The sequence below is a fragment of the Rhipicephalus microplus genome, chromosome 3 (genome assembly GCF_043290135.1).
Source record: "Rhipicephalus microplus isolate Deutch F79 chromosome 3, USDA_Rmic, whole genome shotgun sequence".
Classification (NCBI taxonomy): Eukaryota; Metazoa; Arthropoda; class Arachnida; order Ixodida; family Ixodidae; genus Rhipicephalus; species Rhipicephalus microplus.
This window is the reverse complement of record NC_134702.1, coordinates 105,651,499-105,723,587: the sequence shown is the minus strand read 5'-3', so window position 1 is coordinate 105,723,587 and position 72,089 is coordinate 105,651,499. Positions and strand designations below refer to the sequence as shown.

The following is a 72,089-nucleotide window of genomic DNA, read 5'->3' as shown; positions in this document are numbered from 1 at the left end:
GACATCTAAACAGACAGTGTTACGTTAGATGAAAGAAATTAAAACATTAGAGTGTATGCACAGGATGTTTCATATCCTTATAGTTCACATCGCAATATACAAACACAAGAAAATATTTGTTTATTACCCCAAGGTAGCGGTGCCAATATGCTTAGTTTGAAAAGTGCATATCATCATAACCCGGGCAGAGAAAGTGAAACAGCAAAAAATAAAAAGAACAAAATTGAGTTGCCTAAAAACTCGTGCTCGTAGTTGGATGTACGAATCACACGTGTTTTGTGTAAAAAAGAAGAGGCTAACAAATAAATGTATAAACATTTACATAGATGGTCGTGGTGGACACGCTAAGCACGCACATTTTTTCGTTCATTGTCGCACACCACTTCACCGAATCTCTCTCGCAGTTAGTCTTGAAGCCTGGACATAAGTACATTCTTTTTGTCCATTTTCACCCTTGACTTCTATGATTTGCCCTCATCAAATGCTATTTTGTTCACCCGTTTCTCTTTTTTTTTCTTACAGCACACGTGTCATTTGTGTGTCTAACCATGGTAAAGTTTTTTTTGTGCGCTGAACGGAAATGTCAACTCTCCGTCTTCGCAATGGGCTACAATGGACCGTCACGCCACGTTCCATACGTCTCGCAGATTCTGACAGAATCTATTTACAAAAACCTTGCACCGCTGACACTATGTAGAACACGCTGAAACCTTCAAAGCAGAGCGTGGAGGTTTTCACTATGTTCATCACATCACTATGTTCATCACCCACGAGCAGTGTGTGGGAACAGAACATGACCCGGAAACACAAAAAATATATATATATACTTTTGACCAGAACGAAAACGTAGCAGAAAAATTATAGGTTATGTAGTTGCGAGGTGAACCCGCAGTAATTTTTATTTTTTTGTTTAGACCTAAACTTGTCAAGCTGAATCAACCATCGTCATGCAACAAAGGCGATAATGCGTATCTCAGGGTATAGTGCTACCACGTATCTTTGAACTCCGAAGTAAGGATGTGAAAAAATAGTGCCACAAAACAAAAAAAAATCTACTTTTTCTATTTATTCAAGTGAAATTTTGTGTATCCGTGACGCAGGTCAACGTCGGGAAGCGATTAATCAACGTGGAAGTTTGTTTGGAGATTGTTTTTCAAAGCTAGTTTATCCATGCAAAACTAGATGGCGCCACGACCTTCTCCTAAGCGGCACGTCTGCTATGCGGCATGTGGCGGACGTAATCCTGCAGCGTACGGCAAGAAACGGTGGTGGTAGTGCTTCTTGAAGAAGGAAAAAGCCACCTATTTTCTGTCAGCCGTAAGACGGCACAGGGCAGTGCCTAAACGGGTGGCGGTAACTATGCGTTGCGCCTGCTTTGCGGGCTTTCAAACCGAGAGCGGCAGTGGCGAAAGAGCCCTCTATCGGCGACGGTGAAGAAGTGGAAACGAGAAGGCCATTAGATTACGCGTTCAAACGTGGCAGTGCCCGTTCATCACTGCGGAAAGCCGTCTATATAAGCAGCGCTCTCAGAGGGCAAGGGGGGGTGGGGGCATTTATCGAGGCGCGCTCATTAGGAAGAGTCTGTCTGCAGATCATTATATGGGGTTAAGTGACCCCAGGTTAGAACATAATGTATGACGGTATTGGTAAAGCGATCGGTGTAAACTGGCTTCGTCTGGTAGAGAGCCATTTATGTTACGAGGCAAAAAGGGGGGAGTGGGGGAAGACGTGTTGTTTTTTCGTTATGATGATGATGATTATGATGATTAAAACTATATTTCGGTCCAGAGAAGACGCAGTGGAGACCCCTTGCCACCGTGCTATACCATCATTAGGTTTACAAGCTGCGTATCCTATAGTATGATATGGAGTTCTAAAAATCAAGCCCGTGTAATTAAAATCACTATGATGTGGTTTGTAAGGACCTATTAGTGTCAGGAAAAAAATAAGAGAAAAGCAGGAAGTTTAACCAGGAATTGGCGCATCAGGTTTGCTACCCTGCACTATGGGAAAAGGTGAGAAAGATGAGAAAGACGGGGAAAAGCGAAATAGGAGCTCAAAAAAAAGTGAGGTGAGGTGGTATAGCGTATTCAATGGGTCCCTATCTTGCAAAACATTCAATAATGCCTTCATTGATTTTCTATGCGAAGGCGAGCCATGTCGGCTTATAAGCACTCATTGCTCTGACAAGGGTTTGTTTAAAAGGTGAGCTAACGCAGCAACTCGCGGCCGTCTTTGCACGCTCTAGCGAGAACAGTGGTAGACAACGTGTTCTATGGTTTCATCGCTGATGCAATGATCGCAAGCAGGACTCTCTTTCATGCCGAGTCGGAAGGTGAAAACTTTCAGGAAAGCGACACCAAGCAGCTGTAAGCAAAGCACATTATCACAAGTCGAGATAGTCCAGATGGAGGCCGAAGCTGACGAAACTGGTCCAGCCTATTCAGTCACGTGTACCGTAAGCACTCTGTGTTATAGAGGAATTTCACTTCTTCGTTAGCAAATTTTCGCAATTTAATTGCAGCATCAGTTCTTGAAAATAGAATAGATTAATCCTCACCATCTGCGTGTGCTGATCGAGCAGCTGCATCGGCTTGTTCGATGCCACAGTGACATATGCCGCAGTGACATGGAAGCCGCTGAAGCGTGATTTCGTGTATTTCGTTTGAGAGGTGGTGAAGGACCTCTCTAATTTCTAGCACTAGCTTTTCATCAGGTCCACGGCGTAAGGAGAGTACCAAACGCTGTAGTGCTGCCTTGGAGTCCGTGAACACGCTGCATTTCTTAGCTCTTGATGATTAATGGCTTAAACTAAAGTTTGATTTACTTCATTTTAGTATCTCAAAAACACCATAGAACATTCCGCTAATTTGGCGTTGGAAAAGAAGTGTGCACAACTTTATGACAAGATCACAGGAGCTCAGCGTGAGGTCACGCGAGGATGCTACACAATCTTTCAGCAGAGTGCAACGCAACCGTCATTGGGGTCGAGCCATGATTCGATGGCTGGTAGTGACACCTTGAATGGCATGCACTGGCTCCATTGATAATGGCTTGTCCTGTATACGTCGGGCAGAGTGTACCTTCGAGCAATTAGAATGTTCCGAATCAACAGGAATCAAGGGGCGAATAGAGGGGTGGGGTCTGGAACAAGAAAAATGCACTTGTTTTCTGTAGCCCGGTTGGGAGAATGGCGCAGAGCTTGCCGAAAGAGGAAATGGGAGAGCAGTGGATAGGAGAGAAAAAAGTTTAGTGGTGTAGTGGTGCAGGCATCTTCAGAACGAACAGCAGTCCTCAGCGGTAGGCTGCGATTCCCATCTCGTCGAGGAAGTTTACCACGCTCCGGAGAACTGTTAGTTAGCGACGAGATGGGAGGAGCAGATTCACCAGTGTGGCGGCAGAAAGGGCTTGTTTCTGATAGGTAGTGGTGACTCCCGAGCGTTCCTGTGATAAGCCAAGGCTGCTACAAAAAAGGTGCGTGAGGGTTTCGTGGTCGCAGCAGGCTGGGAAGACCAGACTGTCGGCAATCACAGTAGGGTGGTTGTTTCCTCCTGGTAGCACCTGCGTCTCGGAGAAGCTTTGCTCCTTACCCATCGGCCACCTTCCGGTCGGTGTAGTTTGAGACCAGAGGCTTCTTGATGCTACAAAGGGAGGAGTCCCTGGCCGCCATGGCTTGCGTTATGTGTGTGCCCGACTGGAGTGCTGCATCAGCCAGTGTGTCCGCCTCCTCGTTGCCACCTATGCCCACGAGAGAGGGCAGCCAGTTGAAGGAGGCGGACGTCTCAGATTCCGCATGCGCCCGCTAATTTGTTGCCAGGAGGTTCGCTGCGAGCCCGGCGCTGCGATAGTTGGCCAGCGTCGGCCCTGCCACCTTGTTGTCGCAAAGAACCGCAAATAAACTTTCATACAGGTGACTTGTGAAGAGTCCTCTGCGTTCTCCTTATTTAGTGACGAATTAGGTGTTTTGATAGGGAAGGTGGCTTGGGTGGTGCAGGTAATGTTAAAGATCTAGAGTGCAGCGGAGGTGTGTGGGGGCCATTAACTGACATATGCAGCCGCATCATATTCTTCCTGATCCTCTTGCAGAATGCTTCCGATTTTACGCAAGGCGTATGTTCTCCAACCCAGAGGGCAGTTAAATATTTTGTTATGATGATGAATTGGGATTACGAAAATCATTTATCCTAAAGGACACCAAGCTTCACATGTATTGAACGTCTTTACTAATTCTTTGCCTCGCTGCTTTGCTTAAAAATTGAGCTCACTAAATGCTTTGTCAAAGAGTCTGTTCCTATTTGATGACGACCTGGCAAGAGCCAACGTGAAGACCAGTTAGAAAAAAAAAACCACATCGTATTCGTGGAGTGAATTATGATTGGTGTGGCACAGCGTTCGTCAGTCAATCCGTGCTTTCGTACGCCCATTTGTTCTTGCTTCCGTCCATCCATGCGTCCGTCCGCGCATCTGTCCATGTGTCCATCCGTCTGTGTGACCGTTGGTGCATCCGCCTGCCCCTGTGTTCTTCCATTCGTCCACCCGTACGTCCGTTCTTCTGTCCGTCCATCCATCCATCCATGTGTCTATTCGTGCGGCCATTTTCTGTCTGTCTTTTCATCCGTCCGTCCGCCCTTCGGTCTGTATGTGCGTCCGTAAGTCCCCCTATCTAGTGAACACTCCAAGTACAGGTATCTCACATCTTTTTGTCATGTATTCATCATACCTCACCGCTCTTTCGGGTACGTGCCACCGGTGGCTACATACATCATCAGAGGATTGACAGACCCACACTCTGAGGAGCTTCGCCACAAAAATACAAGATTCACTCCATCAACTTAACCATCGCCAGATTTCGAAACGAAAGTTGTCGGTTGAAAAACCCGCACTTACGCATGGCGCTGAATCTGCATAGATCTGAACGACAAAATAAAAAGAATATGCGGACACAGCGAATATTTTTTTTGATTTCTAAACACCAGCTCAATGCTGGCCTTTTCAACTCCTAATGTTGCTAAAACGCTCTATTATGCAGACTTTTCCCCTAGATATATCATGCATTTGATTACTGCATGCACATTGTAATGTTCTTGATGCACAGAGTGAAATCAATATTGCATTGATGTGTGTATTTATTCTCTACACGTGGACTTACTGTATTTATTGCAACGCACATATGGTGTTACAAAGCCACCCGCTTCCGTGCATTGTGAAAGCACGCTTGCAAACGCTTAAGGCAGAACTAACACACACACACACACACACACACGCGCGCGCACACACGCACACACACACGCGCGCGCACACACACACACACACAGTTATTTCGAGACCCGCAGAATTCGTGCGAGCTTGCAAATATCTAATGGCGGGCAGACGAAACAAGCAGACACCCAATCAGCGCAATTTTAAGCGAAAAGGCGCCATGTGGGCTAATTTCGTAGCCAATAAATCAATGGACATAAGCCTCAAAGCCTTTCAGAGTATTCGTTCTGTTCTAAAGTGTATGTTTCCATCTCATTTCTATCATTTTCTGCTACTTGTCATGTCATACTTTATGGCAATGCCATACAAATTCCTTTGTATTTGTTCTGGGTTGTTCATATTCTTCTAGAAAAGAAAATAATAGTGAATGCCTGAGGTCACTCACACCTCGGCTTAATGCTTTGGAGATTGTCCAAAATTCAGGCACACTTGGAGATGTGTTTTTTTTTTCTTAGCTCTCTCGTACTCTTCGCTTTCACGCCTGCCTCGCTCATGAAAATGTATCAATCCCTCGATGAGACTCAACTATCTTTTTTTTTTGTTTCCATTACATAACTCAATAAACCGCCTTTAAATAAAATACGTTTATCTCCTGTGTTTTGTAAGCTCGATTAGCATTTTTCAAAATATATCACTCGCACTAATAAGGTTTCACCACCAATGCGTCAACAATCTCATAATTTAGCCCTTCTAAAAAGTGTTCCTATATAGTGTACTAGGTTGGCCGCATTTTTCCCTGTTGAAATAGTGTGAAAGAGACCGAAATGGGCGCTAGAACAGGTGACCCACGTTTGCTTTTCTGCGTTTTTTTTCATATTTTACATGGTGTTTTGAAAACCGACAAATGCAACCAAACTGAAATTCTGTTTCAGCATCATTAGAATGCCACGACCCCTTCGACGCGTCTTGCGCTAGCATCTATAAATTTTCCGTTAGGCACATGCTCAGAGCAACAACTAATCATGAAAGATGCAAATTACGCGATATTAACTTTTACTCCACAGAAACATAGAAAGAGAACGAACTTATTGAGAGTTTCTTTACTCCATACAAAGAAACAATGTTGGATGAACTTATCCAGAGTTGCTGAACCCCCATTGTATAAACTTTTGATAACAGTTTTCGTGGGACCGGCGACATTGTATAATAGGTTCACAATGATGCTGTGACCAATCTGTGAATGTCAATGTACACTAACAGCATCATACAATAAAAAGCATTGCTTTTTGTATGCAGCTGTGCACTCAGTCCGCTCACTCGACGAGGAGTTCAATCGAGGCGATTGAGGAGAGCGATCACTACGTCCACGTTTTCATCGTCCACGTGTAGCTCGATTTCATTCACTTGGGTGCCAGATTCTTGGCAGGCTTCGTGACCTTGGAGCTGCTGCGTAGACTGGTTCTTTTCACTTTCTTGATGACTTTTTTCTTGTGAATTCATCGAATAAAAGAACATATCCAGAGCAGGCAGCGCCTTTACGTTGCCATTCTGCTGAGCAGCCCCATCCACCAGTACTTGCTTCAGTATAGGGGCACATGATCCAGCTGCAGTGGTCCCTGCGTACAGTGGGAATAGAAAGGAAAACATTGTAAGCCGAGCGAAGCTAGAGGTAACTGTGTTTCAAGTATTCGCCTATTTAAAGCAAAATATTTGAAACTTGTTTATGAAAGATAATTTTCAAAATCGTGATGACAATAATACTTCCTTAGATACTTTATTTCAACTTGGCAGTGGCTCTCCACGCTGCAAGAAACGCCTACCATGGCTAAAACACCTGAAGAGAGGTGAAACAAGTACGGAAGGGCGCTTTAACGCCACTAGCAAGAAAACTTGAGATAGGCATAGCATGTAGTGTGCGTTGGTGTTTCCCATATAAAAATTGCTGCGAATGGGAGCGAGAGCCAGCAGAGCAGACAGAAGAGAAAGATGGGTCTGACTGAGCCAATCTGCCGAACGAGAAATATTTGCCACGCCGTTTTGCGATATATATTTTTTTTTGATGAGACACGAGTGGTGTCATGCCTGAAGCAGGGAATGCCGGGAAAGGTGCTTGAGCTCCACTGACACCTTCGAAAAACTGCTTCTGAAAAAACCTTATATCACGATGCTTCTTTCGTTTCTGGCTCTCACTGCCCATTAGCGCAAATGTTCTTGTAAGCTAACTTCATGTTTTTACACCACAACGCGAAAAGAAGCGCGCTTTACAGAAGAAAAACTTTCTCGTTGCGCAGTGCACAGGCATTGACGCTCATTCCAATTCGGCGCTCGTGATGTTATTGCGTGTCTAAGCGGTACTCCACCCAATGTATGAAGTTCGTGCATGGTTTTCGTAACTTCGAAAAAATTAGACATGCTAAAATTTATGAATAAATCCTCCTTTGCACGCTGGTTTTATTTTTTTGTTACTGAGACATAAGACTGCATAGCAGATCAGCAGTAATTCAGAGTGCATATTTACGTCTTAGTAACAAATGTTTGAGTTCATACAGAAAACAAAATTCACGAAAACGTTTTTTATCTGACCTAGTGCACGTCAGTGATTGTACAGAAGTGATCACGTTAGTGACACTTAGTAAAACAGTGCAGCAGCAAATTGGAATAGGTATGAATTTCGTTTCTGAATCCGTTGTGTCACAGCAAACGACTTTGGTAACTCATAGTGCTGGCTGCTATATTAGGGGCAAAGCTACTTAAAGCGGCACCCGTTTGTCTCTCGTAGTAGTCATAGTCGAAGTTGTAGTGTGTAAACAGTCTTGCGTTTTTACCTGCATGGTGGTGCCGGTGGGAGATTTCTCCTGTGCGTTGTTGAACAATAAAAAATTCGCTTCGTGCGCCTTAATAAGAGCTGCATTTTCCTGTCTCTCATTCCCAATCAGCAGCCATTGACATGTACATTGAGCACTATCTGACAAGAAAGGCTTGCTACGTTATACTCGATGGGTGTAACATCCTTAGTTTTAGAAAGGTTTAGCGAATGTTTAGCCGCCGTACCATGAATACAGTGAACTATAGTATATACCATGAACTCGAGGTGGTTAAAGGTGGGAAGTACACACGAAGCGCAAGCCGTAAGAAAGTGTGCGTGTGCCTCCTCTCGTTTAGTCCTTGGAATGTCCGCTAGATAGTGGCGCTTCTATATGAGGAATATATGATGAAAAGATGCGAGATGGTGGTACTTGGAGTGTTGAATAGATAGACGAACGGACACGCAGACAGATGCTTGGACGGACGCATGGATGGCTTCACGGATGGATGGACGCATGGACGGACGCAGGAGCAGATGCATGGACGAACGCAAGGAAGGACGCACAGATGAACGTGCGGACGTACGAACAGACGCATGCACGGACGAACGGATGGACGCATGGAAGATCACACAGACGGACGCATGAATGGAGGGAAGCAAGAATGAATGGACGGACGGATGCTTCACCCCACTCTCTATCATTCACTCCGTGGATATGCTGCCATTTTTTTATAAGACTGCATAGCAGATGAGCACTGATTCAGAGTTCATATTTGTCTTTGTAACATATTCTTGATTCAGTACAAAACAAAATCATGAACACTTTCTTTATCTGACCTAGGGTGCGTCAGTGATTCTACCGTAGTGATCACGTGAGCCACGCTTAGTGAAACAGCCTACTAGCAAATAGGAAGAGGTATGAATTTCTTTTCTGAATTTTTTGTGGCGCAGCAAACGACTTTGATAACTCAAAGTACTGGCTGCCATATCTTTTATCCAAACAAATAAACATAACAAAAAGCGTACAGCTTTAGAACCTTGAAGGCTGATTTGAACATTCTCATTTACTCTCGGTAATTGTCGCTGAAGTAAACTCGGAAGATCCCCCGTCAGGAGGTCGAGTTTCCTTGCATTCTCGAAACTCCGCTTCTTTGCAGTGCAGTGAAGCCTTCGAATACAGTGTCTGTAAATGCAGTTTTCGCAGAAGCTGATCTCAATGACGGCTCTGCTCAAACAAGCGCTGCTTCGCCTTCGTCACCCGAAGCATTTTCATGAAAAAGCCACGCCGCATAACTTTGGCGCTCGAGTGGTCACAGGCTCGGTGAGAAATATGCACCTCACAGGTGGCTGGCGGGAATACTTTTGACAACTCTAATTGGCAAGTCCAGGAATCAATCAATTCAAATTGACTTGAACTAAATTCAAGAGAGAGAGAGAGGGAGAATCGAGATCACCCTCCTCTATTGAAGGAATGCCGAAGCTAAAGTGCTGCTATCTCAGGTAAGATAGAATTTTAAATGCTTAGACGCAGAACGTCACGTTTTGGCGTCGGTGGTGGCGCCTTTCACGAACTTGCTGTGCATGAACGCGTCTCGCGTCTAGTGCCGCATGCTCGCGTCTCGTGCAGAAACGCGAATGCATGCGTCTCGTGCCTGGCTAGAAAGACATCCGCGAAACTACTGCGCTCTCCCCCTCTCTCGCTTTGTAAGATAGACGCATGAAGTGTCTGGTAATAATAATAAAAAAACTGCTTGCGCTGCACAACGGCTCACTGGCCACCGCAGGTATGTAGGCACTGGATCGCGTGATTGGAATGCTGTCAAGGCCGTGTTTATTTGGCATTTGCTTGATGTTGGAAGCCACGCTTTTCCTTCATGCAGTAAATAACAATAACAAAGACAATTAAGAATTAGGCATTCATAAACAATACTCATTTACGAGACATGCAGTCCATCCCCTCCCCTCTCACATTTCGGAGCATTCACTCGAGTTTTCCCCGTGGGAAGATGCGGGTTGCATTTTTTTTCGTAAAATGGGAGACGTACTACTGCTTCCTTTTGTGTTTCATCTCTTTCATTTCTTCAACATAGTGTAGTCATAATACGGCAACCCCTTCTTCACTACCATTACATTGTTCTAGGTTCTTTTAAGGGTTCCTGAAATGAGCTCCCTTCTGGTCTCCAAAACACTGGCTCCTTTGTTCACCCCTTTTTCCCTTTAATAAGAAATTCGCCTTCGTGTTGTAGTTGCAAAGCAGCCATTGGAAAAAGGTAGTGTAAACTGTTAGTCGTTGGAGAGACAGGGTTGAACAAAATAATCTTCATTCTGAAAAACAAGGTTTTATGAAAAAAAAAACTAAATCAGTTCGGCGCCGAAAAATGCCTAGTTATTCAGGTTCTTTCAAAGCTGACTTTCCCCTTATGCTTAAGGAATGTCACAATGCAAGAAAACAGCTTGAAACATAGAAGAAAACAAGCTTGCTCACTAGTATAGCGTAGTTAGGTCAACTGCTGGCAACATTGCGCATGTCTATTAATATGAGAATGTAGTTGGCATTGCCACGTCTAGTTTGTTAGTAACGTTATTTTTTCATCACTTACCTATTGCCAATGGGTTGGGGCCCCATGAGTTTTTTAAAGGGGGGGGGGTTAAATTTACATCACAAGCAATAACTGTGCGTCCAGCCGTCCGTCTGTGCATTCGTCCATCTGTCTCTGATGGCCTAAAGTGTCGGATCAAGTCAGAGACTTTGAGTCAGCAGCCGACAATCGGACCCACCATGTCGGACGTACGGAGGGCTTGTTGAACACTAAATAGAATAATGCGCCGCGTATTAAAAGACGTTCACTGCCGATATCATATGACATGATTGACGGTTTACGCGCCTTCTAAATGCTCCGATCTACATTAGCTAGCGCTAATTTATCCTGAAACAATACTCTTTGTGTAATTTTTGCATTGCGCAACAAGCCGTAGCTTAGTCATTGATGCTGCACGATGAGCATAGTGTTGTAAGCGCTCGTATTTGTGAAGTAGCCGTTCATTTGACGTCTGCTCGACTGGAAAAAACAAAAACAGTCACTTGATACTTCATCGCCAAAGACGCTCGAACGCCAAGGCCTTCTTGGCTGTCTCCCTCGTCGACTGCACTGTGTTGATTCTTCATCACCTTCAGCCTCCCCCTTCTGAATCTCTTACCACCTCGGTTTTTGTTTTGCTGCTACTGATGTTGGTGTACCTCTGTCCAAGGGGCATGGGTACCTTCCCGGTAAAGAGTCTAGCCCTAACGACGTCATAGCTATGACAGCATAGTAACGTCATTACGACTTTCTATTGTCTGGAAATTTGTGGTGTCATGATGAGGCCATCGCTGGCACCATCATCGCGTCGTGATTGATCGCGTGACTTTTTGCTACGCTTGTGTTACTCCAGCGATATTCACTTTTCTTGACTGGGGAGGCACCTACTAAAAGCTTCAGGCTCAGTAGTTAGTAAAAGGTAAACAAAACTGCATTATTGGGTAGCCTACTCCTGAATCAAGAGAGGAAAAAAAACACCGAATAGTTGGCGCTGCGAGGTTAACGCATGCCACGCCTGCCTAGGGCATGTTCCGCGTACTTAAGACAGAGCCCCGGGATCGAGAATTACGCTGCAGTAAGACGCCATCGCCGCTCCTCCTGTATCTCTTTCTGCTTCCTTCTTTCGTGATCGCGGCGTACGCTACCGGTTTGATATGAGTTAACTCTCCTTCAAGATGTTCTCAATTCTAAAGAAGCAACATTGATATCAAGAATTTTACGTCCCACTGCCACCATGTGATAATGATGGCCACCCTAATGAAGAAGTGTGGTGATTCCAATTATCTGGTGTTATCTAACGTGCCTTACATCGCACGAAACGCGGGCTTCTCCCATTTTACTTACGACGAAATGCGACCACCGCGGCCATGGTTGAACCCACGAATTTCGGGACAGCAGCCGAGCACCGCAGGCACTGATTCGTCATAGAAGACTACTAATAAGTGGTTCCGGAGGATTTGTAATAATTAGAATAATTCACTGATGATGGTTCCTTCAGTTAGAAATATGTAACAGGTGTTCCAATAGCAATGCCTTGTGGCCACTTGGCGTGCCGTGAGTAAGTGAACCGTTAACATTTCACTCTTTCAATCCCGTGACCACCGAGCTACAATAAAGAAACCATATAGGTATTTTTTTCTTCTGCAGAAGGTTCTTGCAGAGTGAAAAATGCCACTAAACAACGTCATGAGCAGGGTCTCATGCGGTCCCCAGATTACTGGTAATGCGCTCGATATGAAAGCCTTCGACGATATCAGGTGCTGCTTCTTCGGGGAAAACACTAAGATTCTGCTCACACACGCTCATCAGTGAGAACGGGATATTATAGTAACCTTTTAAATCGAGTGCAACCAAGAACACGCAATAAACGTGTGGATACCATTAAATAGTTGTCAGCTGGATTTTGCTAGTGTCCCCTTTATTGCACACTGGTAGATAGATTGTATTGCGTCTTTATCCTAATCATGCTGCTTGTGATTAGCTGGCGGCCTTTGCGTCATGACAAGTGCTACTTCAGGAAATATAGATGTTTACGCTATCTTGGAACAGATTTCAGAAGTTACGAAATCGGATAACTGTGTTGCATTACATTGGGCTCCCCGTCGCCAGGAAATTGCAGATTCCCACGCTCGACAACATCGACCTGCCACGTGACTTTTACCCTTGATTCTCTTATCTATGAAAAAAAGCCGGAAGGATGCACCACTGCTCTCTAATGCCCACCGCTAATGCTCAAATGCGCACTCACTTTTCATCCGATGGTTGGCGTAGACGCATAGAAAATTGCTTTTGGATTTCTTGTGAACTTCGTTTTTCGATTCGCTCCCGTAGCTACATTGCAGTTTTTGTTGCTAGTCGCTCTCCTGATGTACGCTGCTCCAGGTGCTCTGATACCAGCGAAGGCATCCATTCCTGTGGTTCCTGGTCATGACAGGTAGGTTAGTTTTGTCAACGCGCTCATAATTTTATGTTTTGTCGATGGATGCATTCTCATGAGCTGTTGCCCCTGCAAGAGTTGCGTGTTTAGGTTCACCCGTGAGCAAAAGTATGCGGACCCTTGCGATTCGCACACCTCTGCCGTCTTCATCACCTAATGGAAAGACGTGTGCTCTCAAGAGCATTTCTGTAGCTAATTCCACAAGGACGACGCTATGGACACCAATTTCGCTAAATCAATGCTCTCGACAGCAAACTGTTCGTGACTAGATGTCGTAGAACATGATTACGGTATGTTCTTTCATGGTCCGCTTACTTTTTGCTCACGGGTGTGCGTACGCTGGCACCAATTGTACAGCACTCACGGATTGAAATAGGACACTCGTAGCACGTGGCCCCTGGTGCATGTGTCGCCACTCGTGGGTGCTCGGAACCAGGGTGCTGCATTGTGGTATAGAGTGAGGGCGAGAACAGCTGCGGAGCAGGCTTATTCCTTCCGGTCGCTTAAGAGTTCACATTAAGTTCACGAACTTCACACTGCCAGCGTCCTGCTGCGTTGCTCACGTGATTTTGCATGCATGCAGCCGGAATTGAGTGGACGGTGCGAAGCATTTACATTGTGGCGCAAGCAGATGACGCTCTCGATCGGCACCCTTTGGTGATGGCGCACGTAGGCTGCGCAAGTAAGAAATTGGATACCGCTAATATGCCGCGCGTAAAATGCGATCGTAGACATGATAAACAGCTGCACAAAAGCATATAAAATTTGTCAAGCTTTTTGTCACGACGAAAAAGAAAAAGCAGCTGCCATGGGCCTGTTTCCGTACAGCATCGAAACGATGGCTTAGTAGTTTGTTGTTTCGACCCGAGCAGCCAACAGTGCGGCTCTTCTGCATGGCAAGCACTTGTAGAGCTGTTGGCCACAGAAGAACGAGCGAGCTTCTCGCATTTTTATTCAATAATAGGCAACAGTTTGCACTAACGACACTAATACATGATATTACTTCTATGTTGCATGAAGGCCAGCCTGCGACTCATTTTCTTTCTTGTCGAGGCATAATCCACGAAGTAAACTTTCCATGCTTTTGTCCAGATGTTTATTATGTCTACAAATGCACGCAAGGCGCAGTCTCCTAAGTGAATCCTGTGTCGTACTTGCACAGCAAGCGTACCACATCGCTTAAGCACGTAGAACGAGAGGGTCGTCTGCTGGCGCGCCAATAAAAGTGGTGCGCAGCGGTGAGCCAGTTCGGTCGACATGCGAATGTGCGTGATTCTTGCAGCGCCACCATGGCAGAGTGCACATGGTGAACTATACAGGCCGACAATTTGGCGACCGCAAGGAGTCATGCTGCTCTGTGGGTGGTCTATTCCTCGCTCCATACCACAATGCTACACGTTGGTTCCGCACGCACCCACGAGCAGCGGCACATGGATCATGGGCCACGCGCTCCGAGTGTCCTGTGTCAATCCGTTTATACTGCACGCGCGTTCAAATGTGTTCGCTTCTCTTGACTGCCCCTGCAACACATTTTTTTTCCACGACAGCCCCTTCCCCTCCTGCTTGGTTCGCGGTGTGTTCAGTTTGACTGCAATACATAAAACTTTCGAGTTGTTAAGCCGTGTTCGTAGAAAGTAAGTGCAGGAATTTTAAGCTGTCCATGTAGTGTAGCCGCTAAGGCGGATGATTTTAATACACCTATTTGGTAATATAAGTTAGCGCCGGTGTAAAGTATAACTGGTGGTGCAAACAAGCAAGAAATGCTTTGATGCTCGTTTGATCTCTGAACATGAAGGCAAGCCACTGACACGCTTTCAACAATTTTACAACCTGAATTCGAATATATATATATATATATATATATATATATATATATATATATATATATATATATATATATAGATATAGATATATATATATATATATATATATATATATATATATATATAGATATAGATATATATATATATATATATATATATATATATATATATATATATATATTACGGAAAAAATGTGAAAGAGCTCCGAAATGATGTCATTTCTTATCCATTTATAAAAACAGGAACACATAACAGTTTTTTCGCGCTCACTATTTCAACAGCGTCTTCGCTTCTATCCCAGGGTTGATCCAACCCGCTGCCGCTGCTTATTTTTTCTGCCGTGGTCAAGGCTGCAGATTCCTTTCGCTAAACCGGTTCTTTAATACATGCTCTCCCTAGATCAGCTCTTTGCTGTCAGTTGTAGGTGGTTCATATAAGTAACAACGATAAGTGAATCATCGTCGAGCACGTCCATCAGTTATTCCTACGATTTCGGATTCATGCGAAACGCGGACTTCACGAACCCGGTGAACTGTGTTGGCTCGTCGTGTCAATATCAGTTCGGTTGTGGTGTCTCACAGGTGCTAGTGGCGGGAATTTATATTTGCAGTAAACATTTTTTTAAGACTTCTCCGTTGTGTTGTGAGCTTTAATAATTCATATCATAGAAACGAAAAATCCCCCTCTTAGATTTGCCTGAGAATTGTGTCAGTACTCCTTATAACGAGCCTTACTTTTCCAACCAATTTAGTGCTTCATTTAGAAAAAAAAAAGTTCGCTCAAAAGAGCTGTTCACTGAGATCATTTATTCTTTAGAATTTTAGCTGGTCTTCCTTTGGGCGCCCATTTATATACTCACATAGTACGCGTCTGTTTTGTATGCATTCATTGCAAGCCGACATGCATCCGTATCACACCCAAAGTCTATTGCGTCTAATTAACCTCCTGCGTCTTGGTGTTGTTGTGGTCATTTAGCTACCTATCTGAAAAAAAAATGAGAACATCATACTTAAAAACGCATTAACATCTACAGAACAAAAATAAAAATGTGACGATAACATCGAACTGTGAAGCATAGTTGGATTTGGCCAAGTTTTTTGAAGGACCATTCCCAGACAGCGCCGCCTTCACGCAAGCGGTGCTGCGCATGCCATCGCCATTGTTGCCAAGTGTTCCTGCGGTTGATACATCGCTTTCTGTCCTGTCACTTTTCTTTCGCCACCTCAAATTTACATTTCACTCTTCATTTTTTGGTTGATATGTGGGGTATAAGGTTTAAACCACGTCTAGTGAAGATATTGATATCTTCTGCGCAAAAGGTATTGCGAATTCGACACAACCTCGCGAGCCGATGGCGCTAAAATGTTACATTCAGACCACAATCTCGTATGTTACTTCCATGCTTCGTGATAGGTCTGCGTAAACGTATTTACGACTGCTTTAACACAATGGGACATATTCCACGATGGGATGAAATTTGGGGACATGCAGCACGTGCTCAGTAGTACAAAAAAGTCATGGTGAGTGGGCCATGAAGGAAGACAGCCACTCTACACCTTTGTCATTTGAATGCCAGTGAACGGCTTGGTCTTACAGCAAATACTCAGTGGGAGAGAACTCTCCCATCATTTGATGACAATTTCCTGATAATTTAAGGAAAGACTACTAGGGCCCGCTTTTCATGCCCCCATTGGAACTAGATCCTTTTCAAAAACGAGCGCCACTGACGGGCGTGCAATTGTTCATGGCGAAAAACGGTAGGCCTCAGCAGCCAGCGCGACGGACAGTGGCCCTCATGTTTTAGCTTTCCGTTTTTTTTATTGATATGTGGGGTTTAACGTCCTAAAACCACCATATGATTATGAGAGACGGCGTATAGTGGAGGACTCGAGAAATTTCGATCGCTTAGAGTTTTTTATACCGTGCTTCCAAATCTGTGCTCAGAGGCCTACAGCATTTTCACCTCCTTCAAAAATGTAGCTGCCGCAGACGGGACATGATCCCGCGACCCGCAGGTCAGCAGCCGAGTACTTTAGCATCTAGACCACTGCTGTGAGGCTAACTTTTTGTTTTAGCCGTGCCAGCAGTTACCAGATCAAGTGATCTTCGGAAGGTGCGATTTATTACTGCGTGATTCACTCATTAGGTTCGGTATTTAGCTGCGACGCCCTGTCTGTATACTGTTTCCACCTGCCCGCTGTTAAACCAGCTGAGCGGCTCAGAGTCTTCAGTTTTATTATTAATCATTAGCGTCAATACGCCCTCAGCATAAATGAAAAAGTACAATCTAATTGCATAACAAGCGCAGGTGAGGTTCTTCATTCACGGGTGCATAAATAGATAATGGCCATCGGCACTGTTGATGAGTAATATTAAACCATTGGTATTTACGTAGTGCACTAGAAATAACCGGCATTATGTAAAATAAAAAAAAACATATATACGAAAATAGAGTGTACACCGTAAACAGAAATAAGCCGAGATGGAAGTAGATGATCTCGTACTCCAGCGCACGCCCCGATGGGCGCACGTCACAAACAGGTACGGAAAAGCAAACAATCAAGACGCGTGTTTACAGTCGATTAATAAAGTTATGTTTCTTGTGTTGCAACAATGGAAGGTAGACTTGTACAAAGAGCAGCGTTCTTTACGATAGGCCTGCGAGATTATTGACTGTGCCTTTGAGGATAAGATTACTTTTGCATGATTCACAGCTTGGGGTGCGACGATACGGCTGCATTCATTGAATTTCAATGCTCTCTGAAGCACGTGTTGACTCATGAACCAACGTGGTCGATATATTTATGGGAACACCGGAAACAAGAACTGGGTTAAAATCCCTTCATAACAACTGGTCGAACACTTGGTGTTCTCCTGATAGTATTCTTTTCTGCCATCTGCAGCCCTCAAGGCCTCTTTTGCACTGCGGAATAAATGTAACGAAGGTGAGGAAAACACATCGTATTGTTTCCTAATGTTCTCTCAGACTGTTTCCGATTTCGGTGCTTGTTAACGAACCCCGGGTAATCAAAATTTCCGGAGCCCGCCACTATGGCACTCTCGTAATCATATGGTGGTTTTAATACGTTGAACGCCAGATATTAGTCAAATCAATCTTATAATGTTCTATTTACGTGATGTATCAAAGGAATAACTGCATTATTCCTAGTTTTTTCACGGGAGCAGGACCTCTGTAATCATCTTTGCTTTGCAAAGCAAATGAACTGTTCAAAAACCCATACAATATTACTGTGCCTTTTTTGGGGGGTGATAAATTTGAAGCTAGAAACTATATTGAAGGGGTGATGTGCGCAACAGAAACATAGAAGGAACTTTATTAAGGTCCTATATGAGGAGTCGGCCACTGCAGTCTTACAGAGGACGCTGGCTTGCTGTCGGCTAATCCTTTGTTGAAGCCGGGAGGCCATGCCTCACTGCTCTCTTACGAGCCCTCTGGACTGCCCTGCAATGGTCTTTCGGTTGTGAGCCCATGATGGCTATCTCCCAGTCCCCTCTGTTGTTGAAGTCCTCTAACACAAAGCACTTTCATAGCATGTTGGCCCATGCACAGAAATCCTGCCCGCAGTCTTGGCAACGAGGATCTATCTCTGTGTGGAGCTTACTAAGAAAACCCCTCGATAGGTGCGAGCACGCCTGTAGCATTCTGAGCGTACATGATTGTGCTCTAGGATTTTTAAGAGAGGATAGAAAACTCCGCTGCTGTTCTCAGTAATGAGCTGTTACTTCATGAAACATAAAGAGAGGGTCACTCTGCCAATTTTATTAATTTTCATTCTTCAATACCGAGCGTAGGCAGGACGTCATTATTTATTGTTGAAAAGTATTGGAATGCGCCGACGTGACATTCGATACCGGTTTCGCTGAATGCAGAATACACCGCCAGCCAACATGCTCCCCATTGACGAAGCTGCAAACCGTCCGAACAAGGTACCTCGCACGTGGATTCTATTTCCATTCCTCCGTGTTTAGGAACGGATGCGATTTACTCACTTTCTTACATTGCGTGAGTGGCCTATAAAGATGAAATGATTCTGTGACCATTGTGCGTATTTTGTCGTTAACAACCCAATTACATTAGAGCCTTGTTGACACGTTCCCGATTGCATTATTTCCTTGCTCCAACGCTTGATATGGCGAAAACTAGGAATGGCCTCATAGCGATATCTGCTACTACGTTCTCGCAAAATACGATTCTTCGGCAGAAACGTTCAGTACTGTGGTAAAGTGCTGTCGTATGATAAGCTCCGCAGGTGAAAATTCTCATTCGGGTGTAGAAAAAAACGGCCCTTGGGAAGCGCCATGTGGCAGACTGCCGCCGCGTGGTGACGGCGATTTGTTTGATGCGCTCAATCGTCCCCCCTTCACCCCTCGCCTCTTCCCTGAGTTATACTCAATCTTTCCCACCACGCTTTCTTCGAATGGCCGGTCGCCTTTCCCTTCAATCCCGCAGCTGTCTGTGAACAACGCACTAACCCCCCTGAGCTGTTAGTCTTGAAACGGTTTTCCAAAATTGGCCCCGTATCTGCATGTCCGACTGCAAATGTCGTCAAAATGTATATTTTAAATAGGGTAGCAGTCTTCCATCTGTAAAGGATGAACAGAATAAATCATTTATTTGATGTTTTGCGGGACAAAATCCATGAATGGAATTCTGGAGGCGCTGTGTAAGACGTCAGCGGCATCTGGCGGTACTCTCAGAAAACAAAAAGATTGCCTCATGGCCTCCGAGATTGCGGCCGTGCGGCGGGTTTCCTTTCGGCTGTCCCAATCGCACGGAGAGGGCGTGTTTCCAGAAGTGGGCGTGGCCTACTGTCGTTTCCACCCCACGGCGCTTTTTCTTTCAATCGAAGAGTCTGCTGCGCTGCTGGCTAAGCTTCTCTGTGGCGAGAAAAAAAATGATTTTGCGCTTTTATCTAGCTTTGTGTTCATTTTAAAAAAATCGGGTGAAGGAGTACGAGAGGAAAAATCAATGATGGGGTGTTTCATTTTCAAATAGTGTTTTATTTTGCTGTATATTGGTATCGATTATATTGAACTAACGTGCTCAATAACTAGGGCTGCTTTTCATTGTGACGCTGTTTCGAGAATTCTGGCTGACGCCATATTCTGATCACAGCTGCGCCGCGACATGGTTTTATTGCTTTTTAGAACTGTTCTTCGCTTCTTAGGGTAACAGCCGGCCGTCTAGCAGTGCTCGCCACAAATGATCTTTCCTATATGTGAGAAACGTTCAGAGGGTCTTATCAATGACAAGCAAAACGCTGTTCGGCGCACGAGGGATAAATAAACTAAATTACAGCATATGCACAGAGTGAATTATTAGTGGGGTGAAGTGTCCTGCCATCCGTCCGCGCATTCATTCGTCCCTGCGTCCGTCGACTTCTATCACACTACAGCATCCATCGGACGGACGCTTCGCCCCACAATAAAACCACGTCGCGCTACGCGCAGCTGCTGTGATTACGTCAGCGCGCCTGTAATAATCTCCCATACAGCGCCCAATTTAAATCGGCCGCCGTTCCACGAAAGGAACCAGAAAGTGACCCGTTTATTTGCGTGTAACCCGTCAGCACAGAAAGCGGCATTCTGATTTCCCTTACGGAAACGCCATACATGGCCCATATATAAGTTATATCTGGCCATATATAAGCATATAAGGCAGCATATGTGGCCAGATATAAGCATATATGGCAGCATATGTGGCCACATATAAGCATATATGGCAGCATATGTGGCCACATATAAGCATATATGGATGTATATCTGGCGGAGTCGGTCCATGTATGGGGTTATATACGGCCATATATGACGCGGTTGGCCCATATAAGGAGTCAAATCCGGCCAAATAAGGCACGGCCACACCATATATAACATATCAAGAGGATCCTTTTATGTGGAAGTGCTCTCTTATTTGGGATGAACCACGTATATATTTAGCACCGTGATCACACTTTTATGCGAATTGTAATATATAACAATTTGTACACAAAGCTGACCTGCTTATTTTTCATACCAATAAAAGTATTAAATATATATGTTGTTTCTGCCATGCAAAAAACCGAAATTTCAGGTCAGATTTGTGTACGTGATAGTTGCAACTCAGTTGAATGCATATATGCATGCATTCGTGTAATTTAACTCGTACATTTTTCATGGCATTTAGGTTTGAAACAATAGGTTGCAATTATTACGACGTAAATAATGTATACAAGAGCAGACATGTTTTACAAGGAAGGAATCGTGTCAAGTCACAAAACGTATTGAAGCTTCCGAACCTCGCTATTATTATAGAGCAATCCTATATAGTATTATGTAAAGACAAAATGCATGCAACTTATATTGTTCACATTAATGCATTGTTTAAAGTGGCAGCAAGAAATAGTAATTTCAATGCACGTTTAGCTTCCACATCGGTGGACAAAATTTCTGATTATTTGAAAGTTTCGATGGCGATATGCTCCCTTCATATAACAAGATTTCTATTATTCCTGTTGACCCCTCATCTGCGATTGCTTTCAGCAGCCATTTACTATAATTGCATGCGCAGTGCAATGTTTAAGGGAGTATTTTCAAAAACAAAAAGAACCTACGTGAATTCAACTTGCAGGCACTATTATGATTACATTCAAGATGGAAGTTGTACTAATTTATTGCAAAAATACATCTTGTGTTTTCTTTGGCTACGTATAATGTTCCTGGCCGAGCACATAGTAAATTATCGAAAATTTTATGATTGCACAAGTGAACAATTAATTTAGTGTAATGTTTGCAAGCGTCAAATAAATCTCACGTCATAGACATATACCTTAAGAAAGGTGCAACTGACTCACACGTGATACATATTTAAAGGACCATGTAATGAAATGCTGAAGCTTTATAGCAACATTTAACGTAGGCTGCCGAATTCACAAAACTTCTATTTTGGGTCGGTGTGTCATTACTTGGTCGAGGTCACTAAAGCGCACGTGCCATCATCAGGATTAGCCTAAACATTGCCTTGTGAATACAATTAGTATGAAACATTTTTTGCGGGCTGGCGTGATACCCAAGTCAAACTCTACATTATGTAAACAGCCCCTTGCTGTGAAGGCGCGTAACGATGCAAACTGCTTGCGAACATATCCTTTCAACACCAACACGGTAGTGCTCTTACTTATAAGATATGTATGCCGGTACATACCCACCAAACTGCGCAAGTGCACACTCGCGTATAGAGATTCATGGGCACCCGGACACTGGAATTTCATTCAATGTGGCTAGATATTTTCGGCCATGTCAGATTGATATGAGTGCATTATTATTATTATTATTATTATTATTATTATTATTAATATATAATGTTGTTCTTGTTGTTGTTGTATTTCGCAAAACGTCCAACAGCAAATCCATATGCTGTCATACTGTGTCGTTATGTAAGTTTTATGAGATCAGTTATCTTGGTGTTCTTTTTGATAGCATGCTGAATTTTTTTTACTCGCATTAAATGTGCTGCCATGCGAGGCCTTCATTCTCTTTCTGTTGGCTCAACATCTCGCGAGAATCCGGTTCTCCTACAGCCTTCTACAAATGTTACACCGTGATATGTCGTGCTCAACTTGAGTACATATGCATATCTGAATTGGAATGGCCTTGCTAAATCCAGCAGTAGCGCCACTGAGTGAGTCCAGAAAACTTTCATAAGCATTTACCCCCATCGTTTCACTAGAATCCTTTCAACACTGCTGGAATATTATATTTGCCATCAGTTAATGGCCGGCAATCGCGCTGAGCTGTTATTTATTTACAAGCTAGTTCAGGGTGAGATATTCTGCCCTTCTCGGTCGTAATAATTTTCAAACTTTGCGTAAGTTATCGAGAGAGAATCGACCGTTGCATGTACCTACCAGCTTCTTACAACACTCTATCCTTTACAGAATACCGAGTCTCTCTAACGTCAACTTTCTTGATTCTATCCCTCTCTCCCTGCATCTTCGTCTTTATCTCTCACTATCTATCTGTCCTGTCTTCTACTCTCTTCTGTTTACTTCCATTTTTCCTGGCGGCAAGGGTTAACCTTGTGCAAATAGCCTACCTTGGTCTAGGCGCATTGGGTTATAGTGGCGTTGTACGGCTGGCGTCTGCAGGTTTCAGCATCCGTAAACTTGCAGCGTCCCCTCGTTGGTCTCCGTGGTGCATGGCCGCCAACGCTACTGAACAACATACAATTAGCATGCAACAAGCATTTCCTTTACTTAGTGATCGTGCCTCCTCAAAGCGGGTACGCACCGATGATATCAATTTTTTCATCCGGCCAAAACAAACCTTTCCTCATTTCCACGTTATACACTGCGAAAAAACTAACAAGCAAGCCAGAACAGTATCCCCCTTCGTAGTGGCTAGGTCCTTAACCGAAACTCTCGGTGCCGGGTACAAGGTTACCAAAATGGCCAGTGGAGATCTACTCCTTGAAATACGTGACAAAGACCAATTCGATAAACTGAACACCCTCACAAGGTTTGGAGACACACCCATCAGTATTACGGCACACAGGTCTATGAACTCATCTCGCGGGGTCGTATCGGACGCAGATTTGCTTTACCTTGCCGAGGCTGAACTTCTTGAAGGATGGAAGAGCGAGAACGTGACAAACGTACAGCGTATTAAGATAAGAAGAGATCAAAAAGAAATACCAACAAAGCACTTAGTACTGACCTTTGCTTCGAGCGATTTGCCTGAAACAATTCAGACTGGGTATACAAAGACATCTGTGAGGCCATATATTCCCAACCCCCGCCGTTGCTTCCAGTGTCAGAGATATGGCCACGGTTCGCAAAGCTGTCGTGGCAAGAAAACTTGTGCTCTGTGTGGAGTCGTGGGCCATGCGTCTGACAACTGCGAAGCACCTGCACACTGTGTGAACTGTGGCGGTAATCATGCCGCGTACTCACGTTCTTGTTCTTTCTGGAAAAAAGAAAAAGAGATCATCACTTTAAAGATAAAAGAAAACATTACATTTAAACAAGCAAGAAAAAGAGTCTCGCCATTTTATGGCCCCACATATGCTGATGCGGCGCGCCAGGGGGCAGTGTCGCACCAGCCCTCGCCACTCCTTCGGCCTGCGCAGAGCGAGCCATTGGCTGTGGCGCCTGCCCCCAAGGCGGCAGTAGTTGAGTCTACTCCGCCTACTATTGAACAGAGACCAGGGACTCCAGGGTCCTCGGGTCTCAAGGCCTCACCTCGCCAGGCGAGGCCCAAGCTTCAAAAAACCAGCTCGCATGAGCGGGCATCCAGTGCCTCCGAGGAGGCAATGGATACGACGGCACCCCTGGTGCCAAAAGAGCGGCGCGGCTCTCTGGAGCGCGCCAAGAAAACTAAAAAGCTCATAACAGGGCCTGATAATAGCCCTGCTACTTGAGCTCGACCTTTCAGCTTAAACAAGTCACTCCCTTAACGTACACACAGCACTACTTTACTTCCAATATGGAAACACAAATTATACATTGGAACGTCAGAGGCCTGCTTAAAAACCTCGACGACGTCCAAGAGCTTTTATACAAACACTCACCTCAAGTGCTGTGTGTACAGGAAACACATCTGAAATCCTCCATTACAAATTTTTTACGTGCTTACGTCATATACCGAAAGGACCGAGATGATGCTGTGGCGTCATCCGGTGGCGTAGCCATCATTATTAACCAAGGAGTAGCGTGTACACATTTACCACTCCAGACATCCCTTGAGGCGGTGGCTGTTCGAGCAGTACTTTTAAACAAACTCGTCACCATCTGCTCTTTGTATGTACCTCCCCACCACCGTCTTGAAAGACGTGAATTTCAGTCTTTAATAGATGAACTGCCTGAACCCTATTTGCTTCTTGGGGACCTAAATGCACATAGTGGACTGTGGGGCGATTCTCGCTCTGATGCACGAGGTCGTCTGATTGAACAATTTCTCTTCTCTTCCGGTGCCTGTTTGTTGAATAGGAAAGAGCCAACATACTATAACGTTGCCAACAAAACTTACTCGTCTATCGACCTCAGCATCGTATCACCTTCACTCCTACCCCTACTCAAATGGAAAACCATAAATAATCTATATGGTAGTGACCATTTTCCTGTAGTGCTGAGTTCACAAACAACATATGAAGGTCCTCTACACGTTCCCAAATGGCTGATAAACAAAGCAGACTGGGAACAGTTTCATAATACTACACGTTTGAGTTGGACAGACATATGTAGGTTAAACATGGATGAAGCTGTGCAGTATTTCACAGCTTTTCTAACTGACGCAGCAGCCAGGTGCATACCGCAAACATCTGGAATGCCCGGCAAACGACACGTTCCTTGGTGGAACACGGACTGTCGTAATGCGCGAAAGGAACAGAACAGGGCATGGAGATTGCTGCGCAACTCGCCAACAGCGGAAAATCTTGACACGTTCAAGAAAATAAAGTCTCAAGGAAGGAGAACGCGTCGGCAGGCCAGAAGAGAAAGCTGGCAGAAGTTTTTGTCAGGGATCAATTCATACACACAGGAGGCAAAAGTCTGGAACATGGTCGGTAGAATAGCAGGGAAACAAGTACACATACTTCCACTCGTAAACACTCAAGGTGATACCTTGGAAGATCAGGCGAACTTCCTCGGTGCACACTTTGAACGGGTATCCAGCTCGTCCCACTATACTGACACTTTCCAAAAATACAGAACAAGAATAGAAAAGCAGAAACTCGAACACAAATCCACTAGATACGAGGCATATAACCAAGCTTTCAGTCTAGCGGAGCTCCGAACATCTGTAAACTCCTGCAGCACTTCTGCCCCAGGTTCTGACCGTGTGGTGTATGAAATGCTAAAAAACCTACCAGCCGAAACACGAAAAACCCTACTTTGTTTGTACAATGCTATCTGGTTTTCTGGCACTATCCCTACCTCCTGGAAAGAGGCTATTATTATTCCCATTTTGAAAGAGGGCAAGGACCCTTCTTTACCCTCGAGTTATAGGCCTATAGCACTTACAAGCTGCTTGTGCAAAGTCTTCGAAAAAATGATAAACTGCCGACTTGTACATTTTCTTGAAACAAACAATTTGCTCGACCCATTTCAGTGCGGGTTTCGAGAAAGTAGATCCACCACAGACCACCTTGTTCGTATCGAGGCACAGATCAGAGACGCCTTTGTCCATAAACAATATTTTCTCTCTGTGTTCCTCGATATCGAAAAGGCGTATGATACAACATGGCGTTTCGGAATTCTTAGAGACCTGTCCCACCTTGGTGTGCGCGGAAGAATGTTTCATATAATCGAAAGTTACCTGTCAAACCGGACATTCCGTGTCCGTCTGGGCAGTGTGCTCTCTCAAACATTTGTCCAGGAAACAGGCGTGCCACAAGGTGGCGTGCTTAGTTGCACACTTTTTAATATCAAAATGAATTCTTTGCACTTGTCCATTCCCCGCAATATGTTCTATTGTACATATGTCGACGACGTTCAGCTTGGCTTCAAGTCATGCAACTTAGCCATATGTGAGCGGCAGGTTCAGCTGGGTTAAAAAAGGTCTCCAAATGGGCAGATGAAAACGGATTTCGTCTTAACCCACAAAAAAGCACGTGTGTCTTGTTTTCTCGAAAGAGAGGCATGCACTCCGAACCTGACATTCGACTGAACGGGCAACGTCTGTCCGTCAAAGCCGAGTACAAATTCTTAGGCTTAATCTTGGACAACAAGTTGACCTTCGTACCGTACATTAAGTATTTAAAAACAAAATGTTTAAAAGCCATGAATGTTATAAAAGTGTTGTCACGTACTACGTGGGGTAGTGATAGGCAATGCCTCATAAACCTCTATAAAAGCCTCATTCGCACCCGCTTAGATTATGGGGCCGTTGTCTATCAGTCTGCTACTCAAAGTGCCTTGAAGATGCTGGACCCCGTGCACCATTTGGGCATCCGCCTTTCTACGGGTGCTTTTCGCACCAGCCCCGTAGAAAGCCTTTATGTTGAGTCAATTGAGTGGTCGCTTCATCTGCAAAGAACCTACATGTCCTTTGTATACTTCCTTAAGGTGAAAGCAGACAAGAGGCACCCCTCATACTCTACTATTAATGACTTGTCCAGCTCCATTCTTTTTCAAAACAGGCCTTCAATGAGGCAGCCCTTCTCAGTTCGCCTGAAGGGTCTAGCTGAGGACACTGGAGTGTCACTCGAACACAGTTTAATGGCTCCTGTAGCATACCCGCCACCGTGGCAGTGGCAGACTATAGACTGCGATGTGTCTTTTCTAGAAGTTACAAAACATGCGCCCATTGCCCATATGCGAACATACTTCCTGGAACTTCAACACAAATACACACGTCCTGAGTTTTTTACAGATGCCCCTAAGTCTAACTCCTCTGTGTCCTACGCTGCTGTTGGCCCTTCCTTTTCGGATGCTGGCCCTCTACATCCACGCACAAGTATCTTCACAGCGGAAGCTTACGCGATACTTGTGGCAGCTAAACACATTAAACAATTACAAATACAAAAAGCAGTAATTTATACAGACTCCCTCAGTGTGGTAACGGCTCTGCACAGTCTTAAAAAACAAAAAAACCCTTTCCTTGTCTCACTTTACTCCTTATTTTGCACACTCTACACACTCAACCAACATGTTGTGGTGTGCTGGGTGCCGGGGCACCGTGAAATCCAAGGCAACGTGAGGGCGGATCAGCTCGCTGCATCCGTCCACAAAAACACTGCCCCTACACCCATATCAATCCCGGTCCTTGATCTGAAGCCGTCTCTCAAACGAAACCTCAGGGACTACTGGCAGAGCAAGTGGGATACACACACACGAAACAAACTACACGTTATCAAGCCACACCTTGGCCATTGGCCACCAGTATCAAAATCACGTCTAACAGAGGTAACACTAACAAGACTCAGGATAGGACACATATACACGACTCACACACATCTTTTGTCCGGTGGTGATCCACCATTGTGTGATAAATGTGGTGAGGCATTAACAGTTCTTCACGTTTTAATTAAATGTAAACAATTAGACACTCTAAGAAGACAACACTTCCCACTATCCTACCAACAACATATACCTTTACACCCTGCAATGTTCGTCGCTAGGGAACCGCTTTTTAGTCACAAATCATTATTAGCGTTTTTAAAGGAAATCCATAATTTTCATATCATATACCCGGGCATACCGTAGCACGACCTCTCTAGAGAGGTTTTTGCTGCGGTGGCTACACAGGAAAGCACTTGCCTCACGGCCCTTGCACGCAAGGGTACTAACGTGTGAGGTACTTGTGCTAATGCCATACATGTCCACCATCGTTTTTCATTATCACCAACTTTTGTCACCTATTCACACCATGCACACCTTTCACGGCGTAGTCATGATTTTATTACTTGTATGTTTTTACCCGCTTTACTGCGAGGAATTTTATGGCCCTTATACAGCCGCTAATCACAACCATTGTCCACATTCCTGTCTCATGAGCTGGCGCTCTTTGGCCATGAAATGGCCCTTGCGCCAAAAAAACACCATATATCATCAACTTTCTTGATTCGTTATGTTTTTCATTGTCTACAGTCATTTTTTTTGTCAGTGAGGGCTGCCCTGTCCTAACGTAGATTTGCAAATGCACAGATTCTTCCCTTTTCCGTCTTTCAGGAAGCTTTCGGCACGGTTGTCTATATTCCACATTATTTTTCAGTCCAATTCCATGAATATCTACTCTTTTGTTTGTTGTTCCCATTGTGCATTGATTTTTTTTCGACAGCTCATTTTTGCTCTTTTCATTGATTTGCTTTTCTGTGGACAGTCTGTAATGTATTGTTTATTTTTGTTTTATTTTCGCGCGCGCCAGCACGAAAAACCCTGTGGTTGTTCTTGGATACGTTAAAAATGATGGATTGATTATTGGTTGATTGAATATTATTATTATCATTATCAATCCTTGCGAAATAAGATGAAAATTTGGCTGAAACGCGTCTTCGTAGCCAGCGTACACGAAGCAGTGATTTCAGCTCCACGGAATGCCTGTCTCAAAGGTCCTCCACGTGCAGCTTTCTTGGCTCGCGGGAGTAAGATGAAATCCATTGTCCGAGAAAACTCGCCTGACTGCATTGGTTGCAAGGGGTGCGCACAGTAAAAAAAATACAAAAAAGGGCGCTCATCGGATGGGCGGATAATTCGGAGAACGTTGTTCGAAGAAGCGCACGTAGGCGCCCTGCAGCCCTGCCGTGGCTTACACCAGTCTGTCGAAACAGCAGGAAAGAGTGTGCCGCGGCCCATTAAAGTAACGACGAAGAAAATAGTTTGCACAAACATTCAGTCGTATGGCAATAACATTGCGTCAATAATTGTTAAAAAATGAAACGTCGTTCGCCAATAAGCTCAGGAAAATTTAGTTCTAGTGAAAAGTGCGTAAACCATTGATATCAAGGAGTAACGTAATGTTCATTGTGATGTTCATTGTCAAGCCTGCAGGCACTGCATCCATCCGCGCCATTGTTGCTTTTTTGCTCGCCGGAGTCATGGGTGCCGTGCTGATCGAGTTTGTTAATTTTCATTCCTTTTGCTCTTATTTCGTGTTCAACTACTGCTCCAATTTACACAAGATAATCGCGCAGCTCTCAGGAATCTACTTCGCTTTACGTGGCGAAATTGTGGATGGACGTGGAAGTGTTTTTGTGTGCGTGTGCGTCTGTACGCTGGTGGATTGGCGATCGTCAACTTTTCGTGCGAGAAAAAAATGGATACCCGTGCTTGCGGGCAAGCGTTTCTTCAAAACTTCTTCCTAAAGCAGTACGAATGGACGTGGTGGCTTTAAGGTGTGAATAGGTTATCAGGATTAACAGGCTCCTTGAAAGACAGGTCTCGATTAAATGTTAAGGTAAGTTCATCATTTTCATTAACTTCGCACGTTGTTCATAAATGTTGTGATAACTCGAAAACATACCACATTGCATGCTTGCTGAGTAAATAACTTTATGCTAATCGTGGTTACGTCATTAGGCTGTTTTGATTAAGCGATATGACAACACTTTCTTTTTTTTCACTTAATCCAGACAGTGCTCTCTTTAATCAAAAAATCTACGCCAGGAAAATGTTGGTTTCGTGCCATTGTACTTTTCATAAATATATTGATGTAAATATACTTGTGTTGTATTTTTCTCATTTTAACGCTTGAGGAAAAACCAAGAATAAATTACAACTTGCGCAATTACAAATAAAAAAGAGTTGCATATCTCCAACTCTAAGGGTGTCATGAGATTTATGAGCCCACGTTTGAATTTGTCTTGCATTTGAATATATCTTTCTTCGTCTACGTTTCACTTGTTTTTATATTTACGTGTGTTTTGATAAGGACACGCAGTTAAAATTTTGTTGCTAGTTTGATTCTTCAAAACAGGGTGCTATGTCACGGATCCAAATGGAAAAACTTAAGAATAGCCCGTAATTTCGTTTCCGCCATCTACAATCAGGGTGATATAAGTGTAAATTTGACTGGAATACGTACATCACAGGCGACATTATCGTTACTGATGTCGCAACATCGCGTGGTTATCTTGAGGAACTGCGCATACCCGCATACATAAATACACAAAATAATGTGATGTCACGTTTTAATCCGTGAGCACTGTAGATAATTTTACGCAAGCCGACAAATAAACTGATATGATGCATTAGGGCTTGCTACTGTGTGAAAAAACTGGGGGACCGTTAAGCTCCGTTTTTCACAGTTAAACGTGATAGCAGTATCGATCCTGTTTCTTGTGCGTAATTCAATCACTTAGTGTGTACTCTTTATTGCATGATGCTACTTGAACAAATTTAATTGTGGAATAGTACTGTGTAATTGAGAAGGTTGAAAGTGTCTCAATGAAGGTTTCGCACATGGCTGCATTTTGTGTAAAAAAGGGGTAACATAGTTTAAAGAACAAGAAATATTATGTAATTACTGAGTTGCGCGAAAAAATTGGAATACAAAAGGAAGACACCTAGACGCAGCACACACTGACAACTGAAACAATGTTGGAGAACACAGACATACGTATATATGCGGTTACGAGAACACGTGCAGTGAAAGAAAAAGATTAGATGAGCAGACAGATTGTATAAATGATGCGCTTCCAGGAAAGCTACCTCAGTAGCAAGCAACATAAGTGAGAGTTACGTGACACATGAATCCCCAGCTTTGTTTATGAAACACGCCTCTCCGATTTTCCGCGCTATACCATGTCACTGAATCTAGCTTTAACTACCGTATTCCAAACAAGGGCGCGCAGCCACACTCTCTACAATATGATGATTGGTTAGAGAATGGTTGTTAATTCCTTTAGAGAAGCTTTGTGATCTACAATTATACAAATAAATTCTAAATAATACTTCCCACACGACAGCGCAGTGCCGTCCACCACACGATGTCCACACTGTGAAAGAAAATGATCAGATGTCTGCTCATCTAATCATTTTTTTCCACCTCACGTGTTGTCGTAACCGCATACATATGTCTGTTTTCTCCAATGAAGTCTAAGTTGTTAGTGTGCGCTGTGTCCAGGTGTCTTCCTTTCGCACTTCAAATTTTTTCGCGCAACTATGTTAAGATGAAGTACCAACTCGCCCAGCAGAACGTGCTTCTCAATATAATGTGTGTGAAATATTTTAGAACTTTATGCACCCACTACGCAGTCGTGAGGGAATACGTGCAGTAACAAGTGTGCCTTTTGTAATGGTTGGCTGTCTTTAGACCGCGAAGTCACGTTGGTAATAACGTGTTGTGATGCTTGATGACAATGCACGCTTGTATCATGCAATATAGCTGCGATAATAAATGTTGTTGTGAAACCTGTATGCAGGATACATGTATTTGTTAAGCATGACAGTTATTTTCCTTGCATTTACAACAAGAGAAAGTTATTCATGCTTTATTTCCAAGCAGATGCATAGCGGTGTAGTAGGGCACTTGCATGCCATGCAAATTGCCTGCATGATTTCGATCATCACTCAAACCCGAAAATTTATAATATTTGTTTTATTTGCATTCTCTCAATTTTCGATCATTGACAAGACGATTTTTCACGCAGAGCCACCGATGCCTTCGCCGGAATTTCTGCAGAATGAGCTCTTTACCACTGTTACGGTAATGATGCATTATTGGCAAAATGGAAAGCGGAGTACGTTTACAAAGTACATTTTAGTGTCCCGTTGGCAAGAAATATTGTTAAATGCAACCGTTCCTACGCGCACAAAGACCTATAGACACCACTTTTAGCAGTCGTTCTATAGGTCATTAGTCACAATACTTGTACATAACAAGCTTGCATACCAATCACTTTCCACCAAACTCCTTAAAAGTTGATTATCAGCTCATTTAAGTCATTCAATGCACACGCAGTTCATACGGTCAACAGCAAGTCATTATTTCGTTTTGACTGACTATGGACGCTCCATTGACACGCAAGAAAAGTTTTAAACATAACACACTGTGAAAAATATCTTTACGAAACTCAAATTGGGTTCCTTTATGCTATTTATTTTTGTCAAGTTGGAATCGATAAAGCGGAATATTTACTTGCACCGTACTAGGTCTCAGACCGTGTTGACCATAGGTTCAAGATAAAGAATAATCGCATGCAAGACTGACGTGTTTCAAAATGATTTTTTACCAAAAAAAATTACAAGATGGAACCAGCTGCCTTCTAGCATTGCCTCTACACTCCCAAATATTTGTTTTATTTCATGTTAGAATTGTTCCTATTTATATGTTAGAACATGTTCCGATTTATATATGAATTTCTCATGCAGATTGTGATTCAGGTGACTTTGATTATTTGTTTGGCTGACTATGTATTTTTTGTATTCTACTTTTTGTAAATGCTCCCCCAATGTAATGCCACTTGGTGCTGTGGGTAATGAAATAAATAGATAAATAAAAAGTGTCGATAAGTAAGCAATTAATTTAAGCACAAAGAATGTATCTCTTCAGGAAAAGTGGACTAACAGTGACATGTGCCCACCACAAACTTTAAATATGATTCCAAGGTACATTCTAGCATATAGTTGTTGAGAATAACTTGAGATATAATGAGGATAACTTAATTGAATAAGAATGTTCAGGGGGTATGTACTGCCTTTGTTTTGGAGATGATAGTGACTGCATGCAGACCTTTCAACAAACAGGTATATTTCTAGCTGAAGAATGATTTGAGCAGCTATATTTTTTGCCGGTGACACAGGCTGAACTAATATAGATGAATAATTTGAATGGCTTTATATAAAGGTATTCATATAAGGCCATATATAGAAGCATCCATATAAGACCTTATATGGATGCTTCTATATATAGCCATATATGGCCATATACAGCAACAACCCATATATGGGGATATAAAACCCATCTATGGCTATATCAGGATTTGAACATATCAGGTTATATACGGCCCATATATGGGGATTCCATATATGGGCCAGATATGCCCAATTCCTGATGTAGCAATATATGGGGATTTTTATATAAGTCCATATATAGGATTTTTGTAAGGGTTCGCTTGTGGCTGTCTGTTTTATTAAACGTGGAGTGTTTTATAATCGCACCTACTCAAAAAGCAGGCGTCGGCGGTGCGGTTGACGCTGTCCCTGCGCCTGCTGGCCCAAGTTTTTTTTTTTGCGATCTAATGTGCACATGGCCAAGCATAAGTATGACGTATTGCTAACATTGTATAGAAGAAACAAGACCTGACGTCACTTCCTCTAAATAAACTTTAGCCAGTCGGCAACTCAATTATAAATCGCTACAATTGAATCGAACAATCATTTTGACTTCCACTCCAAAATGTTCTCTCCTCTATGCAGAATGTCAGCGATGCATGCACGCAAGGTGACCTCGCGTACGCCGCAGCACGAGTGCGTTACGAAGACATAACATCCGCTGGAGAGGAACGGTCGCTGAGCCGACGAAACTGCATGTGCGCTCAACATCAGTGACCGTCTTGCCTTCTTCTCGCACTGTGCCGACGCCATCACGTCTGGCGCGAAAGCCCCGCTCTGAAAGCGTACAACGCTTCGCACTCTCCCTCGAGGCTTCCCCAGTTTCTCTTTCCAACTACCTTCCATGGCCCCGCAGAAGCAGGAGACAGGGAGAAGGTCTAGACGTCACCGGCTCTGCGACAACCGTGGGCTGGTTACGGGTGCGCTTTGGTCACTGATGATCGCTCAATCGCACTGTGAGGTTTACGGTGTTCAGTGCATATGTTGGGGAATGTAAGAACGAATATCGAGATGTTTTGCTTGTTGGAGAAGAACGCCGCACGTGGTCAGAGTTTTGTGCATAAGGTATGAAACACTGCGCGTTACATAGAAGTGCCAATTCACAATCTTTATTCTTCACTAGTCTACCTCGACGAATACTTGGCTTACTGAAAGACGCCGTTCGGCCAAATGTGCAATGCTTTGATTTCGATGCAGAATAGAATGCTGTAAATGAACGCGATACTGATATTGCCATTGTGCTACCAAAACGCAATCAAAATACAGATGACGAAAAAAGGGGACGATCATAACTCAAGCACTTTCACTGTGACGGACGTGGGGAGTGAATGTAGGGCGGCTAATCATAGCTTTTCACAATATTCCGGCAATATCACTCATCATATTCTTAAGTGGTACGATCACAGAGCCTAATTATCTAGAGTAAGTGGAATTCGGTTGACCACTTGATAAATATCGCTACGCCATATACTAGTAATACTTCCCCAACTTCGAAGCCTTACGTGTCACCCAACACTCCCCTTTCGTGACAAGCGCCGGGTCGGCGCTTTAACGCCGCGGGGTAGTACCACAAAGCAGTAGTGGGATTGGGGCACAAAGCGGTAAAGGGTTTCTGCCTGAAGAAAAGACTACGAAGGGGATAGAGACCGGTTCCAGCCCATCTCCGTTTCATGGCCGATCCCCCGTAATGGGTTGCACCAGGACTCTGAGGAACAACCAACCAACCATCTGCGTGCCAGCTATTGTGGCCGCGTGTAAACATCGTAAATATCCGCAAATATACGTTTATTTGTAAGATTAGGATGTCTAATAATATGAGGGCAATGTAATACAACAACAATACGTATCCCAATTTTCACCGATATACGCGTCTCCAAAAGGGGAAATGCTAGAATGCTTCTGTCACAGACGAAGTAATACTTCCTTTCAATGATGTATTTAAGAAACATGCAGTAGCTGCCATGATTTTTTTCACCAATTGGACCAAAGTAAAAGCAAGAGCGGGAAACAATACTAGCCTTCAGTGCAGCCAGAAGGTTTGTCGGTAATTTTTGCTCGCACTCGGCTTGAGACGCGTCTTGATCCCGATCAAACGCTGACGTGTGTACGTTTGGCTCCGGCTACTTACCGTGTTATGACCACCTCTTCAGGTCCTTGGACCCTGGATCACACATCACACCAACTGTAAGTGGACCTGGCACCCATTCGACACCTTGTTGGGATGTGATAATGCTCCTTGAGAACAGTGCTGACTGTTTATTGTTCAGCTCGACCGCTTCCGCGCTAGGCCTAACCGCCGGCCTAGTATGAGTGGAGGCGCCCAGCGCGACGCGGCCAGCGTCGCAGCGGGCGTCGCTGCTGGAGGCGACGCCGCTCGCTCATGGCGTGCTCTACATGCTGACCTTCGTCCCACTGGTTCATCGGCTGACACCTGCGCAGCGGATCTGAAGAAACCATCTTCATGGGAGCCTAAACCTCCACCACTGCCCGATGCGGACTACAAGGTGATTCTTCGGATACGCGGGGGTCTCGACTGTACCAAGTTGCACCCCTGTGTCTTACGACAACTCGTTCTCAAAGCAGTTGGACTTCCCATCAGCAGCCCTGATCAAATCAGGGTCAATCCCACCAGTCACACAGTGCTCGTGAGTACGTCAAGCATGGACCGAGCAGATTTATACCACAACATCCGGACCTTAAAGTTCAACGGAGTCCCCTACGAAGTCGTCACCCACGTTGCCGACCCTGTAGATTCTTGTCGTGGAAGGTTTCATCTCCCTCTGGATTACGCTGACGAGGAAATCCTTCCAACCCTCCAAAGATGTAATCCAGCCATGACCATTGGGGCCGCTCGCCGACTGAGCACCACCGAAACCATCTTGGTTGTTTTCCGTGGCACGCACGTCCCTTTTTACATCAACTACGAAGGCTGCACGCTTCGCTGCCGCCCATTCCGACTGAAGGTGGAAGCCTGCACCCGTTGCCGAAAAATTGGACATCGCCAGGATGTCTGCCCCTCTACTCCCGATGCAATCTGTCACAAGTGCGGACTGAAGGATTCCTCAATGGACCATGAATGTGAACCCGTCTGTGTCGTGTGTGGTGGAGCTCACATCACCGGTTCCCCATTGTGCAAACAGCGTTACAAGACTAAAACACCTAAATACCAGACACCTAAGCCCTCAGAAGTTCCATCATCCCGGACACCGAGCCTTAATCGCTCGCAAGAGCGTGGCCCACAGCGGGGTCGCAGCAAGAGCAAGAGGCGGGGCCCAAACTCGACTCCCAAAGAACTTGACTTCCCGACCCAGTCAACGAACCCCCATTCCACCAGTCATCTGCCAAACCCATTAAAGGTAAGCTGGGCACAGGCAGCTTCCTCTAACTGCTCCTTATCTCAAAACATTAGCCTAGAAAAAGTTCTAGCTGAAAACGCTAGCCTCAAGGCAGAAATTCAAAAGTTAAAGCTCGAGCTACAATCCCGAATGCCCCTTAGCAATCTTTCGCAGCATTCCGAACCACGATCTTTCATTCCTGCTCAATCGCCCCCTGCTGTTGAACCCACGATACCTCTTCCTCCTACTGACATGGACACTACAATGCCTCGAGACACCTCCCAGCTGCCACCCTCAAATAAGCGCAAAACCCCTGCCACACCACGCGAAGAAGAATCTCTCAGCGACACAGTTCTAACTCTTAACGATAGGATAAACGCCCTCGAAAATAAAACACAGAAGAAATTCGCCGTCATTGAAAGTAAGATTTCTCACATAGAGAGCAGATTCACAGCTCAGGAGACGGGCCAAGCTGCCATAAATGACAAACTTGACAAGTTTCTAGATTTTGTACAAACTCAAATGCAGCAGACCACTGCATGGATTGCGGCCGTCACGGCCAATAATCCAAATATAGCCGTACCCGCCTTCTCTCCTACACCCCCTCCCGACAATGGCTGCAAACCCTAATCGCTCGAACTTTGTAGTATGGCAATGGAACTGCAGGGGGTTCCGCAAAAAGAAAGCGACTCTTCAACAATATTTGGCCTCCTGCCCCAAACCCCCTGCAGTCATTGCCCTACAAGAGACCCACGGAAACATAACTTTTCCCGGTTACAGTGTACACCAAACTAAATCTCTAAATTCTCCCGATACTGCAATATTAACGCAAAAACATTTGACGGTAACTCACTCTAATTTCGACGGCGTCGATGTGGAGCACAACTTTTTGGAGGTCCTTCCTTGTAAAACTCAAGAATCGCCTTTATACGTATTAAACGTCTATAGTAGGCCACAGGCGAAACACCATCGCTTCAATACTCTCTTTGCCCGAGCCATTGCGGCCGCGAAACATCACCCTCTCCTAATACTTGGTGATTTTAATGCACCAAATCAAGTATGGGGCCACTCTGTTTCTACACCCAAGGGTAGGGCTTTGTGGGTTCACATACAGGATCACCGCCTCACCCTCCACAACAATATAGACATGCCCACTAGATTAGGTAATAGTGTAGCTAAAGATACATCTCCCGATCTTACACTCAGCCATCGCGTTCACTTTGTCACATGGACCAACCTGAACATTAACTTCGGTAGTGACCACTACATTATTCAAACTACCATACACTTCCGACACAAACCTTTAGCTCCCAAGCGCCTGAGCCTTATTAACTGGAACAAGTTTCGCGAGGCCCGTCACTGCTCGGCGCCTACTGAGATAGATGATATCTCGGAATGGGTACAGCAATTGCACACTGACACAAAAACGCATACCACCATGTTACCACCTGATACGCCTTTTACAATAGTTGACACCCGACTTCTTCACATGTGGGAAGCTAAGCAATCTCTCCTCAAACGCTGGAAGAAGAGGCGACACAATCGCCGACTGAGACTGAGAATTGCGAGACTCGATTTGCAAATTCAGGACTATGCCATACAGCTTGCTTGTCAACAATGGACCCAGAAATGCGAAAGCATGCATGGCCACCTAGACAGCAAGATGACATGGCAGCTCCTGCGGCATTTATTAGACCCTACCATATCACGTACCGCAAATAATCATCACATTAACAAACTACTTCACTCGCACAAAGGTAACTTAAACACTCTTTTTAATGATCTTCGCGACAAACACCTACCCAGCGCGTATCGATACGATGCACCTGACTATATCGGACAACCAAATGATGATCTCAGTAGCCCCATAACGGAGGCTGAGGTTAGACACGCGCTTGCGAACCTTCGCACCTCATCTGCACCAGGCCCTGACCTCGTCAATAATAAACTTCTCCGCAACTTAGATGAAAACTCAATTATAGCCCTCACTAAATTTTTTAACCACTGCTTCGACACTTCTACCTTGCCGGCTGCGTGGAAGGACGCCAGAGTTATTTTCATACCAAAACCTGGTAAGCCCATAAACACAGCCAACCTACGTCCGATTTCCCTCACTTCATGCATCGGGAAAACACTTGAACATGTAATCCTCAACCGCCTTAGCAAATTTATAGAAGAACACAACTTATACCCTCACGAAATGATAGGCTTCCGTAAATCCCTTTCCAGTCAAGATGTCATGCTTCGACTGAAGCATGACATCATTATCCCTAACTCTAGTCTCGATACTCAAGCAATTCTCAGTCTCGATCTCCATGGGGCTTTTAACAACGTCAGCCACACTGCCATATTGAGTGAACTGAGCGCTATAGGCGTTGGTAAAAAGATTCATGATTACATATCTGCGTTCCTTTCGAACCGTACGGCAACTATTTACATTGGGTCTGAACACTCTTGTTCTTACTCCTTGGGGAGTTTCGGCACACCTCAAGGATCAGTGTTATCACCTTTCCTTTTTAACATCGCGATGATGCCGCTGGCTCGAACGCTGAGATCCATATCAGATCTCAAATTTTCACTTTATGCAGATGATATTACCCTCTGGATGACAGGCGGCTCCGATGGTCACATTCAGGAAACTCTGCAGACTGCTGCTGACAGGGTGGTGGTTTGTGCGGGTAACATGAATCTGACCTGATCACCCACTAAATCTGAACTGCTCCTCCTTCCTGCCCATCGGGGCTCTGAAAAGCACATCTCTGATATACAAATAACACTGAACAATACACCCGTGCCTAAAGTTGACAGACTCAGGGTGCTTGGACTACACATACAACGAAATCGACTAAACACACACACCATTAAAGCACTTCAAACAACTGTGGACCACACTCTACGCCTTATAGGCAGGATATCTAATAAGCATGGCGGGCTACGAGAGGCAGAGCTCCTCCGCCTCATCCAAGCCTTCGTCCTCAATAAAGTGACTTATTCTCTCCCTTATCTGTTCCTTCTGAGAAGAGAACAAAATAACGTAGACACTTTGTTACGTAAAATCTACAAATTCGCTCTCGGAGTCCCCATTCGAACGTCCACCGCACGGCTCATGGAGACAGGCACATTGAACACCTTAACTGAACTTATTGAAGCACACTTAACTTCACAATATGCTCGTCTTTCCAACACACAGACCGGAAGATACATACTCGATACCCTCAGTATCAGGCCAACTCCAACCACTAACGCCAAACACACTATTCCGCGTGAAATACACAAGAATCTACTCATTCCGCCGCTCCCTAAAAACATGCACCCTGTGCACCACGAGCAACGTCGACGACAGCGTGCAAAAACTCTCGAAAAACGATTTTCTACTTCTAAAGAAGTGCTCTACGTTGACGCTGCCGAATACAGTACTCGTCCTTTTTTCGCCCTCTCAGTTGTGAATTCGCTAGGTCAGATATCTGCTGCTGCTTCTATTTCTGCTTCCTCTTCTGAGGAGGCGGAAGAAGCAGCCATAGCTCTGGCCCTTACAGTTCCAAATTATTCACTTATTATTAGTGATTCAAAAACTGCCATCTACAATTTTGGAGCGGGTAGGGTGTCCAAAACAGCCCTCTCCCTCCTTTTGGCCCATCCCCCGCAACAAGACACGGCTTTAATATGGACTCCCGCGCACGCGGGCCTTGCCGGTAACGAGGCGGCTCACGCCAGCGCCCGAGGATTTACGTTCCGGGCGCAGGCGCTGGAAGAGCCAGGCCCCGTTCCGACAACGGCACCGTTTGCTGCGCGGGATCGCCTTTTAACATTTCACGACATCTGTAGTCACTACCGCCTTGGTCGTTTATCCTTACCGCCGCTAACGTCGAAATCCATACGAAGGCGCGAAGTACTGTGGCGACAGCTGCAGACTCACACCTTTCCTTCTCCTTACATTCTTCACCTCATGTACCCTTCTCTTTACCCGTCCTCCTCCTGTAAATATTGCTCCGCACAGAAAGCAAATCTTAATCATATCATGTGGGGGTGCTCTAAGCACCCCCCTCCACCGTCCCTTCGAAAACTAATTAGTAATGAGGAGCAGTGGGAGGCTGCCATGCGCAGCTTGAAACCCGACGTCCAGGAGGCCATCCTGGGTTGGGCAGAGAGGGTTGCGGAGGACTATCGAGCGTAGCAATCTCTCCTCATCTCTCTTCCATTGCACCTTTCCTTTACAAAGGAAAAATAAAGTTTATACCTACCTACCTGCTCGCACTCGAGAAAAAAAAACAGAAAAGAAACACACGCACGCTAAATTTCCCGCGCGCTCTGCTTTCTGCCGTGGTCTCCGCCGCTCGAGGAGCCCACTATAAACGCGCCCTCTAGCGAGAGCCGCGTGATGCAGATTCACTGGCATCAGTGCGCGGCGATTGAGACGGCTGGACAGAACCACGCCGGCGCCCGCAATCTCGGAGTCCATGATTGCCTCCGTTATAGCGAGCGCGCGCACAATATTGGAGGCATAGAGTTTCATACAATAATAACTATAGAGAGGAATCTGGCGCTGCCATCACGCACCTCCATGGGAATTATGGGAAGTACAGGCTTCGAATTGGATAGAGTTAGCTAGCGAACAGTATACGGACTTTTTCCACAGTTTCAGTTTCGTTCTTTGTGCAGCGTAGATAGTGGTGTGCGGTAAAAGAGACTGAAGCTGTGGCTATGTCGTTCGAAAAGGCTGATGACCACTAGATCTCTTGATTTGCTGTTACGTTGGTGCTTTACTAGTCGTATTTGACAGTTTAAAGGAAGCGTCGTCCACTCACCGCTGCACAGAGATGTAGCGTCTCATGCCAGGGCAGGATATTGTCTCGGGTTCATGTTTTTCACGAGCGCGTCTTGCCTAAACTCGTTTTTAATCGACTGTAAAGCGATGACGAAGCTAAGTAGACGCACCGTCACGCTCCACTGCCTCTACTTCACAACAAAACCATGATGTGCGTTGGGGGAGGGGGGGGGCAGACCACTGGGACAGAGAAGTGCGTCTGTCCCAGTGGTTTGCCTTCCCCAACAATAAGTGTTTCACAGTTATTATTGTATTGCTATTTCCACAAATGGCTGATAGATATTTTTCAGAGAAAAACAAGGATGTTTGATTGATTGATATGTGGGGTTTAACATCCCAAAACCACTCTATGATTATGAGAGACGCCGTAGTGGAGGGCTCCGGAAATTTCGACCACCTGGGGTTCTTTAACGTGCACCCATATCTGAGCACACGGGCCTACAACATTTCCGCCTCCATCGGAAATGCAGCCGCCGCAGCCGGGATTTGAACCCGCGCCCTGCGGGTCAGCAGCCGAGTACCTTAGCCACTAGACCACCGCGGCGGGGCAAAAACAAGGATGTTTGTTTTCAAGTGTTGTAAAACATGTTATTTCAAATTTGATGCCAAATTTGGAACGCATTTGCCCAGGTCACATTTTTGCAATCTAGTCGCAAAAACGTTTTGCAATAAAGTTTGCACACAGATAATTTAGGCAAGTTTAAATCAAATTTGCGTTCCTATCACTTTTCTTTACTCCCAAAAAAACAAAGCGTCGCGAATTTCAACAATGTAATCTATGCAAAGCGGATCCGAAGCCTGTACTTCCCATAATTTCCATGAGGGTACAAGTGCCACTGAAGTAGCCTGCGTAGACACTAGCACCAGATTGCACTCTAGGTATTATTGTATGAAATTCTATGATTGGAGGTCATATTTTGTAGATCGCAAGGCCGAACCGTATCGTCCTAACAAAGCGTAAAAGAACTCCCCTTTTTGTGCACAGCGTCACATTATCAGCGCAGTGCATAAACGCTACACTTCCTAAAATTACTTATGTGCGCCTTTTATAGTATAAGGAAACACACCGTAGAACGTTGCCGGATTGATATTGCATCTGAGGTATGCATAATATTTCCTTTTTATTCGACAATCGAACAAGTATGAATGCACAAACGTGAGCAATACTGATTGACACTGTCGATGTGGTAGTACTTGGGTCGTATTGATTGACAAATAGACAGACCAATATTTTCGTGTGGAGGTATCCCAAAAAAGTCTTTAAATATATGCCTTTTATTTCCTGTAGCTCGGTGGTTTTCTGTGTCTTCTGGCACCTCGGCAAGATTTTGCCAAGCACTAGAAAGCGTACATTCGTAGCACGGTACGAGAAAAAGCGATCATCCCACAGTACAACAGAAGAGAGGACACTACAGAGCTACCATTGCATCGGCCCCGGACACAACGCGCTGCTACATCTGCCTCCCGACACCGTCTTAGCGCTGCTGGCGTCGCCAGCATGTCCTTCCTTTAAAAGATTTACAAGGTCACGAGCAATCAAGTATGTTAGCCACGCACCTCTCAGCGGGAAAGATGCGAACGCGACTATCTCTCCCTGCTAAAGCTCGTGTCTTTAGTTCGCTATACCAATGTCATGAGCGCGGAATGTGCGCCCCGCTGTATTATCAGGGTGTCTGCAACTCTGCAGCGTAACTTCCACCGGAAACGAGAACCACTCAATGTGAGTCATCATCGGTGCCTCAGTGACTGTGGCTACTTCAAGGAGAAAAACAAACAAACAAAAGCCCAAACCACCCCGAAGAGAATCGTGAGAAAATGCAGATAGATTGCGCCCACAACGGAGTTTCGCCCGTGAGAACCCAGCATTAGAAGAATGTTTTCTTTTTTAACCATGCAGCGAATAGCGCCGTTCGCTACACATGTCGTTTTCTGTCGCGACAAATGCGGCTTACGTTAAAAAAAATATGAATTTATTGTTCCACCTGATATGAGTCACGATAGCACGTTTTGACCACATGTATCAGTACTCAATACTGCAACACGCTACAACTTGCGTTCCGCCCAGCTGATCAATTCGGTGATACCTGCGCTGTATGCGTTATTCCGTTCACATTTCCTGCGTAGAGATGCAAGCGCGTGCGTTCGGATATATCTAGCGTTAATACTGTTATGATTATCTAACAAGCTGAGAAATGCAATAGTTGGCTCGAGGTAGAACAGAGCCATCGAGCAGCGTACACGCTGGGACAGCCGCCTCGCTCGGCGAGCACACATATCTCATAGAGCTCCACGCGCCCGCAGAACGTTGTGGGATTGCTTCAAGAAGGTCCATTATGACTAAGTGGCAGGACTTCAACCACTTTTTCATTTGACAAAAACCCGACAGCCGTTCTTAAAGACGCCACCCCGGGTATTTATGTCTATTTGTCTAGCTCGAGTTCTTTAAAATAAACATTATTTTTCCTTTCTCTTTATTTGCCGCACGACCCTGCCCCCTAAATAAATATACGACGCATAGCATCACTTGACCTCGCAGCCAGTTCCATCCCGAATCGCAAATGGAAGATCCAATCAGCGACCACTTTGCAGGCGCACCTCGAAATGCCGACGTCTTTCCTTCACTCTTATTACCACAACAATGCTTACGTGTGATCAATGATTTAAAATCTGAGCAAGTGCAATATTCCACGGTCACCAAGGTAACCGAGACATGCTTTCAATGGTTATAATGAACACACCGACACGATGTCGCATAATAAAAGCCGAACATTTCATCCCATTTATTTGACGGCACCCAGTATATCTTCAATGAAGGCTGTTTGATCTAATGAATAAATAAGGGCAGTCACTTTGTTTTTTCGCACACACCAGGTACAGGGCTCACGTTAGGAGAATGCAGTGCCGTGTGAAACACACAGTGTTCATTTCATGTCAAGGTCGCACTAGTCTTGGTTCAGCGCCAGGATTTCCTCCATGAACCCGTCTGGTTCACTGAGTGCTTGTGATGTTTCGGCTTTCTCAGTGCTTGAACTTATGCAGAGGCGGCTCAGGTTCAGCTGGTCAACAGGTGACGAGGTGTCCACAGATGTTCCACTGGTTTCCCGTATGACATCGGAGTCGATGCGGTGGAAAGCTTTGAAGCGCTTCAGTGGAATGCCTGCGCATAAGAAATGACACAAGAGAAAGATCTTCGTACTTTTTTTTAGAACGAGTGTTGTAATACCCAAGCTCTAAGTTACACTGCGCGAAACCTCCACACACATTGTTTTTTACTCAAACACGCCAACTATGGAAAACAGCTCTCCTGGCAAAGCATGTTACCGTCGCTATCGAAGTGCTGCCAAATAATCTTAAGCCCTCGCGCAAGTCCTCGATGGCTGAACGCTTATGCACTTACCATTGATGGTCGCACCCAATAGGCTTATTGACGTGCAGATGACAAGGACACGTAATATTAAAGAAAACGCAAGGCAATGAAGGTGCTGCTACGTTTTTTCGAAGAAACAAATATTTGTGACCACGTGTTTGTTCTCCCTTTATAACCCCCGAATGAAGAGATGTTACTTGACTCGTTCTTCACTCAAGACAGTCATGCCGGTCGCCATAAATCGTCCTGGAACGTGCGGAAGACTTGGCTCGGTCGAAGTCAGGACAAGTTTCAAGTCAGCTGCGGGGCTAGCTTGAAAGCGACTTCACGCGTTATTCCAACATGGCCACCTCTCGAATAGACGTCGCGTGGAGGGTGGTCGCTTTTGAGTTTGCTTACCTCGCCATAAGCGTAGAATTTGCTGAGGCGCACTGCCGGCCAAAGATTCTCGGACCCGCTTTACGTGACCGAGGAAATACGGTGGAGTTGTACGACGAGCAACCATTCCACGCTCGATACAGATTCACGAAGAACGCCGTGTGGCAGCTGCTGGGTACGTTGCCGCTCCGTGAAAGTGGGGACAACCCAAGACACCTTGTGCCTCTAGTGTTACGGCTACTGATGGCTCTCAGGTTTTACGGCGCTGGCACATTCCAAACAGTCACCGGGAATCTCGTCCGCATTCCGTAGTCGACAGTTTGCCGTGCAGTAAGAAAAGTTACGCTACTCGTCGCAAAGCACCTGTACGCGATGCTGGTGCCCTTTCCGCAACCAGCAGCACTTTCTATAGTTATGCGGGATTTTTATAAAGTGGCTGAGTTCCCTGGCGTTACAAGTTGTGTCGACTACAAATACGTGTGCATTAGTAGCCCCGGTAGTGACGACGCCGAAGTGTTCCGTAACCGCAAAGGCTATTTTGTTTTTCTTTTTATAGAACACGACATTTTTCGTCTCTTTCGGTATAAAAGTGACTCGGCGCTGTGTCTGTGTGCCTCGTCTATACTTTCGTCCCGTCGAGGGCGCTGTTTTTCGCTCAGAAAGGCATCGTTTGTAGCACAACGCTACGTAAAATTCCACACACATAAAAGATTGGCGCTCCTATCACGGGGTTTTTTTATCCCCTTCACCATCATGCAGCGAGACGTTGCTGCAACCTAGCCCATTACAAGCATGTCCCTAGGCGAACAGAAAGGCAAATACCGTGAAAATCGCGTCACTTCGTGAGCCCGGTCAGCACAAATACACGCCATGGCATTCGATTGGAAAAAAAAAACGACGAAAGAACCCAACGCGATGCTTGTTTCGCCTCCAAACAAGCAACCGTGGAGAAACACGCGGCATTTGGGTGGCCACTAAAACCAGCGGGCAATGAACGCTTTATAGAAGCAACACTGCGCATCGCTGCGGCGGCAAGCACCATGTGCCGCTCGTTAGCCGTAAAATGGCAACAATATGCTTGTGGCCCTTCGTTTTTAGAGTTAATTTCAAACGTATGGTCTTTTTTTTTTTGCTGTAACACATGCCTTACGTGAACAACTTCATTATTACCCTCGTTAGAAGGCGAGCAGCGTGTTTCTGCTTTGAAGCTCGTTGTAGACTTGACCAAGCAAGAAAGCCTGAGCATCTATGTAACGTGAAGGCTGCCTTGGGCGTTTTGAAGTCTACTGCTTGCTTCACGCCGACTTGCTCAAGTCAAGTCGAAGTCGTGAGCCAAGTAACATCTCTGCACTCGTGGGTAAATACATTTGTACTCACCTATGTAGCACTGTATACGTGTATATACGCAATTTTTTGTTTTTTTAGTGTTTATATTCAAAAATCAAATGAAAAAAAGTAGCCGTTGGCAGGTAACGGTGGCAACTCCTTCGTTTATTTTCTATTTCAATTAAAACATAAACTGTCGTTATTAGCAAAAAGGCAACGATAGCTCATCTGCATGACACTGCAAATATCGTGCTGATTTTCAAAAAAAAAAACTTCAAGGAGGTTCTTGAACCAATACTAATGCTTCTGCATGCAAGAAAAGCGGGGTAGTCTCGAATAATTTTCGGCCATGTTATTTTTCAGAGGTGGCACATATTCTGCACATCAAAAAACACCTCCGCAACGATAGTGAAGCGTAACTGAATGAAAAAATTACCCACCTCCACGCTTTGCGTAGCGCTTCAGGGTGGCGGGTTCCGAAGAAGGTTCGGGTGGGGGCCGTTTGCGCGTCGTGACAGCGCTTGTCGCGAGGCCGAAGGTGCGACGTAAAGCCAGCTCAACTCTCCTCGGACAAACCACGCGATCGTCAGGCAGTGTGAAACGCACCCGTCGTGGTGGTCGAGCCATCAGCCGTTGGTTGGTGGAGACACTTGGCTTGACTTGCACGGACTCCATTGCGAATGGCTTGGATTCGTCTCTGTCAGCGCGTACTCGAGAGCGCCTATAGAATTGTTCCCACTGACAGCGAGTCAAGCGGAGAACTGACAATCCTCTCACTGACACGTGGAGCTATCCCTGCGACTTCCCTTTCCCTAATCACGGACCAATGAGGAGCCTTGAGGGAGAGGGTGGTGTTGTGTGGGAGGAGGTGGGCTTTGAATGACTGCGTGGGGGAGGGTAACTTTTCTGAAGTCCGTGACGATCTTATATTCCTTTCCTTTCTTATCCACTTTCATCTGACTTCTCTTTTCCATCGACTCTGCGCCATGGTCCCTCTAGGGCTGTGGGAATTTGACATTTCTAAAGACGATAGTCTTTCTTGGGAACCTTCGGCAGAAAAAAGTTTTGTCTGTCTGTCTGTCTGTCTGTCTGTCTGTCTGTCTGTCTGTCTGTCTGTCTGTACATTTGTCCGTTTGGCTGCCCCTAAGGATATGGTCGATATTGTCACGTTTCTCACGACAAACTTCATACAATGGGCTCGTTGAGTCGACTAGCCAAGCAGCAGCTCAGATAGATCGTCTTTGTCCTGTTTCACTCATCGATCTCACCCGAGCAAACCATGTGGCAATAGTCCCCCCCTTTGAAAGCATCGACTCGATGCTCGTAAAGAAAAAAAAATGAAGGCATACACACGCAAATATAGAGAACGAAAAGACGGAGAGTGCCAGTACTCGCAGCGCAAATGACAAGGTTTTGTCAACGCTTGCGCAAAGCGCAAAAAAAAGGCATAAAAACACAGGAGAACACAAACAGCAGCAGCAACGCAAAGTCACGGCATGTCGTAGCACGTGAAACCACAAGGACTACTGTATGAAGTAGGGCTTCAGCCGAACGACATGCACGGTTTCGGGCCGAATATGTCGACGAGAAGACGCTGCGCCGTCCGGAAATACCTCGTAGGTAACATCTGTGACACGTCTAAGAACCTTGCACGGTCCAAAATAACGGCTTAGGAGTTTTTCAAATAAGCCTGGTCGCCGGACAGGGATCCACACCCACACTCGGTCCCCAGGGTGGTAGGTGACGTTACGATGGCGGAGGTTGTAACGTCGTGCGTCTGCATCTTGTGGGTGACTGGTGTTTATGCGAGCTAGCTGACGAGCTTCTTCGGCGTATTGAGTGTATTGCTCAGCGTTTTGAGCAAGTTCATTGCTTTGGTCGCACGGAAGCATCGAGCATGGTTCGCACGTTGCGTTCATAAACAAGTCGGAAAGGCGGAAATCGCGTTGTTTCTTGCGTTGCCGTATTCTAAGCAAACGTGATGTATGGAAGAATCTCGTCCCAGGTTTTGTGTTGTACGGCCACGTATCTTGACAACATGTCCTCTATGGTCTTGTTAAGCCTCTCTGTCAGTCCGTTGGATTGCGGGTGATAAGCCGTTGTTTTTCGATGACTTGTGCAGCTCAATTTAAAAATGTCCTCCACCATTCGTGCTGTAAACGACGTCCCTCTGTCCGTAATCACGCATGACGGGGCACCATGCCGTAGGACGATTTGGTGCACGAAGAACTGTGCGGCTTCAGAGGCCGCGCCACGGGGTAACGCTTTTGTTTCAGAATACGAGTAAGATAATCTGTGGCAACTATAATGCATTTGTTCCCAGATGACGACAAAGGGAAGGGCCCGAGAAGGTTCATTTCCACGAGGTCAAACGGTGTCCGTGGTGGTGCGATCTGCTGGAGCAGGCCCGTGAGTCTCAATGCGGAGTCTTGCGGTGCTGGCACTCACGGCAGCCTTTCACATATCGATGTACACTAGTTGATAGTCGCAATCAGTAATACTGTTGGCGTACTCTGGCGAGAGTTTGCGAATAGCCCAAATGTCCTGACGTGGGCTCGTCGTGGCACGCAAGGAGGATCTCATCACGCTTATCGGTAGGAACAACAAGTAGGAAGGCTTTGTCACTACTACGGGCGTTTTTCTTGTAAAGGTTGCCTCTTCTTAGACAAAAAGAGGACAGTTCGCGAGCAATGTGTTTAGGGACATGAGAGTTGCGGCCTTCCAGGGAATCAATGACTGGGCGTAATTCGTCGTCTGCCCGCTTTTTTGACATAAATTCGGAATCGCTAACTGCTCCGAGAAAGGCATCTTCATCCTCGGAGCCTCTGACCTCGTGCCCCGCAGGTGCTCGGGAAAGCGCGTCGGCGTCTTCGTGTTTGCGCCCTGACCTGTACGCAATCGTAATATCGAACTCCTGCAAACGCAAACTCCATCAAGCGAGACGGCCGGATGGATCTCTGAGATTTGCCAGCCAGCAGAGCGAGTGGTGGTCAGCCACCACTTTGAAGGGACGACCGTAGAGGTAAGGCCGAAATTTTATCGTCGCCCACACGTCTGCTAGGCATTCTTTTTCCGATGTAGAATAGTTGGTCTCGGCTCGAGAAAGAGTACGACTGGTGTAAGCTATTACATGTTCAACGCCGCCGTGTCGTTGTAGAAGGACAGCGCCAAGTCCGACGTTTCTGGCATCTGTATGAATTTCTGTAGCAGCGTCCTCATCAAAATGGGCAAGAACAGGGTCTGTTTGCATTCTCTGTCATAGCTCTGTGAACGCTGCATCTTGTTCTTCGCTCCAAGTAAAAGGCACGTCATCTCGGTTGAGTCACGTAAGAGGTCCAGCTATCTTCGAGAAGTTGGCGATAAATCGGCGATAATACACGCACAAGCCAAGAAAACGGCGTGCTGCTCTTTTATCTGATGGGACAGGGAAGGCGGTGACAGCAGCAGTTTTGTCTGGATCAGGTCGCACTCCATCCGCACTAATGACATGTCCCAGAAATTTCAGCTCTTCATAGCCGAAAAGGCATTTTTGGGGTTTCAGCGTGAGTTTAGCTGTGCGAACGGCTTCCAGAACCTTTCTCAGACGCTTCAGATGTTCTTCGAAGCTCTCGGAAAAGATGACCACATCATCGAAGTAGACAAGGCAGCTTTGCCACTTCAAGACTGCGAGAACTGTGTCCATCATCTTCTGAAAAGTGGCTGGGGAAGAACACAGGCCGAAGGGGAGTATTCGGAATTCGTAAAGTCCGTCTGGAGTCACAAACGCGGTTTTTTCTCGGTCTCTTTCATTCACTTCAATTTGCCAATAGCCACTCTTTATATCGATGGACGAAAAATACTTCGCGCGTCATAACCTGTCGAGAGAGTCGTCAACCCGTGGAAGCGGGTAAACGTCTCTTTTCGTGACGCTATTTAGCTTCCTGTAGTCAATACCAAATCGCAGCGTTCCGTCTTTTTTCTTTACTAGAACGACTGGCGAGGACCAAGGGCTGCTGGATGGTTAAATAATCCCGTAATCGAGCATATCTTTTACTTGTGTCTGAATAGCCGCACGTTCTTTGGAAGAAACGCGATAAGGCTGCTGCTGGATGGGGCGGACGTCATCGTCTGTAATAATTCGATGCTTCGTGAGGTGTGTTTGACGGACTTTGGAAGAAGAGGCGAAGCAAGATTGAAACTCCCTTAAAAGGTATTGAAGTGCAGCCTTTCTCCCGTCTGACAGCGTCAAATTAATGTCGATGTGGTCTAGAAATTCCTCATCCTCATGCGTTTCCTCGGACGCGAAGCACCCCGTGACGTCGGCAACAGGGTCTCCATAAGCTAGGGTGGTTCCGCGTAAAAGATACCGGTGCTCGTAATTGAAGTTCGTAACTAGTATCGCTGACTGTCCGTCACGGACACGCACAACACTTCGGGCGGCGCATACACCTAGGACCGCCAGAAGTGATAGGTTGCTTTCAGCCACCATGTCGCCGTCTTGGAGGTCTTCACAAGTGACTTCAATGGAAACCGTCGCTCGTGGTGGTAGCGTCACACTGTTGTCAGCAGCACGCAGCGCAGGTCTACGGAAGTTATCAGTGTCTCGATCTGTTGCGCCTTGAGTCGAGAAGGTCACGATGCGCTCACGGAGATTTATGTTGGCACCGTATTCCCGAAGGAAGTCCATGCCGATAATCAGCTGACGCGAACAGTCGCGAAGAACGAGGCAGCTGAGCACAAACGTTGACGCACGAATTTTCACTCTTGCGGTACAGCGAACCAGCGGTGTTACAACGTGTCCTCCAGCTGTTCGAATTCGCGTTCCACTCCACGGCGTGATCACTTTCCTGAGATCTTTCGCTAGCCGCCCGCTGATAATCGAATAGTCTGCACCAGTGTCTATTAATGAACTGACCTGAAAACCGTTAATCAGCACAGGTATGTCGAGTGACACGCGGTCACTGGGTTCAGATGTGGATGTCGGCGTTTGTTCGGTACTGCGATTATTCTCTGACGAAATGCCTTCGTCGTTACGTGCAAGCGTCGATGGGACGTCTTCCACGCTTTGAGTCCCAGCGACCTTGCCCCGAAATCCGCTGCCTTCAGTTTTCGCGACGAGGGCTCGGGGAGCGTTCCCGTGCCGTCACCCCGAAGCATAACCCAGTGGCTGCGGGTCTCCTAGGAGATGGTGACCACGATTGCCGTCGTGTAAAGGGTGCACGCTGTTGCACGAGATATTCTTTGATATCTCTTGGCCTTTGACCAATTCGGGTACGAGGGGAATCGACGGGAAATCCGCGCAGTCCAAGTTGCCGGTATGGGCATTCGCGGTAAATGTGACCAGCCTCATCGCAATCATAGCAGAGGGGTCATCTGTCCGGCGTACGCCAGAGATAAGACTTGTGCGTCGGTGCACGGCGACTATCGATGCCCAAATTAGCATGCGCTGGCTGAATCGCGACTGACGGCATCATTGTCTGGATCGGGACGTGCGGCACTGGCTGGATCGGGACGTGCGGCACTGGCTGGATCGGGACGTTTGGCGCTGTCTGGGTCGGGACTCCTTCACCAGAAAGAGGAGTGGCAGATCTCAAGGCTTCCGCGTACGTACGATGGCGACTGTCGGTTGACACAGGAGCCGTTTCCGGATTAACCAACATCGGCGAAAAATGATGGGCGTGCAGAACCTGCTGGACCTCGTCACGGATGACACTGGTGATAGAACCGACGTCGATTTGCTTTGTCCTGTACATTTTTTCCATTTTTTCCCGGACAACAGAGCAGATGACCTCGTGAATTCATTCGGAGCTCTTGCTCCCAACGGGTGGCGAAAATTTCAGGAGTTGAGGCAGCATTCACATGACGGTCAAACAGGGCGGACCGTTGGTGCAGAACTCGCTCCATTGTTGCCGCTTCAGTAAGGAACTCAGCAACACTCTTGGGAGGACTACGCACCAAACCAGCAAAATGTTGTTCCTTCACACCACGCATGAGGTGGCGCAACTTTTTTTCTTTTGCCATAACAGGATCCGCTTGCTTGAAAAGCCGTGTCATGTCCTCGACGTACATCGAGACGGTCTCGTTGGGCATCTGGGTGCGTGATTGTAGTGCACGCTCTGCCCATTCACGGCGGTCGGGACTCCTGTAAGTCTCCAGAAGGCGACGCTGGAACTCGCGCCAAGATGTCAGAACATCATCCCTGTTCAAAACTGACGTCTTGGCACCGTCCTTTAGGCAAGTGTACACGTTCCGGAGCTTCGCAGCATCATCCCAGTAATTTATCGCTGCGACACGTTCGAACTAACTCAGCCAGTCGTCAACATCTTCATGCTGCTCTCCGTGAAAGGGGCTAGGCATGAGTGGGTTCTGGACTGTGCAGTATATCGGCGTGTAAAGTGTCGAAGCTTGCACGGGATCTTGTGTCGAAGTCATAGTCGCTGCATCAGTGGTTGGTGTCTCAGGCGGTAGGCCTCGTTGGCGGTGGCTTACTCTGTGAACAGGAGTGTCCACGGGTGCAGGGCTTGTGTTCCGGCTGCTGGGTGGGGTCTTGGGCATCGGGTGGATCGTGAGACGTTGTACCCCACACCTCCACCAGTCTTGTCACGTTTCTCACGACAAACTTGATACAATGGGCTCGTTGAGTCGACTAGCCAAGCAGCAGCTCAGATAGATCGTCTTTGTCCTCTTTCACTCATCGATCTCACCCAAGCAAACCATGTGGCAATATCTAAAACGGCACTAAACGACGGACCCCATCCTCAGCGCTCACCAATATTGCTCAAGGTTCAGCGTTCATAGCCTTGCGATTGTCAAATAAAAAGCAATTATTGCGGATATTTGAGGCGCCGTAACAGCACGTCGATGTTTTGTATGTGTGCCTTTATACTAGAAGAGGCACATACAAGTAACTCTAAGAACTGTAGCGTTTATCACGCTGCGCTGACAGTGCAAGGCGATGTTCAAAAAGCTAAGCGTTTCCAACGCTTTGCTACGACGATATGGTGGCGGCGACTGCCCGTCACTTTGCGTTCTACACCTTATCACCTCCGAGACAGGCGCGCATCTTTCTCCGTGGGCGCGCGCTTTTGTTTTTGAAGATAACTGCCAAATGGCGCTTGTGACAAACGTGCCTCGATGTGCTCGTTCATCTCCGCTACACGCTCGAGACACTCTAATGCAGCGCCTCCAGAATACCATTAACCAATTTTCTTGCGCAAAACATCAAACAAACGTTTTGTTCACTCTCTCCAGACGCAACACTATCGTCTTTCGACGACATTTTGCGTGTAACATGCTTATTCGGGGCCAATTTTTTTTCCAAATCACTTCCAGCACAGCATTCTGCCGGAACCTTCTACCGGGTAACATACAATTTTACGCAAGCTGCATGTTTGCATCCACCTTACACCATAGGATGAATATTTTTTTGTGTTAGCATATCACGAATAACATAATTATAAGCTGCCGAATGCGCCAAGCCAATTTTTTATGAATATGCTTCCGCCGTAGCACCGTTATTGATGAGGTTAAAGTCAGCTCAGTACATCTTTCCCAAGTAATCGTGGAACGGCGGGGATAACGATGCGGAATCAAATTTATATGCCGTTGAATCGTGTTGCACTAAATGTTTAAGAATGATTCACATACAATCGGAGGTTCCCGAATTCCACACTAATACCTTAGTAGAAAACACTGGTGCTTAGCAGGCTGCTTTACAAACGACTAAAGAACGTTCCCTATCCTAGGGAGAGTTACCTTGAAGGCAATTTAGAAGCATATATACAATGTCCTATACATGTCTCGCTTCTTAAGTTAAAGCTGTCAATATGCTTTAGCCTAATGCTCACACATAATCATGATGTTCAATCTATCTTGATCTGACCGACGGAAGGTAATAAAATACACAGGCTAGTGTATTTTTTTTATTTTCTGAACGTGGGCCTAATGCTTCGCTTTCAAAAAATAAATGAATAACCAACTCTTTTTTTTTTTGCTTTCTTCTGGTGCAGTGGAACAAATATAGCAATATAAAAAAATCTCAATATGATGTTACTATTACACTACATTCAGATGTGTCACCTGGATTTATATTACTTATCAATAGTACATGCACATTGTAATGTACTCGACGTGCGCAGTGTCACCAATATAGCAAACATGTTTGTACATTCTGAGCACGAGGATAAGACAGCATTCCCTGCAGGTGTACTGACTGTTTTTATTGCAACGCTCATACGACATTGCATAGCCACCTGCTTCCGCGCATCAATTATGTTCATGCGCACAAACATTCAGGACTGTTCTAACACAACAGTCAAAACCGTGCCTTCGAGACACGAAGTGTCAAAGCGCAACTTCACAGATGCCATAGCTAGCAGCCAAAGGAAGCGGCCGTCCACTCAATGCATTTTTCAGCCAAAATGAACCAGACGTGTGAATATTACAGACAATAGACTCTGCGAGATAAGCCACGAGCCATTTTAGAAAATTACTTCTTTTCAGCATTGTCCAATCGGTTTCCAAGTTCTCATCTTTCGTAGGCACCCCTTGTTCGCGAAGTGTTCATTAGATGGCGCTCACATCGCTACAAATGTTTCGATACACAGAGAGGACGGTGATTTGTGGGGTTTAACGTCCCAAAACCACCATATGATTATGAGAGACGCCGTAGTGGAGGGCTCCGGAAATTTTGACCACCAGGGGTTCTTTAACGTGCACCCAAATCTGAGCACACGGGCCTCGACATTTCCGCCTCCATCGGAAATGCAGCCGCCGCAGCCGGGATTTGAACCCACGACCTGCGGGTCAGCAGCCGAGTACCTTAGCCACTAGACCACCGCGGCGGGGCGAGAGGACGGTGAATTCGTGGTTTCTCGATAAAACCTTCTGAAGCTTCGCCCCAGCCATCGTCATTTACTTCGTAAATATGGAGTGAATCTTTTTCTTCGATTGGTCACGCCGTACTTTTTAACAACACAACACCACTCCCCCTCTCAATTTTTTTTGTTGAGGGGGTACTTCACGTTACACTATAAAGGAATAAAAAACACAGTAAGTGCCACTTGTCACTAGCGATTTCGTTTCATGCTTGGTCGATAGTCCATCTAGTGTGTGGTCCACATAGGTGTGCTTCTGAAAAAGTTCTGCTTTATTCTTCGCACTCTGCTACTCACCACTTTTACACCTGTTTTCCGGACTACACTTTACAACTGTCGAGTTAAGGCACGTATAACTTTTTTTGATTTCTTATCATGAGTAATATAAGAATATTTGTTCGAATTCAAGATCCCAGAGCTTCCATATTATAATTAAAGATGCCGTAGTGCCGGACTCCGCAATTCATGACCATTAGAGTTCTTTAACTTGCAACCTAATCTAAACACAAAGGCCTGAAGCACATTCGCCTGCTTCGCAAATTCACCAAGTAGCGCTTAAAACACAGTGGCGCCTGCGCTGCGCAGTAGAGGGGCGTTCGCTTCGTCGACGCGTTTCTGAAGAGCTCGCTGATACCGCGATGAAGTTACGCATTGCTTTGCGCGCCGAGACGCCTTCTCCTCTGATGCGAGCGTGGCAGCGTGAACTGCGTGAACGCTTTCAGCGCTTGACTGCTGCTTCGTCCCTGGCGGCAGCAGCATGGCGCTGTAGACACAACCCAAGTGCACATCCCGAGGTGCTGCGCTACGCGAGACATTCCTTTTTTGGGCAATCAGAGTCACCTGTCTCTATGACAGCACAAATACGACCTGCGCAGCGGCTTCCTACGCGTGATCGATCTGTTTTCTTGGCGCATTTTGAAGCAATGTCGTGTTCGGCCATGCGGACTAACTGTGATGAAACACCGCCAATGCTTAGAAGTTTGCCCCGTATTCCTCAAGAAGTTGCAGATTGCCTGCACATCCCTCCGTCGGCTGAAGAGGTAAAGGTGGCACTGAAATCTATGAAACGTGGAACGGCCCCAGGGCCTGACGGTTTACCTGTTGAGTTTTACTTGACATTTTGGGATGAGATTGGTGCTACAATTACCGCGGTAATCCGGCGATGCTACGAGGACGGTGTCTTTCCATCAAGTTTTCGAGATGGACGCATTGTGCTTATTCCAAAGTGTGATGCCTCCTCTGTTGATCCTGAAGATTGGAGACCTATCACGCTCCTCAACGTTGACTATAAGATATTCGCGGCGGTAGCCGTTCAACGTTTGAGGGGTCTGTTGAACACCCTAATAGGTCATCACCAGACTTCATCAGTGCTTGGACGAGAAATACACAGCTTGTCATATACGACACGGGATATCATAGCTTATACTTTGTCGCGATCTGCGCGTGGTATCCTTGTGTCTTTGGACCAGGAAAAAGCGTTTGACCGACTAGAGCACGCGTATATCTTTAATGTGCTCACAGCCTTCGGCTTTTCTCATTCGTTTGTGGAAATGATTAAAAATACGTACACTGGTCTGAAAAGCACACTAGTCCTGGATGGTTGGGAAAGTGCTGCCTTTTCCATAACACGTGGGGTCCGTCAGGGTTGTCCATTGTCTCCTGTGCTATTTGTCCTCAGCCTTGAGCCATACTTGCGTGCTCTTGACGCGGATTCACGTGTCCGGGGTCTTGCGCTTCCTGGTAGCGGTGTCGTGAAAGTCACAGCTTTCGCTGATGATATAACCTTGTACCTTTCAGATGAAGATAGCCTTTCACGCAGCCTGCATGTATTTTCCCAGTATGGCGACATTTCAGGTGCAGCGTTGAACATCTCCAAATCCCGGTATTTCTTCATTGGCTCTCCAAACTCCAGGCTTAGCGCCGGTGTTCCCATTCAGCCGGCCGCGTCCCTTCGTATTTTAGGTATTTCATACAACCACTACGGCATTTGCGAATCTGTTTGGTTAAACGCTCTCGAGGAAGTAAGACTGAAAATTCAGGATGCACAGGATTTTGACTTCCCGCTTCTTGAGCGGAGGTACCTTGCGCAGACTGTATTTTGCGGTCGCATTTGGTACCTTTCTCACGTCGTGCAACCATCTTTACATATCGTGCGATCACTACAGTCTGCTTTGTGTTCCTTTTTTTGGTCAGGCGGCACTGAGTTGGTCTCTCGCGCGGCACTGGGACAGCAGCGTGCTCAAGGAGGCTTTGCTTTCCCTTCAGTGTCCATACGCTGTCGGCTGCTGGCACTGCGTTTCCTTTTGCGCCTAGTGCAAGGGGAGGAATCTCCTGTGAGAACGCTTGCATACTACTTTCTGGGTACTCACCTCCGCCATTTGATGCCTAATGCGCAACTTAACAGGGGGCCACAGTCAATAACACTTCCTGCGTTTTATGCAACAACTGTTGCATTTTTTCGCCATGTCAAGTCGAGCTGTCCTGGCATAGATGTTTTGAACAACCACATAGTTGAGACAACTGCTGCTTTGTTGCTTCCGTTGGTCCCGCCAGCCCGCCGTGCTCGCTCTAGACGGGTGTCTTGGAGCTCCTTAACGGCTTCTTTTCTGCCTGGACACCTTCGGGACTTCATGTGGCGCCTGGGATGGGGTGTACTTCCCACTCTCGACCGCCTCGAAAGGTGGAGAATAGTCCAGTCAGCAACATGTCCGAACTGCTCCCTTCGGGAAACAAATCAGCATTTTCTGAGGCATTGTATCATTGCTCACGTTTTTTGGAGAGCCGTACATGCTGGATTTCACTGCCTCAGAGTAAATCGCTTCGTTTCTTCTGGGCGTTGTTCGCGAGGCCGCCTCGCATGTCTTCTCATTGTTACCGGCTCTTTCTGCTTCTGGTGCAACCGCTGCGAGGCGGTTGCAGCGGGCCGCCGCCGCCGCGCGCTCTACCCGATCCTCGAACGATTGTACTCGGAGCTGCTGTCTGTTTTGTCGGAGGAGCTCTTCTTCCTCGGTGAAGAGGAATTTCTTTGGCACTGGTCTTGCCCTTTTGTGTCGGTCTATGACGGACGAGTGAAACTTGTCTTTCGGCCGGCCTGGTATTGGTAGGCTGATCTGTCGATGTGCCGGCAGAAATGGCATGCCAACATGTAAATATGCAAAATGTACATATTTATTTATGTTTTATTTGTCTCTTGTTTACCTTGAAGTATTTTGTGGTTGTGTTTGAGTGAACCATCGAATGTACATGTTTTTTCAACGTCATCTCATATCCATGTTCATGTAAATGACGTCTGTCTTGTCATCATCGTTAGAGTATGTCTAAGACGGAAATGTTCTGTTGAGTGTTATTGACGTTTGTGGCAATAAATTTTTTCTAAACAGAAACCTAGGGCTAACATACGCAATAAAAAGTACAGCTCCTATTATTGAGCCATTGTATTTTTTTACTTTTTTTTGGGGCAGTTGGTTAGTGCCTTTCGAAATTAATTGCAAGATTATGCCAATAATCTCAGATGCTAACTCTTCTAAAAAGGCGTCGCAATAGAGCGCGCGCTGTTGGTTGCCATCTTCAGTGTCAAGATAGCGGGAAAGCGAATTCGAAAAGCGCAAACATGAGTTACCTTGGTGTGTTTTGCGCCAAATGTGTTTTTATTTCACACAGTGTTTCCAAACCTAATTATTTCGCAGAATAAAAAAATTTGCTTCACCGACGGTGGATAAATACGGACCCTGCAACGCGTCCTACGCTGGCACCTATAACCACTTTTTCATGCGCATGCTCGGAGAAAGAAATAATCAAGACGCAGAATACGTGAAGTCATCTTTTATTCATCACAAACAGAAGAGACAGGTGTACTTAATCATACAGAGTTGTTGCTGAACAAGAAACTTTCGAGAACAGCTTGTGGATCACCGGTGGCCTTGAATAGTGTGTTTACAATGATGTTTGGCGAATACTGGTCAATGCCTTAATGCAACAAACAGTATTACCATGCGAAAAAAAGCAGTGAAACTTTCTTTCGTAGAAGTGCGCTGAGTTCATTGGATGACGAGTTCAGTCGAGGAGTCCCATCACAATGTCCCAGTCTTCGTCGTTTATGTGGAGCTCGAGTTCATCATTCGGGGCCACGTAGACGTGGCAGTTCTCGGCACCTTGCGTCGGCGGGGTAGACTGGTTGTTCTCCATTTCGTGATGGTTTCTTTTTGGGGAATTCGTAGAAGGAAAGCCCATATGCAGAACAGGTTGCGCCTCCCCGTTGCTGTTCTGCAGAGCAGCCCAGTTCGCTGGTACTTGCGGCGCGTTTGAGGGGCATGGTCCAGCCGCAGTGCGACCTGCGCAAAGTGGGAATAGTACAGGAAAACAGTGTAAGTGGACACAGAACATGACAATCATCATTCAGGACAGTTACACAAGTTAAAATTGAAAACAACACATCTGGACCTTGTTACGTGAAAGACGGAGCTGATATACCTTAAGAACCAAATCTTCTACAAATACTTGAATCGACATATCACTATGAGACGTTTCTGGAATCCGTCTGCAGGGTCATTTGGCTAAGCAGTGTACGTCGGTGTTTCTCATATTAAAATTGATCGCTTTCAATGGGCAGTGAGACACAGAGGAAGTAGATTCAGGAAAAAAAAAGGGCCTGACTGGTACTGTTACGATCAAACTAATTCGACACGTCGTTTTGAGAAAGATTTCTTCGATTAGGCGCAGATAGTTGTAAGCCTGAAATAGACACGCGAGAAAGATGTTTCGCCTTGAATAACGTCTTTAGAAAACTGCCTAAAATGAAATTTACCGTATTATCTTTTTTTTTTCATTTTGTGTCTCTTATTGCCCACTGGCAGCTATTTTCTCGGAAGTTACCTTCAAGTTGCACCCCACAACATTTCACAAAGCGTGCTTTACAGAAGAAATAGTCGTTCGTTCCGTCGTGCACATACCGTGACGGCCAGTCCAATTTGACGCGTTTGGCATTGATGCGTGGCAAAAATTTTTTTTTCTAATGTGCCACGTCTGTTCTGCGTTTATGCCTCTTTAAAAGTAATCTGAGATGTTAGCAACCACGAAGAAAGTCCTCCCATGCACGCTAAAGGCATTCCACGACAAGAATGTATGGCTTATAAGCACTCAGAGTGCAGATTTGTTTCTTAGTACACGAAATATTGAGCTCACAAAAAATGAGCGTACGTTTTTATTTTTCAGCTAAACTAGAGCGCTACGACAATTTTACAAGAGTGACCACGTGGGCAACCTCGTAGAAATGGAGTGAAGCTACCCATGGTTGACAATAAATTGACCTCATCTAGGGTAAAAAAACAACAATATAAAGCACTGACAAACATCAAATGTGTACAACCAGAACTATTGTTATAGATATAAGAAAACTTGACAACAGGCGATGCGATTGCTTGCAGCCTTCGGTAACAAATTTTCGTCACACTGAAACTTTTTTGAACTTCATGCCTCGTTCAGCGGCACCATTGTTCATTGCCTATTATTAACCTATACGATTGTATCAATTACTGCGAGCAATGAGTAACGACGCTCTCAAGTTTCAGACATCGTTGAACGATTATTCTCTTCCAAAATAAATAGTTAACCTATCAGTTATGCTTACTCCATATCCTGAATACTCGCCAGTCAAAAAAAAAAAAAAGAAATGCGAGTTCGCCTTCTTCGCGTGCGTCGCCTTATCTTCTTATTCATCGTGTTCAATTACGTGACAATGATGAAACACAATTTCATTTGCAGAGCAGCAAATGCCATCAAATGTTGATTTCTTTCCTCGATTCACTGCACCAGTGCGATAGATGATGGTACCTTACAATTCTGGCTGTCATATACTTTTATCTCAACATGCAAACGTCGCGACAAGCATATAGCTTTCGAAGCTGCAAGACAGAGTGAAACATGTGCACTTACCCTCGTTGTTGGGCGCTATATGAAAGTCGGTAGAATCAATGTTGCGAGGTTTTGCTGCCGCGCCTGCACGAAGATCCACCTTTTTGCAGTACATGAAAGCCTTGGAATGCAGTATCTGTAGTTGCAAACCTCGGAGGAGCTGGTCGCGCTGGCGGCTCTCTTGAAACAAGCGGTGCTTCGCCTTCGTCACCCGAAGCATCTTCTTGTAAAAACCGCTCCCCATGACTCTGCCTCTCGAATGGTCGCAGGCTCAGTAAGGAATGTATAGCTCGCTGGTGGCTCGCGGAAATGTTTGGGAAAACTCGGACTGACAAGTCGGAGAATGAGCCAGTGCGTGACTCTGATTGGCTGTGAAACGAATGAAAGATAGAGAGAAAACCGAGAGTGCCCTCCTCCAATCTAGAAATCATGAAGCTGAATTCCTGGTATCTCAGGGGAGGTGGAATTTTTTTTCTCTCCTCAATGTCTTTGTCATGCAATTCAGTCGCCTTACTGCACTACCCTCGCTAGCTTCCATGACATGCATGTGTTTTGTTCTCTTAAGGGTTTTCGTATAGCATGCCCTGCCGGTTCCCAAGATACTGGCTCCTCAGTTCACCAAAATACCCTCTTTGTTAAGGCATTTCCTTTTGTGTTGAAGCTACAAACTGGGCACTGAAAAAAGTATACTGTACTTAATTAGTTCTAGGAAGAACAGTGTTCGACAAAACCATGGTGTGAAGCACAATGAAAAAAAAAGGGGGTTTGCATTCATTCTAGAAAAACTCGTTTGGCTTCAAAAAATGCCTAGTCATTCCTGCTTCTTTCAATATGGCGCTTTTTTAATGCTCAAAAAATAACTCAATATAAGGAAAGAGCTTGAAAAACAAAAAAAAAGTGTGCTTGCTCTCTCGCATAGCGTGGGAACATATACTTCTGAGAAAACTGAAGCCGTTTCTTAAAGAAATGTAGTTGCAATAACACGTCTAGTTTATAATGAACATTCTGCTTTCGTGACATGGCTAATATTGATCAATTGGGTGCCTCCCAAGTTTTTATTTTTTTGTGAAATCGGGAGGGGGAGGGAGAGGTCGATTTTTTCTAGTAATAAATAATGGCTTTGCCTGCGGAGATCTCTATGAAACCATTGGTGTTAAAGTCGTTTGCTCATTTCAAAGGTTTGTGGTAGCTCATAAAGCGTTCTCTGAAGAGCGAGACCAACTCATCGGTTTTGAAAGATCAAAGTACATAGTATTGCCAACCACTTCCAGAACTTGCACCATAATTGTAGAGCAGCGTGAATTGGTCGTCATTTACAGTGTATGTCTATGTATGTGGAAATTTCTTTTGCATTTAAAGAGAGGCAAATGCATTTGAACTGATACTGGAAGCAAGCACTTTTAAACTACTGAAAATATGGTTAAGCTTGCTACAAAATATTGGCAGCTTTTTCCTGTGCCCCATCTACCTCAAATCTACATTAGGAAAAACATCTACATAACCCAATACTGCCGGCCTATGGAAGAATTATGGAAAATTCGGTGCACATAGATTCAAATATTTTGTTTGTGCGTAAGGCCGTAATTCATGTGTAGAGGTATTCGAACGTACGGTATAAAAATATTTTACAATAGAATAACTTGCACGTATATGTGACTGTTATTATACGTTGTTTCGAAAACCTATCTTTTAGCTGTTATGCCAAATCGCATACAGTATTTGCTGTGACCTTTTAACGCTCCGGGACTTGGCCCTAACGTGAACATTGTTGTTAGACGCTTTTAGAGGTAAGGAGTAGCCGGCCCCCTATCAGTGCGCCAACATCTCTAGATATCACATCGATAAAAAATTTATCATCCTTAAATTTCTATAGATTCTGTTTTTCGTCTAACGGGTGTAATAGCGATGCCTAGACTTGCAAAGCGAGTGGTTCTTTTTGGCAAAAAGGCAGGTAAAAAGGGATGGATATTACTGGCCAGGGGATGATGCAGTTGTTGGACTGAACCATACCGAGCTCATATTCTGCCTGAATATCCTACCACTTTATATACAATATCACAAAACATCATGAATATTGAGAAACCGGCCCCGCCGCGGTGGTCTAGTGGCTAAGGTACTCGGCTGCTGACCCGCAGGGCGCGGGTTCGGATCCCGGCTGCGGCGGCTGCATTTCCGATGGAGGCGGAAATGTTGTCGGCCCGTGTGCTCAGATTTGGGTGCACGTTAAAGAACCCCAGGTGGTCTAAATTTCCGGAGCCCTCCACTATGGCGTCTCTCATAATCATATAGTGGTTTTGGGACGTTAAACCCCACATCAATCAATATCGAGACACCTTTTGCTTTATGATGGATATTTTACAATGTTAGTAAATCGCGATATTTCTGACCAAAATATACAGCAGTGATTGCACCAAACCAGTATTTTTTATGTCTATGCATCCGCAGTAGGATTGTTCTTGCGATGGGTGAAGTATACTTTGTAAAAAGTTCCCACGTTAGCATTGAATGGCTTCAATGACCCATTTTTTTTTTCTGGTTGCCATGCGAATACTGTCGACTGCCGGTTTCAGATTCTGTCAAGCACAATAGAAGCTGCCTAGACTTAAGACTGATAGGCAGTAGAAAACCACAAATACAGAGTGGCGCCAATATTGCATAGGCGTTTGAACATCAAGAGCGCGAGGATGACACAGCAGTCTCGACACGTTCACTGACTTTTTGTTACAGCACACACACTCCGCTGCAAAGCACCACGTTTCCGTGCGTCGTGATAACCTTGCGTACAAATATTTAGCACCGTGCTAGCATTAAAGAATAAAGCAGGCTTTCTAGATACGCAGTGAACACGTGCACATGAGAAGATATCACGACGAGCAGACGAAGCAAGCAGCCACCCACTCAGTGCAGTATTCACCGCAAAAGCACCTGGCGGGTCACATTTCGCGCCAATATATTACCAGAGAATAGCCACCAACCCTTCAGAGAATTCCTTTTGTGGAGGCAGTGTTACTGTACGTTCCCATAAACTTCCCCTATTTTTTTTTTTTTTTGCTGGTCATGCCGCACTTCCAAACAACATAACACGGTTCTCCGGCCCTTTGTACTTGTCCATGTTTTTCATGCCCACTGAAAAAAAAAAGGCACAGTGAGTGCCAGGTGTCACTGGGGATTTTTTTTTTTCTTGCTGTGGGGTGGGTTCATCTAGTCTTTCACTATTCTGCTGGGGAACGTGGAAAGTTGACCGTTTTGTCTTACCTCTCTCCTATTCTTCGTTTTCACGCCTGTCTGCTTCACTACACTGCTTCGAACTACCACTGAGGCGCTATGCACTTTTTTTTCTATATCAGGACTAAATAACTGAGGGTTTTTTACCTTCTTTTTGTGGTGCACTCGAGTAGCGCTTTCCACAGGAAATTGTAAGAATTCATAACGTTTCACCACAACCACCAATACGACAGTGATCTCAGACGTCCACCCTTTTATAAAGGCGTTGCTATAGAGCGTCATGAGTTGCCCGAAAACTTTCGTGTTGAAGTAGCTTCAAAGCAACCGCAGTATTCCCGAAGTGACCAGCGTGTATTTTCCAGCATATATTTTTTTATTTCAGGCAGTGTTTTGAGTCGCCATTGTTTCGCCCAAACGCCCAGATTCTCTTCACCAACGCTGTCCTTGCAGCACGCCCTAAGCTGCATCCAACAACTATCTCTCATGCGCATGCTCAGAGCCAGGCATAATGGCGAAATACGCAAAATACGTGATTTTTTTTACACCACGGAAAATAAAATTGCGGGTTGTTCAACACACCATGATACAACACCCGACAATACTTTGCGTGTGACCGGTGACATTGATTACTATGTTTAAATATTACGGCGGCCAATGATATGATGGAAGGCCTATTAACAACAATAGCAGTATCCTAGGGAAAGCCACCAGTCGGTCGTTTGTAGATTAGCGCTTAGTCAGTACAAATGACGACTGGTTCAACCAAGGCATTCGAGTTCTATGACTTTGTCCATGTGTGCATCAACCATGTTGAGCTCGATTTAACTCACCGGGCTCCCGTACTCTAGGCCGTCTTTATGACCTTGGACCTGCAGAGGGGACTGCCCCATGTCAATTTAGTCACGGTGTCTTTCTTGCAAATGCGTCGAAGAAAAGCCAATATTCACGGTTGGCTGCGCCTCTACGTTACCATTCTGCTGAGCAGCCCAGTCCACTCGCACTTGCTACGATATGGAGGGACCAAGTCAGACGCAAAGGCACCTGCGCAGAGTAGGAATAAATCAAGAAAACAATGTAAGCCAATGAGCCAAGCAAGTCTTGAAAAATAAAAAAAGAGCAATCTTCGGGGCATGAATGACAGGACGGCCTGTTTTTCGTTTCTTTTTTTTTAAGTTTGGCGCTTTGATAGAACAATGTTGCAGTTCTAAGCGTATTCGGTTTAAGAAATCGCCAAACTTTAGTGAAATAATCTGGACAAATTGATGCTTGAAATTCTGATTACCATAACGGAGACTATGTGACCACCTAGCTGTGTGTACCTTGTCTAAAAAAAAAACCTCGATGTAGGTATAGGGAATGGTGTTTTAGCTTAGATACTGACGAGAAAACTGGGAAGAGGCCAAGCATGCATGGCCCGCCGGAGTTTCCTACATCGCAATTCGCTGCATTTAGACAGTGAGAGCAAGAAGAAGAACAGGCTGAATAAAAATAAAGGTTGGACTAAGGCAATTCACCGAACAAGAACAATCTGTGCCATCGTTTTGCAAGATATCTCTTCTAAAAGCCAAGAAAAGTGTCAAGTCTGAAATCTGGCATGCCGGGAAGGTTGTTTGAGCTTCAATAACGTTTTTCGCGAACTGCCTATATTTGACGCTTACGTCATGAGCTTTTTTTCTTTTTTTGTCTCTGATGACTTATTTTTTAAAACAATTTTTTTTTGTAAGTTGCCTTCCTCGTTCACACTAAAACATGACATGAAGCATTCTTTACAGGATGAAAAAATGCCGCCACCTTTCCGAAAGCTTTCGTGAGGATAGGCGACGACATTGCAAGTGTTCATTACGGCGTTTCACAAGTGATAACCAGGATTGGCAAATATTGTTCTATTTTTTTATTTTTTACACTGTTCATCTAATAGTGCCGTTCACCACACGTGGCACTTTTCTGTCGCGAGAAACATGGTATGCGTTGCCAGCTCTAGTACCTAACATGCACGGTTAAAATATTCTAGGAAGTTATAAATACAAACAGCGTTATCGGCTCGTCGTTTGCGTTCCGAGGCGGCGCCACAAGCACGAATTAGCGGATGTTTTTAAGAAGCGCGTTGCCAGCAAACGCGCCCAGCCGCGGTGGTCTAGTGTCCAAGGTGCTCGGCTGCTGACCCGCAGGTTGCGGGTTGGAATCACGACTGCGGCAGCTGCATTTCCGATTGAGGCGGAAATGTTGTAGGCCCGTGTGCTCAGATTTGGGTGCACGTTAAAGGATCCCAGGTGGTTGAAATTTCCGGAGCCCAACACTAGGGCGTCTCTCATAATCATATGGTGGTTTTGGGACGTTAAACCCCACATATCAATCAATATCAATTACCAGCAAACGAGTGAGAGTGAGGGGCAAGCGGACGGGAAAGTGGGCTGCAGGTAAGAAAGAAAGCGAACAGCGAGAGAAGGAGCGGCGAACAAATGACCCAACCCTCTCCTACACTCTCTCGCACCGCGTGCTCTGGTTGCTTGGGGCGAGGATAAGCGCGTGTCCACCGCTGTTGCTATGGCAGAGGGAGTGAAAGCGGCGCCGCGGACAATGCCGGATGCCTGGCATAGGCCAAGAAATGTATTCGCATTTTAAAAAAACACAAGGTTTGACCACCTTAACGCTACATTCCGATTTGTGACCTGGGTATAAAGTACTTTTTATTGGTACGAGCAGACTGCAATGCACATTAATTCGCAAAGTGGCACCGACATTGCGAAGATGTTTGCAAATTCGGAGTACGAAAATAACAGAACAGTCTCGACCCGTGAACTGACGTTTCCTATTTCAACGCATATAGAGCGTGTCAAAACCATGTGTTTCTGTGCATCGGTAAAGGTGTGTGCAGAAATACTAAGGGTGGTACTAATACAACTGCATAAACCCCGATTTTGAGACACGCTGTATGCACTTGCAAAGGTAAAGATCTCATGGAATGCAGCCAAAGCCGGCAGCCGCCAACTCAATGCATTGTTTCTCCAAAAGGAGCGAGACAGTCCAATTTAATGGTCAATAAGGTCTGTGATATTGACTACAAACCCTTTCACATAATTCCTCATGTTGTTCATTGCCTAATACATGTTCTTACCTCCTTTCCGCGTTTTTTTTTTTATTGGTCACGTTAAAATTTTCCACACAACACTGCTCCCTCTTTTTTCCTTTCGAGATTCTTCAGGCCTCAGTAGAAAAAAAGAAAGGGTCAATCTAGTGTTTGATCCACCTGGACAAGTATTTCATCTATTCTTGGCTCTCTACTACTCTTGGAGGCGAAAATGTTGCAGGCTCGTGTGCTCAGATTTGGTTTCATGTTAAAGAACCCCGGGTGGTTGAAATTTTTTGAGCCCTCCACTATGGCATCTCTCATAATCATATGTTGGTTTTGGAACGTTAAACTCTCCAAATAAATCAATCAAACCTGCTCTTCACTTTCACACCCGCCTACCTTACTAAAGGAAACGTGGACTGGACCAGTGGCGCCTCCGTGCAGAAGAGAACGAAACGAATGGGCGTGCTTGTTCAGCAGCCCACCCATGAGCTGAACCGAGTAATGTTGTTAGTGGTGGCTTGCATTGTCGTGTATCAGTTCTAGTGTCGTAGACTGTGTAATTAGTTATAAAAACAACGCGCCTGGAACAAAACTTTTCAGTTTTCTGCCATAAACGCGCTTCATAAAACAGCCGGAACATTAGGTTTGCGTACGCCGCGTGAAGAAAGTTATCTGGTGGGCACGTTTGCGAAGTACATGCACTTATTTTGCCGTGTATTTCGATCTCCACCAGTTGACGGTCATTTTTTATCGCGCTGAAGGGGACCGAGGCCCAGAAGAGATTGAAATCTCGACTCTGCAGTTTAAATATCATTGGCGAAAAAGAATAGACAGATCCAGCATTTTGCTTGGTACCATGCTGCTGGTTTTCCGCTGAATCGTCATTCGTAAACGGTCAGATTAGGGGAAAAGTACCCTATTCCTGAAAAACTGCGTCGCTGGTCCCAAGAATCTAAAATATTATTCCTCTTGCATTGCCGTAACCCTTGACGGTATTGTGCGTGCGAGCGAAGCCATGCCATGCCATCTTTTTGCATTGGTTGACTGCTGAGATATCGCGTGCATAGATGGCACTGGACGAATTTACTGAAGGTCAGATGCAGCCCGACTAACGACACCAGGCGCGTCTGAACTACTGCACAGAAAACTTCGCGGAAGTGCTAGGCTTCACTAAATGTAACTAGAGCAGTTCATTGAGGGTAAATCTTCATTGCGTGCATTGTAAGGGTTTGTGTAACACAAATAAGACACAACTGCGTCGTTTACGCTACAATACACTACCAAGTGTGAAGAAATACTGTTTGCAAACATTGTCGGCTTGTGTACTTGCATCTTCACGCTGGTCGGCCGCAGGAATTGTCCTTTCAAAGCACTTTGGGACGCCTCTGTTCAACGTCACATTAAAAGCACAAATGAATCCATAAATTTGTATCTTTATATTTGTTTGTTACCCCAGAAGAATCATGCACTGTGAAATTTCTAGAAGCCCAACGTTTGATCACACCTGTCACCTTCGCGCGCATGCACTTTCGATGATTCGAACACAGACTATAATTCGTAGCATGCCAGTTCAAACCGAAAGGGCCACCTGTCGCCACTCGAGGCGTTGGCGACGCATTTGGTGCTGTAGAGTTACAACACTATGAACAGTAACTCCATGGTGCAGAGCTCTGCTGCGCCACCTGTAACGGATGCGCGTTTTCCATACTGCATCACTCTGCCCATTAGTGAAAATTACCTTTCTTTTGTCTCCGTATCATGGCAGCTAAGTACAGAGCCAGCAAATGAGTGATCTTCAAATCTCACTTCTTGCAGTTCATCAACGCTCTTCAAAATAAATCTCAAGACTAAGTCAATTAACTTCGATGTTAAACGATCTAGAAAGGTGCTGCTCGTTAACCGTTTTATAAAGGCATCCCTCCGTTACACGGTTGGCAGTAAAACTTTTCTGTCGAGATAGCGTGAAAGCGAACGCAATGAGCGTGAACACAAACGACAGCCAGATGCTTCTGTGTAAACATATTTTTTTTGCGCAGTGCTTCAAAACTCGACAATTTAGCCCATTCGGAAAAATTTTGCTCCACCTAGACTGAATTGCTACGACCTCTTGAACGCGTCCTATGTAGGCCTCTGGAAACGCTTCTGTATGCGCTTGTACAGAGCAGAAAATAATCACGAAAGAAGGAAAATTCATGGACGTATCTTTTGTACCACAGAAACAAAGATGGATGAACTCAACCAGATTTCTGAACAAGCAATGTTAACAGATTTTGACATCAGTTTGCCTGTGACTGGTGACAATGAGTCACATGTTCTATAGATGAGCTCCATTGACGATGAGTTATATCGAGACAATCGATGAGTTCCATCAAGACGTCACAGACTGAATCGTTAATGTTGAGCTCGATTTCATTCGGCGGAGTCCCGTTCACGCGGCTGTCCTCGACACCTTGCATCTGTGGCGTGTGCTGGTTATTGCCACTTCCGCCAATGTTTCTTTCCCTCGAATGCGAGGGAGAAGAGACCTTGTGTAGTGTAGGTGGCTGCTCTACGTTGCCGTTACGATGCCATGACCAGTTGACCTACCAAACCACGAAAGCTCACCACTTCTTAATACATTGTGTTTCAATGGTTACCTGGGCATTGTGGTATAAACGGAAATGATTCTGCAGTTCATGCCGCTCACAAGTCACATGAAGAAGCAGTCAGCGTTCCGATTCCGCTTTTAAGAGCGGACGCGGCAAAGCAGATTCGTCAACTGGCCTTCAGTTTCACACTCAGTGGAACACACCAAGCATACGACGTACAAGATTACACGAACACTACAAATCCAGGCTCAACCACGTCTACATCAACGTGGAGCTTCGCCTCTCTATCTTCTTGGCTGGGAGTTGCTTTCATGGAAGTATATATCACATTAATCGGAATAACCGACAGTGCGGCAAGTGATATTTGCGGCACCATTGAAAATATTGACACCTACTGTGCCAGTGTCCTCGATTTGCCTCAGACAGACAAGTACTTGCCAACGCAATACGATGACTGGTTGATCGGCCTCTTTCTGTGTAGGTGCTGTTACAGAGGCATCCAAATTCGTCGACAGCCCACAAGCCAGTGAAATCCCTGGGGTGTTTCTTGAGAAATACGGCTTTATGTGAACGCCTCTCACTTGCGGTGAAAATCTACACGCTGCAGTGAAATTACTGTCAGTCTCTCTCCCTATTCCTTCTCTTCTCTCTTTCTTATCTTTCTCCTCCTCTTCCCTACTCCCCCAGTGTAGGGTAGCCAACCAGATGTCTTTCTGGTTAATCTCCCTTCCTTTTCTTTTTTGTTGCTTCTTTCTTTCCATCCTGCTGAGCAGCAGCCAGTTCGCCGATGCTCCTTGGGGGGATAGATGGACATGGAACAGCCGCAGTGGTACCTGCGTGGTGTGGGATTAGTGCAAGAAAACAGCGCAAGTCCATCATATTTCAACTAGAATTATGAACATGGCGGCACAGATAAATTAACCGGAAAATACGAGGATGGCTCTGTTTTAAGTGTGGTGCGTTAATAGAAGGCCATGGGAGGTTAAGAAGCATGTTTTTTTTCTGTCGCCCAACGATTTCACTCCGTGCATGAAACAAGTGGCCTTGTGACAGGCAAAGCATGCAAAGTGCGTCAAAGCTACCGAAATCCAAATCGCTGCTATTGGCCAGAGAGAACAAGCAGAAGAAAAGCACGCAGAAGAAAAAGGTGGGTCTTACTGAGGCTATTACCCGAACAAGTACAATTTCCACACCGTTTTGCGAGAGATTTCTTGGATGAGGCACGAGTGATGTCATGCCTGAAATCAGGCATTTGGAAAAGGGTGTTTGACCTTCACTAACTCTTCAAGAAACTTCTTCTGAGTGATCCTTACTTACGGTGCTTCTTCCGTTGCTGTCTCTCCCTGCCCATAAAGGCAGATTTTCTCGTAAGTTACATTCACGTTGCACCCCACTACGTGATACGAAGCATGCTTCAGAGGAGAGAAAATCGCTCATTGAGCAGAGCACATGCCGTGAGGCCTAATCCGATTGTACGGTCTTACAATATTTCTTATCTAAGCGCAACTCTGCTCAATGTATGAATGTCTGTGTATGGTTTGCAAAACTATAATCCATGAAGAAGCTTACGCTTACACGCCGGATGTGTTCCACAGCAACATTTCACAGTTGATAAGCACACAATTAGAGCGCTTACCCCCGTATTCTAGAACGTCCCTTATTTCAACGCTTGATCTACATTCGAGAACGTCGATGGGAGCGCCGCCTCAAGGCAGGACAAGTCACTGCATATCAGCTATAATCTTCTTTAATTCGTGAGTAGCGCAGCGCCATTTTTGGCTGAGCTGTGGCGCAGTTCTACACTCTCTAAAGTGAAGGGTGAAAGTCGAGTCGAGGAGCGTTTGTGAATACAGGGGTTAGTTACGTACGCGAAACCTTGAGCTTATACAAAAAATATGCACACGTTTTTATTTTTCAGCTTAAATGGGCACGTTATTGATTGTGCAACTTTGATAACGTGGAGAACGACGAGGCACAATAGTGAAATATTCAAGTAAGCAATATTTCTGCGTGTATTTCTGTTCTCTGCCCGTTGCACAACGCCACGAATGGTTGCTACAATATTATGCTGGCTGCCGTACTTTCTATTCAAAAAGT

The 72,089-nt window shown here is 45.5% G+C and overlaps 1 protein-coding gene across 1 annotated transcript; it reads left to right on the top strand.

The window, feature by feature from the left end:
• The first annotated feature begins 35,199 nt into the window (after window positions 1-35,199).
• On the top strand, window positions 35,200-40,689 carry LOC142803861 (uncharacterized). Its single transcript, XM_075890098.1, has 2 exons — window positions 35,200-35,294; window positions 35,378-40,689. The coding sequence occupies exon 2, from the start codon at window positions 35,417-35,419 to the stop codon at window positions 37,073-37,075; it is 1,659 nt and encodes a 552-aa protein (XP_075746213.1). The 5' UTR covers window positions 35,200-35,294; window positions 35,378-35,416; the 3' UTR covers window positions 37,076-40,689.
• The last annotated feature ends 31,400 nt before the right edge of the window (window positions 40,690-72,089 follow it).

Bases quoted from the DNA above. Each gene is read 5' to 3' on its own strand.
- LOC142803861 (XM_075890098.1), top strand. From the start codon at position 35,417: ATGAGTGGAGGCGCCCAGCGCGACGCGGCCAGCGTCGCAGCGGGCGTC.